This window comes from Vanessa cardui, chromosome 27 (genome assembly GCF_905220365.1).
Source record: "Vanessa cardui chromosome 27, ilVanCard2.1, whole genome shotgun sequence".
Taxonomy (NCBI): domain Eukaryota; kingdom Metazoa; phylum Arthropoda; class Insecta; order Lepidoptera; family Nymphalidae; genus Vanessa; species Vanessa cardui.
The window spans coordinates 1-66,466 of record NC_061149.1 but is presented as its reverse complement, the minus strand read 5'-3'; the positions used below and the strand labels follow the sequence as shown (position 1 = coordinate 66,466).

Here is a 66,466-nt window from a genome sequence, read left to right as displayed (position 1 = left end):
CTCGGAACACGAAGGACCTGCTACGCAGACTGAAGGGCTCTCAGAGTCGGACACTTCAGTTTGCAGCATGCAGACGGTGGAGTCGATTGAAACTCCACACATGGACGAGACAAACGTACGGCGGAAGGGTGAGAAGCGGACCCACGCTGAGGATAGCTGCTCTGGCTCCGAAAGTGACGCGAGCGTGCAGCTGAGTGAAAACTCGGACTCAGCAAGTAGGTGGCTGAAACCTGCAAATAAGAGAGGGCGAGGCCGGCCGCCCACTCACGGTAAATACGTGGGCTTGGGAAAGTCTCAAGCGGAACTCCGTGCGGCGAAAACGAAGGCCCGTGAGGACCGCTTCGAGACCGAAGACGCCCTGGCCGCTTACAGTGAAGCGGCCAAATTAAAAATAGACGAGAGAGCGGCTCGTAATCGGAGTCGTCACATGGACGCGACCAATGAGGACGCTCAGAAGACGTCCGCCGCATTAGATAATACGGTCAAAGAGGCGTTGGACGTGGTACTTCAGGTTGCCAACAAGTCGGGCAACCTGAAGGGTACCTTCGTCAGGGCCCTGAAGACTGCCGCTGACACCATCAAAGGTGCGGTGGCGGAACTTAGGGCCCTGACCATGTCGGAGGAAGTGGCCCGGCTGGAAGCTGCTAATGCTAAGCTTTCCGGCCAGTTGGCGGAACTGAGGAAAGAAGTGGCCGATATGCGCAACAGAACGAACGCGAAAGAACCGAGCGAAGGAAACATGAAGCGCATCGTCGAGGAAGCCTTGAGGTGTAGCCGGGAGCAGTTCAGCAATATGCTGAACGCCCGGATGGAGGGTATTGAGCGGCGCCTCCTTCCGGAGCCTCGGCTGCGACCTCCGCTGGCCGCTGACCGCAGAGCAAAGCAGAGTCGAGCAGCGCAGACTACTGTCCCTGCTGCGAAGCCACCTTTGGCACCACCCGTGCCGTCCGCCGCCAAGGCCGCGGATAAGGGTAACACGAAGACGGCCTCGACTTCTTCGACGAAGAAGAAGTCAAAACGCCCCAGCATGGCTGCCCAGGAGGCGGCAGCGGCTGCGGCGAAGAAGACTGCCCCCGCGCCGACTCCGAAGCCGGGCAGTTCTGCTGTGTCTTGGGCGGCTGTTGTTCGGCAGCCTGCGAGCAAGCCGCCCAAGAAGGCGACACCGGCGAAGACAGGGACGCCGAAGACCGTCCCAACGGCAAGGGACAAGAAGAAGGAGCGTAAAAGGCTTCGCTCTCCTCGCACCGCGGTGATCACGATCACCTTGAGACCCGGTGCAGAGGAGAAGGGCCTGAAGTATGAGACCGTCCTGGCTCAGGCCAAGAGCAAGATCAGGCTCAGCGAGGTTGGCCTGACGACGGTCCGCTTCAGAACGGCGGCAACGGGAGCGCGGATGCTCGAGATTCCGCCGGGCACCGCTGACGCCGAGAAGTCGGCGGATGCCCTTGCGGAAAAGCTCCGCAGCGTCCTCAACCCGGACGAGGTCCAGATCCATCGACCGACGAAATGCGTCGAGGTCAGAGTCATGGATCTGGACGACTCGGTGTCGTCGGAGGAGGTGGTGGCAGCTGTGGCCAGCGAGGGAGGATGCTCCGAAGGAGCGATCAGGCCGGGCGTGGTAGTTCGGTCTGCCAATGGCTGTAGATCGCTCTGGCTCAGCTGCCCTGTCATAGCGGCCAAGAAACTTATGGTGACCGGTCGAGTCAAGGTGGGGTGGATCTCGGCGCGAGTGCTTTTGCTCGAGCCGAGGCCACTCCGCTGCTATAAGTGTCTAGAAGGAGGCCACATGGGGGCCGTTTGTGACAGGGGTGTGGACCGCAGCCGTCTGTGCTTCCGCTGCGGTCAGCCCGACCACAAGGCCCGCGAATGCACCGCCGCTGAAGCGAACTGCATCCTGTGCTCAGCGGCCGGTAAAACTGCGACGCACGTCTTGGGCAGTAAGGCGTGCCAGGGCGGCAAAGGTCGCCCTGTTAAAAGAACGGGAGGTGCGGTGACGAAAGGGCCCGTCACCGTGTCCCAACGGATTGAGGTGCCTATGGAGACCGCACAATAATGGCCCTGCGTTGTCTCCAGGCCAATTTAAACCACTCCGCCAGAGCCCAGGACCTTCTAGTCCAGAGCATGGCGGAGTGGCAAATCGGAGTGGCAATCGTGGCGGAGCCCTACGTCGTTCATTTACGGGACGACTGGGTCTCCGACCACGAGGGAGTGATCTCCATCGTCGCTCCCGCTATTCCCGGCGCCCCTGCGATCGATAGGGTTGCCAAGGGCAGAGGGTGCGTGGCCGCCGTTGTCAACGGAACGGCGTTCGTGGCAGTCTACGCCTCTCCTAACCGGAGTCTCGCCGAATTCGAGCAACTTCTCGTTGAGGTCGGGGCTCTGGTCGGGCAGTACTCACCGAGTCCGGTGATAGTCGCGGGGGACTTCAATGCCAAATCCACGGCTTGGGGCTCCCCTGCGACCGATGCCAGAGGAGAGGTGTTAGAGGAGTGGGCCGTGTCATCGGGACTCACGGCGATCAACAGAGGATCGGAGAGCACGTGCGTGCGGCAGCAGGGCGAGTCGATCGTGGACTTAACGTTCGCGTCCATCGCCCTAGCCCGCCGTGTTCGAGATTGGAGGGTGGAGACGGGGGTGGAGACTCTATCGGATCACCGATATATCCGATTTGATGTCTCCGCGGTTCCCGTCGTCCGGCCCGCTGTTGAGCGGTCAGAAGGTCCGCGGTGGAGTCTTGGTCGTCTCGATCGCCAGTTGGCAAAAGAGGCGGCCATCGTGGAGGCCTGGTGCGCCGGTTCCGACCCGGTCGTCCAGGTCGACCGAGAGGCCGACCGACTCGGTGCCGCCCTGTTTCGCATCTGCGATGCGGCGATGCCGAGGGTGAAGCCTCAGACTCCACGTCGCCGAGTCTACTGGTGGCGCCCGGAGCTACGGACGTTGCGGAGGGCGTGTGTTGCGGCCCGCCGCCAATACGCCAGGTCCAGACGGAGGCGGATACGCGATCACGACCTGGAGGAGGCTCTTTACACCTCCTACAGGGAGGCTTGCGTGTCGCTCCGAAAGGCCATCGCGCAGGCGAAGGAAGCGGCATGGGTGGAGTGGCTGGCGTCTCTCGACGCGGACCCGTGGGGGAGACCGTACAGGGTCGTGAGGCAGAAGCTCCGACCCTGGACACCCCCGCTCACCACCACCATCCAGCCGCGGCTTCTGGGACGGATCGCGGAGGAACTATTTCCGGAGCGCGGAGCGTTCGTCCCACCGGCGATGGAGCCCGATTTCGAGAGGGAGGTGCCGGACCAGGCGTCCCCGGTTACCGAGGCGGAGTTGTGCGCGGCTGTCCTGAAGCTTCGCTCGAAGAGGACAGCCCCCGGGCCTGACGGGATACCGGGACGCGTCGTGGCGATCGCGTCGGAGGAGTTGGGCGATGGCATGTGCCAACTGTTCTCGGCCTGCCTGGCTCAGGGTAGGTTCCCGAATCGGTGGAAAACGGGTAAGCTCGTTCTCATCCGCAAGGAGGGACGAGCCCCCGATCAGCCGTCGGCCTACCGGCCCATCGTGCTGCTCGACGAAGCGGGTAAGCTCTTTGAGCGTATAATCGCAGCCCGGCTAGTCGGTAGCATGGAGCCAGGCTTGAGCGAGTGGCAGTTCGGCTTTCGCCGGGGCCGCTCGACGCTGGACGCAGTCGCCAGACTGAGGGAGGTCGCAGAGGAGGAGGTCTCTCGGGGTGGGGTGCTGTTGGCAGTGTCGTTGGATATTTCCAACGCCTTCAACACTCTGCCCTGGGAAGTGGTACTGGAAGCCCTGAGATACCACAACGTTCCGGACTATCTGCGACGAACCATCGCCGACTATTTCTCGGGTAGGGCGGTGGTGTTCCCGACGATGGAGGGAGATAGCAGGAGGGACGTGACTTGCGGTGTTCCACAGGGCTCGGTTTTGGGGCCACTACTGTGGAACATCGGCTACGATTGGGTGCTGCGCGGGGCCACGTTGCGGGGGGTCAGCGTGACCTGCTACGCTGACGACACCCTCGTGTCGGCCCGCGGCAGTACCCATCGGGAGGCGGCGTATCTTGCCACGGCGGGAGTGGCACATGCGGTCCACCGCATTCGTGCTCTGGGCCTTGAGGTGGCCTTGCACAAATCCGAGGCCCTAGTCTTTCATGGACCTCGGAACGTGCCACCTCAGGGCATGTCCATAACAGTCGGCGGAACTTCCATCACCATCGGGTCGACGATGAAGTACCTGGGACTCGTCCTCGATGGCAGGTGGAAGTTTGAGGAGCACTTCCGGCGCTTGGCCCCAAGACTGGTGGCTGCAGCCGGAGCGTTGGGGCGGATTTTGCCCAACGTCGGTGGACCGGGCGGTTCCTGCAGACGGCTGTACTCCGGCGTGGTGCGTTCGATGGCACTATACGGTGCGCCAATATGGGCGGACGCTCTGAGCAATCGCGTCAACGTCGCCTCGCTGCGACGTCCGCAGCGGGCGATGGCGCTCAGGGCGGCTCGGGCGTACCGGACGGTGTCATACACCGCGGCCGGCTTGCTGTCCGGAAGCCCGCCATGGGACCTCGAGGCCGAGATTAACTCGAGTGTCTACTGGCGGGTCAAGGCTGCAAGAGCCAGCGGGAACGGACCTCTACTGCGCGAGGTACAGCAGTGGAGGGAGGAAGCAAGGCGCCGCCTCATGGAGAAGTGGGAGGATCGGCTGCGAGTTCCGGATGCGAGTGGGGAACTCGTGGCGGCGATCCGGCCCGTGTTGAGGGAGTGGGTCGAGCGTAAGCACGGCCCACTGACGTACCACCTGACGCAGCTCATAACCGGTCACGGCTGCTTCGCCAAATACCTGTGCGAAGTGGTCGGGAGAGAGCCGTCGGTGGTATGTCATCATTGCGATGACGGAGCCGTGGACACGGCCGAACACACGCGCGCAGAGTGCCCAGCCTGGGCGGAGCCTCGCGCAGCCCTGTCCACGGTCATTGGAGTGGACCTATCGCTTCCGGCCCTAATTAGAAAGATGGTCGCGAGCGAAGAGGCATGGGCGGCATTACGGGTCTTCAGCGAAGCCGTAATGTCCGCGAAGGAGGAGGCGGAGCGACAGCGGGAGGACGATCCGAACTCCCTCCCGCTGCGCCGACGGAGACCCGGTCGGCGGCGCCGCGACCATCTTGGCCGGTTGCCTTAACCTGACTTGACGCAGCGGCGGCGGACCTTTACATCCGCCGCCGCATTACCCGGATGTGACACAGCGCTATCGGCAGCGGACCTTTACATTCGCTGCCGCATAGCCCTGACTTGATTTGACGAAGCGTGGTCGGCAGCGGACTTTTACATCCGCTGCCGCCCTGAACTGAATTGACGAAGCATAGTCGGCAGTGGACCTTTACATCCGCTGCCGCCGCCTAGCCTCCAGTGGCGGACTCGGGGGGAGTCCGTCACGGTTCAGACGGAGGCGGAGTGTCGGAAGGTGCGCCGTAACACCCTGGCGTGCCTTTCGCGAAGTGTCGCCCTCATTTGCGACAGCCGCTGGCAGGGTCGCGGTGGTGAGCCAAACGCGTTCCCGTGGCCCTGCCGCCTTGCGGAGAGGCGGAAATCCTAGGAGGTTTTAGTGGGTAGGACGGGGCCTTCTGCCCCGGGAGTCCCACATATCCGTCCCGGTCCCCCTTCGGCCGGGCGGAATGCGTAAATGCATTTCCTCCTAGTAAAACAAAAAAAAAAAAAAAAAAAAAAAAAAAAAAAAAAAAAAAAAAAAAAAAAAAAAAAAAAGGTTAGGTTAGGTTCCCGCGGGGTGCATGTCAGTCGCCTCCTCGTGGCGCACCCTGGGCAACGGGGCCGGCTTGAGCTTGCTCGCCGGCCGCGGCTAAGACTGACGCGGAGGAAGGCCGCGGGGTCGCTCCTAGTACTTCTCCGAGCGCAGCGGAGTGGACTATGTGAGCGGCCCCGCTGGCATAGCGGAGGAGTGTACTATATGTACAATATGTATTATATGTATTTATGTAAATATTGTAAATAGTTGTGTAAATGTCAATATATATATATATATATGTATATAGAACGGAGGGCTCTTTATGAGCGTCGAAGGAGGAGTGGTGGTCCACCATCTGATGCGTGGTGGTCCACCGTGTGGTGTGGAGATACACCGATGGTCGGCGGCGGAGCCTGTCATCTTATCCGCCGCCACCAGGGCGTCAGCATTGTTGGCGCCCAGCCTCCAGTGGCGGACTCGGGGGAGTCCGTCACGTTTACTGGACGGAGGCAACGGAGGAAGGCGCGCCCTTGGGCGCGCATTCAACGATTTGACCGCCTCACGGCGGTCGCCGCGGGGGGGCCGCGGAAGTATGCTCTAGCGTTCCCGTAGCCCCTCCATCACGCGGTACGGTGGAAACCCGAGGAGGTTTTAGTGGGTAGGACAGGGCCTTCTGCCCTGGCACGGGGCCCTTATGGCCCCGGTCGAGTCCCACATACCCGTCCCGGTCCCCCGGCCGGGCGGGAGGCGTAAATGCCTTTCCTCCTCGTAAAACAAAAAAAAAAAAAAAAAAAAAAAAAAAAAAAAAAAAAAAAAAAAAAAAAAGGTTAGGTTCCCGCAGACTCGCCATCTGCGTACCGACCGATCGTGTTGCTGGACGAGGTGTGTAAGATCTTCGAGCGTGTCATCGCCAGTCGCCTCGTTCAGCACATGACCAGGGTGGGGCCGGATTTGGCGGAGAACCAATTCGGCTTCCGCCAGGGGCGTTCGACGGTCGACGCGATCATGCGCGTGAAGGCCCTCGCGGAGGAGGCAGTCGCCCGGGGTGAGGTGGTCTTGGCGGTGTCGCTCGACATCGCCAACGCTTTCAACACCTTGCCCTGGAGTACCATCTGTGAAGCACTCCGATACCACGGAGTGCCGCGCTACCTCCAACGCGTGGTCGCGGCGTACCTGTCGGACCGAGCGGTCGTGTACCCGGGTCGCGAGAGGTGGGGTCGTCGGGAGACGTCGTGCGGCGTTCCACAGGGTTCCGTTTTGGGTCCACTCCTGTGGAACGTGGGGTACGACTGGGCCCTGCGCGGTGCGTTCATCCACGGCGTCGGCGTCATTTGTTACGCCGACGACACGCTGGTTACAGCACGTGGAAAGACGTACCGGCAGGCGGCCATACGCGCGACTGCTGGTGTCGCGCATGCCGTGGGAAGGATCCGGCGGCTGGGCTTGGAGGTGGCACTGCACAAGTCGGAGGCCCTGTGTTTTCACGGGCCGAGGATGAAGCCGCCTCCCGGGTCCAGCATCATGGTAGGAGGGGTGTCCATCGCTGTCGAGTCGACGATGAAATACCTAGGACTCGTCCTCGACAGTAGGTGGAACTTCGAGCCGCACTTTACACGGCTCGCCCCCCGGTTGTTGGGCGCCGCTTCAGCGCTCTCGCGCTTGCTGCCCAATCTGGGGGGACCCAACTCCTCATGCAGGAGGCTCTACATGGGGGTCGTACGGTCGATGGCGTTATACGCCGCGCCAGTGTGGGCGGATGCCCTGACGGCCCGCAACATCGCCGCGCTGAGAAGGCCGCAGCGCGCGATGGCCGTCAGGATGATAAGGGGATACCGTACGATCTCCTTCGAGGCAGCGAGCCTCCTAGCCGGATCGCCGCCCTGGGACCTCGAGGCTAAGCTCCTCGCGTCGCTCTATTGGTGGCGCGTGGAGGCGGTCGAGCGGGGTGAGCGCCTGGTGCCTCGACAGATCGAGGCACGCAGGGCAGAGCTCCGCCAGGTCTCAGTGGCGGAGTGGGAGACGCGCTTGGCGCGACCCACGGCAGGGCAAGCCGTCGCTATTGCGGCGGTGAGGCCCGTCCTGAAGGAGTGGCTCACTAGGAGCCACGGCGCCCTCAGCTTCCGGCTGACGCAGGTGCTTACTGGACACGGATGCTTCGGTAGGTACCTGTGTCGCATAGGTCGGGAGCCGACGTCCCAGTGCCACCATTGTGGCGATGGTCGCGACGATACGGCGTTGCACACGTTGGCGGAGTGCCCAGCATGGGCTGAGCAGCGCCGTGACCTCGTCGCGGCCGTCGGTGTCGCTGCGGGAAACCTCTCGCTTCCGGCCGTCGTCTCCACGATGGTACGGAGCGAGGCAGGGTGGAGCGCCGTCGCCACCTTCTGCGAGGAAGTGATGCTCGCAAAGGAGGCGGCGGAAAGGGAGAGAGAGGCTGCCTCCTCTCTCCCCTCCCGCAGCAGACGAACTGGGCGTCGCAGGGTGGTCGCCGACTTACGACCACCCTAGGGCGTGGCCTGCGGACGGCAGACTCGGGGCGTCTCGCCGTCCGACCAGCAACAGGCCTCGAGGCGGCGGCGTCGTGTTCCGCACGCGCGCCTCGTAGTGGAGTCCTGCGGCCGGGTGGACAGCCGCAGTGAGTGACGGGGCGCGCCTGACTCTTTACATCAGGCGCGCCAACGCCCGTCGGAGGGGTGCGACGAATGCTTCGGCGATACCCGCCCTTCCGACACATGGGCACTTGGAGGACACGGGTTGGGTTTTAGTCAGTAAGAGTCTGACAGTACCCTTCGCTCTTCCCCCAGAGCGGAGGGTCTCCATGATGGATTTCCCAACCATAAAAAAAAAAAAAAAAAAAAAAAAAAAGGTTAGGTTAGGTTAGGTTGGGGTGCATGTCGGGGTGCATGTCAGTCGCCTCCTCGTGGCGCACCCTGGGCAACGGGGCCGGCTTGAGCTTGCTCGCCGGCCACGGCTAAGACTGACGCGGAGGGCATGCCACGGGTCGCTCCCGGTCTTTCTCTGTTTTCAGAGTGGACCGGCGGCCCCGTGGTAACGAAGGAGTGTATATATATTTTAAGTATGTAGTAATAATAAGTTTATTTTAGGTGTATAGTCTTTTGTATAGTGTTTTCTTTTATTGTGTACCCGAATCCTAAGTGGCGACGCAGCGCGATGGGATGCATGGCCGGAGGGTATTCCGGTCATGACTGCGTCTCGCCGGCAGCCCCGGCAACTTTTTTAAAAATATGAGTGCTTCTAACAATAATAATTCTCCAGGAGGGTGTCACTCCCTCTCCGACCCGCTTCACGGGTCGGACCGTCCCGCATCGAAATCTGGAGGGGACAAAGATGCACTAGATCTTTTTCACGATGACCATTTGGCGAGCATAAAGGATATAGAGATGGAGAGTGTGGGAGTAGTTTTAGGTGTAAATAGTAGTTTAAGTTGTACAAAGGAGGTGGAAGTGCAAGCCCCAATGGCGCGCAAAATACAGACGCAGGAAACTGCACAGAAAATCCCAGTGGTGAGACTGGAACGACTCTCCGAGTCAGGCCCGTCTCCCACGCAAACCGGACGAGACACGCGAAGGAAGGGGGAGAAGCGGCCCCGCACGGCGGACAGCTTCTCGGGCTCCGAGAGCGATGCGAGCGCGCATTTTAGCGACGCAGAACTCTCGGAGTCGTCAGTGAGTAGGTGGCTGAAGCCCTCGAGTAAGAGAGGGCGTGGCAGACCGCCTACTCACGGGATGTACGTCGGGCTCGGCAAATCCCAAGATGAGCTCAGCTCCCAAAAGGAGAAAGAACGGCGGTACGAAGCGGAGGATGCGCTGGCCGCATACACTGAAGCGGCCAAGGCGGCGATTGAGGAAAGGGCGGCTCGCACGAGAAATCGCACGCCGACCATCGGTATAACCGAAAATGATATTCCGAAGACGTCAGCCGCCTTAGACGCGAAGGTCCAGGAAGCGCTTGACGTGGTGCTTCAGGTTGCCGACAAATCGGGCAACCTGAAGGGCACCTTCGTCAGGGCTCTGAAGACTGCCGCTGACACCATTAAAGGTGCAGTTGCGGATCTGAGAGCCCTGACCGTGACAGAGGAGGTGGCGCGGCTGGAGGCTGCGAACACGCAGCTCTCGGGCCAGTTGGCCGAGCTAAGAAGAGAAGTGGCCCTGATGCGCACACAGCCTGCGAGTATGGACGAGGCAACCATCCAGCGCGTAATGGAGGAGGCGCTGCGCTCCAGCCGGGAGCAGTTCGGCAACATGCTGAATGCCCGGATGGAGGGCATCGAGCGGCGCCTCCTCCCGGAGCCCCGGCTGCGACCTCCACTGGCCGCAGACCGAAAGATGACGCAGACTGCGGTTACAGCTGCACGGGGGACGACTCCAACGCAGTCGCCCGCTGCTGTGGACACGGAGAGAGTTGGACGGAGCTCTAAAACGGCTCAACCAAAAGTCACCAAAAAGAAGGGGAAAAAGAAGAGGACAAAGCCCAGTATGGCTGCTCAAGAAGCAGCAGCAGCTGCGGGTAACACAACTGTCCCTCCAGCGCCGTCGAAGCCGGTCAGTTCCGGAACGTCATGGGCGGCCGTTGTTCGCAAACAACCGAACAAGCCGCCCAAAAACCCGGCGAAAGAAACAAAGGGAAAGAAGAAAGCCCCTAGGCAAAGGAAGCTTCGCCCTCCTCGCACCGCGGTCATTACGATCTCACTGAAACCCGGTGCTGAGGAGAAAGGGGTCAGGTACGAGAGCGTTCTCGCTGAGGCCAAAAGCCGTGTCAAACTCGGCGAGGTCGGCCTCACCTCCGTGCGCTTCAGGACAACAGCCACGGGGGCGAGGATGCTCGAAGTGCCGCCGGGCACGAACGAACCGGAGAAGGCGGCGGACGCTCTAGCGGCCAAGCTCCGGGAGGTCCTCGATCAGGACGAAGTCCAGATCAATCGGCCTACCAAATGTGTCGAGATACGCGTCATGGATCTGGACGATGCGGTCTCGGCGGAGGAAGTAGTGGCGGCGGTCGCCGCAGAAGGAGGTTGCCCTGATGGAGCGATTAGGCCAGGCGTGGTCGTTCGGGGCTTCAACGGCTGCAGGTCGCTGTGGCTCAGCTGCCCAGTCGCAGCGGCCAAAAAGATATTGGCAACTGGCAGGGTTAAGGTGGGGTGGATCTCGGCGCGGGTGCTGTTGCTCGAGCCGAGGCCGCTCCGCTGCTACAAATGCCTCGAGGGAGGCCACATGGGGGCCAAGTGCGACAGGGACGTCGACCGCAGCCGTCTGTGCTTCCGCTGCGGTCGGGCTGACCACAAGGCCCGAGATTGTACAGCCACAGAAGCAAGCTGCGCCATATGCTCAGCGGCTGGCAAACCGGCGGCGCATGCCATCGGCAGCAGGGCGTGTCCTACGAACAGAACCCGCCCTGCGCGAGGTAAAGCCAGAGGAACGGTGGCGAAGAGGCCCGTCACCGCGTCCCAACGGACCGTGGAGGAGCCAATGGAGACATCGCACTAATGGCTCTGCGTTGTCTTCAGGCCAATTTAAACCACTCTGCCAGAGCTCAGGACCTCCTAGTCCAAAGCATGGCAGAGTGGCAAATCGACGTTGCGGTGGTATCGGAGCCCTACGTCGTTCATTTACGGGACGACTGGGTCTCCGACCACGAAGGAGTGGTGGCAATCGTCGCCCCTGCCGTCGCTGGTTCCCCTGCTATCGAAGGGGTAGTCAGGGGCAGAGGGTTCGTGGTCGCGGTGATCGGGAGTGTGGTGACCGTGGGCGTCTACGCCTCGCCCAATCGGAGTCTCGCGGAGTTTGAACAGCTGCTCGTCGAGGTCGGGGCTCTGATTGGGCAAGCATCGCCTAACCCGGTGCTAGTTGCGGGGGACTTCAACGCCAAATCTACGGCTTGGGGTTCCCCTGCGACAGACGCCAGAGGCGAGGCGCTGGAAGAGTGGGCGGTCTCGCTCGGTCTCGCGGTGATCAATAGTGGGTCGGAGAGCACGTGCGTGCGGCAGCAGGGCGAGTCGATCGTGGACGTTACGTTCGCGTCCATCGCCCTAGCCCGCCGTGTTCAAGAGTGGAGGGTGGAGACGGCCGTGGAGACTCTATCGGATCATCGATACATCCGATTCGATGTCTCCGCGGTTCCAGTCGTCCGGCCCGCTGTTGAGCGGACAGAAGGTCCGCGGTGGAGCCTGGGCCGCCTCGATAGCCAGTTGGCAAAAGAGGCGGCAATCGTGGAGGCCTGGTGCGCCGGCACCGAGCCGGTGGCGCAGGTCGACCGAGAGGCTGACCAACTCGGCGCAGCCCTGTTTCGCATTTGCGATGTGGCGATGCCGAGAGTCAAGCCTCAGGCTCCACGTCGCCGCGTGTATTGGTGGCGGCCGGAACTCCGCCAGCTGCGGAGAGCCTGTGTTGCGGCCCGCCGCCAGTACGCCAGGAGCAGGAGAAGACGTGTGCGTGACCGCGACCTGGAGGCGACCTTTTACACCGCCTACAGGGACGCCTGCGATCAACTCAAGAAGGCCATAGCCCAGGCGAAAGAGGATGCGTGGCGTGAATGGCTCGCGACGCTGGAGAGCGATCCATGGGGGAGACCGTACCGGGTCGTGAGACAAAAACTCCGACCCTGGACTCCCCCGCTCTCTAGCACCCTCCAGCCGCACGTTCTGGAGAGGGTATTGAGTGTGCTCTTTCCTGAGCGCGGCGAGTTCGTCCCGCCGTCGATGGCCCCACTACGGCCCAGCAGGGACGTACGAGACCTGGCACCCCCGGTTACCGAGGCGGAACTGTGCGCGGCCGTCCACAAGCTTCGCTCTAAAAGGACAGCCCCCGGGCCTGACGGGATACCGGGACGCGCCCTGTCGATCGCGTTGGATGCCCTGGGCGATAGCGTCCGCCAGCTCTTCTCCGCCTGCCTGGCTCAAGGTAGGTTTCCGCATAGGTGGAAAACGGGTAAGCTCGTACTCATCCGTAAGGAGGGACGAGCCCCCGATCAGCCGTCGGCCTACCGCCCAATCGTGCTGCTCGACGAGGTGAGCAAGCTCTTCGAGCGTGTGCTCGCCGTCCGCCTAGTCGACAGCATGGAGCCGGGCCTTAACGAGCGGCAGTATGGCTTCCGCCCCGGCCGCTCGACGCTGGACGCGATCGCTAAGGTCAGGGACCTGGCAGAGGAGGAGGTGACGCAGGGTGGAGTTTTGTTGGCTGTCTCGTTGGACATAGCCAACGCCTTCAACTCTCTGCCCTGGGAGGTCATACTGGAGGCTCTGCGCTACCACAATGTGCCGGGCTACCTCCGACGAACCATCGCCGATTACTCTTCGGGCAGGGCGGTGGTATTCCCAACGCAAGACGGTTTCGGAAGGAGGGTCATGACCTGCGGTGTTCCACAGGGCTCTGTACTGGGTCCTCTCCTGTGGAACATCGGGTATGACTGGGTGCTGCGCGGGGCCACGTTGCGGGGGGTCAGCGTCACATGTTACGCTGACGACACCCTCGTGTCGGCCCGCGGCAGTACCCACCGGGAGGCGGCTTATCTCGCCACAGCCGGCGTCGCACATGCGGTCCACCGCATCCGTGCCCTGGGCCTCGAGGTGGCCTTGCACAAGTCCGAGGCCCTTGCTTTTCATGGTCCTCGGAACGCGCCACCTCCGGGCATGGTGTTGACGGTCGGCGGAACTTCCATCCCCATCGGGTCGACGATGAAGTACTTGGGACTCGTCCTCGATGGCAGGTGGAAGTTCGAGGAGCATTTCCGGCGCTTGGCCCCGAGACTGGTGGCTGCAGCCGGAGCGCTGGGGCGGATTCTGCCCAACGTAGGTGGACCAGGGAGTTCGTGCAGGCGTCTGTACTCCGGCGTGGTGCGCTCGATGGCACTCTACGGTGCGCCAATATGGGCGGACGCTCTGAGCGCTCGCAACGTCGCCTCTCTGCGACGTCCGCAGCGGGCGATGGCGCTCAGGGCGGCTCGGGCGTACCGGACGGTGTCATACACCGCGGCCGGCTTGCTGTCCGGAAGCCCGCCATGGGACCTCGAGGCCGAGATCAACTCGAGCGTCTACTGGCGGGTCAAGGCGGCAAGGGCAGATGGCAACCCCCCCCTAGTCCAACAGTGGAGGGAGGAGGCAAGACGCCGCCTGATGGAGAGGTGGGCGGATCGGCTTCGAGTTCCGGATGCCGGCGGGGAGCTCGTGGCGGCCATCCGCCCGGTTCTGAGGGAGTGGGTCGAACGCAAGCACGGCCCACTGACGTACCACCTGACGCAGCTCATGTCCGGTCACGGCTGCTTCGCCAAGTACTTGTGCGAGGTGGTCGGGAGAGAGCCGTCAGTGGTATGTCTCCATTGCGACGACGGAGCCGTGGACACGGCCGAGCACACGCGCGCAGAGTGCCCAGCCTGGGCGGAGCCTCGCGCAGCCCTGTCCACGGCCATTGGACCAGTCATCTCGCTTCCGGCCTTAGTGCGCAAGATGGTCGCGAGTGAAGAGGCGTGGGCGGCATTACGCACCTTCAGCGAGGTCGTAATGTCCGCCAAGGAGAAGGCGGAACGACAGCGGGAGGACGACACCAACTCCCTCCCGTTGCGTCGACGGAGACCTGGTCGACGACGCCGCGACCACCTAGGCCGGTTGCCTTGACCCGATCTGACACAGCGGCAGCGGACCTTTACATCCGCCGCCGCACAACCCGGACGTGACACAGCGCTATCGGCAGCGGACTTTTACATCTGCTGCCGCATGGCCCTGTTTTAACTTGACGCAACGTAGTCGGCAGCGGAACTTTACATCCGCTGCCTTCGCCCAGCCTCCAGTGGCGGACTCGGGGGAGTCCGTCACGGTTCTGACGGAGGCGGAGACGGAAGCGTGCCGCAACATCCTGGCACGCTCTCGAGATGAGTCGCCCATCTACAGCGACGACCGCTGGCAGGGCCGCGGTGGTGAGCCACGTGCGTTCCCGTAGTCCTGCCGCCTTGCGGTGAAGGCGGAAATCCTAGGAGGTTTTAGTGGGTAGGACGGGGCCTTCTGCCCCGGGAGTCCCACATATCCGTCCCGGTCCCCCCTTTCGACCGGGCGGAATGCGTAAATGCATTTCCTCCTAGTAAAACAAAAAAAAAAAAAAAAAAAAAAAAAAAAAAAAAGGTTGGGGTGCATGTGGGGTGCATGTCAGTCGCCTCCTCGTGGCGCACCCTGGGCAACGGTGTCGGCGATCTTTTGTCGTCGGCAACGGCTAAGACTGACGGGGAGGGTATGCCACGGACCGCTCCTGGTACTTCTCTGATTAGCAGAGTGGACTGTGTGAGCGGCTTCGTGGCAAAGGGGAGTGTTTGTGACGTTTGGTGTTGTTGTTTTGTCCATCGTTGCTTGTTATATGTTGTAAATTGTTAAAATTTGTTTGTGGCGTGTAACATGTTTTGTGTTTTGTCTCCGGGGTTTATTGACCTCGGAGACCGAAGGAGGAACGCGTAATCCCGCTGGTGAGGTGTCGTGGAACACGTCTCGCGGCTTCGAGCGGGACCGCGGGTCTTGCCTTAACCGGCCGGACCGTGAGGAAGACAACCTCTATAAAAATCACCCCGAATCCCAAGTGGCGACGCGGCACGAGGGGATGCATGGCTGATGGGATGTTCAGTCGCGACCGCGATCCTCGTCAGGGCACCGGCCGACACCCTTGACGAGTTACGCGAGGCTTACCCAGGTACAGGGGGCACCACCTGGGCGGACCGTCACTTCCCCCATGCTCGTGGGATAAGTTATGGAAGTGAACAAAAATAAAAACCCTAAAAGGACTCCGAGCTCCTTAAGCTCGGAACACGACGACATGGTGGTGGAGGTGTGCGCCCCGGTGGCGTGCGCTGGAACCGGAAACCAAAACACGAAGGAGGGACCTACTGGCCGACCTGAACGACTCTCCGAGTCGGACTCGTCGGTCTGCAGTATGCGGACGGTGGAATCACTCGATTCCCCACACAAGGAAGATACAAATGCGCGGCGGAAGGGCGAAAAGCGGACACACGCTGAGGATAGCTGCTCTGGCTCCGAAAGTGACGTGAGCGTGCAGCTGAGTGAAAACTCGGACTCAGCGAGGTGGCTTAAACCCGCAAACAAGAGAGGGCGAGGCCGGCCGCCCACTCACGGTAAATACGTGGGCTTGGGCAAGTCTCAAGCGGAACTCCGTGCGGCGAAAACGAAGGCCAGAGAGGACCGCTTCGAGACCGAAGACGCCCTGGCCGCTTACACTGAAGCGGCCAAATCGACTTTAGAGGAAAGAGCGGCTCGTAATCGGAGTCGTCACACGGACGCGACCAATGAGGACGCTCAAAAGACGTCCGCCGCATTGGATCATACGGTGAAGGAGGCGTTGGACGTGGTACTTCAGGTTGCCAACAAGTCGGGCAACCTGAAGGGTACCTTCGTCAGGGCCCTGAAGACTGCCGCTGACACCATCAAAGGTGCGGTGGCGGAACTTAGAGCCCTGACCATGTCGGAGGAAGTGGCCCGGCTGGAAGCTGCCAATGCAAAGCTTTCCGGCCAATTGGCGGAGCTAAGACGGGAAGTGGCCGAAATGCGTAAGAAGCCGCCACAACCGAGCGAGGATAACTTAAAACGCATCATGGAGGAAGCGTTGAGGAGCAGCCGGGAGCAGTTCAGCAATATGCTGAACGCCCGGATGGAGGGCATTGAGCGACGCCTCCTTCCGGAGCCTCGGCTGCGACCTCCGCTGGCCGCAGACCGTAGAGCAGAGCAGAGCCAAGCAGCGCAGACTACGGTCCCTGCTGCGAAGGCACCACCCGTGCCGTCCGCCGCCAAGGCCGCGGAAAAGGGTAACGCGAAGACGGCCTCGACTTCTTCGACGAAGAAGAAGTCGAAACGCCCCAGCATGGCTGCCCAGGAGGCGGCAGCGGCTGCGGCGAAGAAGACTGCCCCCGCGCCGACTCCGAAGCCGGGCAGCTCTTCTGTGTCTTGGGCGACTGTTGTTCGGCAGCCGCCGAACCCGAAACCGCCCAAGAAGGCGACGGCTACAAAACCGGCGAAGACAGGGACGCCGAAGACCGTCCCAACGGCGAAGGATAAGAAGAGGGAACGTAAAAGGCTTCGCTCTCCTCGCACCGCGGTGATCACGATCACCTTGAGACCCGGTGCAGAGGAGAAGGGCCTGAAGTATGAGACCGTCCTGGCTCAGGCCAAGAGCAAGATCAGGCTCAGCGAGGTTGGCCTGACGACGGTCCGCTTCAGAACGGCGGCAACGGGAGCGCGGATGCTCGAGATTCCGCCGGGCACCGCTGACGCCGAGAAGTCGGCGGATGCCCTTGCGGAAAAGCTCCGCAGCGTCCTCAACCCGGACGAGGTCCAGATCCATCGACCGACGAAATGCGTCGAGGTCAGAGTCATGGATCTGGACGACTCGGTGTCGTCGGAGGAGGTGGTGGCAGCTGTGGCCAGCGAGGGAGGATGCTCCGAAGGGGCGATCAGGCCGGGCGTGGTAGTCCGGTCTGCCAATGGCTGCAGATCGCTCTGGCTCAGCTGCCCTGTCATAGCGGCCAGGAAACTGATGGCGACCGGTCGGGTCAAGGTGGGGTGGATCTCGGCGCGAGTGCTTTTGCTCGAGCCGAGGCCACTCCGCTGTTTTAAGTGCCTGGAGGAAGGCCATATGGGGGCCGTTTGTGACAGGGGTTTGGACCGCAGCCGTTTGTGCTTCCGCTGCGGCCAGCCCGACCACAAGGCCCGCGAATGCACCGCCGCTGAAGCGAACTGCATCCTGTGCTCAGCGGCCGGTAAAACTGCGACGCACGTCTTGGGCAGTAAGGCGTGCCAGGGCGGCAAAGGTCGCCCTGTGAAAAGAACGGGAGGTGCGGTGACGAAAGGGCCCGTCACCGTGTCCCAACGGATTGAGGTGCCTATGGAGACCGCACAATAATGGCCCTGCGTTGTCTCCAGGCCAATTTAAACCACTCCGCCAGAGCCCAGGACCTTCTAGTCCAGAGCATGGCGGAGTGGCAAATCGGAGTGGCAATCGTGGCGGAGCCCTACGTCGTTCATTTACGGGACGACTGGGTCTCCGACCACGAGGGAGTGATCTCCATCGTCGCTCCCGCTATTCCCGGCGCCCCTGCGATCGATAGGGTTGCCAAGGGCAGAGGGTGCGTGGCCGCCGTTGTCAACGGAACGGCGTTCGTGGCAGTCTACGCCTCTCCTAACCGGAGTCTCGCCGAATTCGAGCAACTTCTCGTTGAGGTCGGGGCTCTGGTCGGGCAGTACTCACCGAGTCCGGTGATCGTCGCGGGGGACTTCAATGCCAAATCCACGGCTTGGGGCTCCCCTGCGACCGATGCCAGAGGAGAGGTGTTAGAGGAGTGGGCCGTGTCATCGGGACTCACGGCGATCAACAGGGGATCGGAGAGCACGTGCGTGCGGCAGCAGGGCGAGTCGATCGTGGACTTAACGTTCGCGTCCATCGCCCTAGCCCGCCGTGTTCGAGATTGGAGGGTGGAGACGGGGGTGGAGACTCTATCGGATCACCGATATATCCGATTTGATGTCTCCGCGGTTCCCGTCGTCCGGCCCGCTGTTGAGCGGTCAGAAGGTCCGCGGTGGAGTCTTGGTCGTCTCGATCGCCAGTTGGCAAAAGAGGCGGCCATCGTGGAGGCCTGGTGCGCCGGTTCCGACCCGGTCGTCCAGGTCGACCGAGAGGCCGACCGACTCGGTGCCGCCCTGTTTCGCATCTGCGATGCGGCGATGCCGAGGGTGAAGCCTCAGACTCCACGTCGCCGAGTCTACTGGTGGCGCCCGGAGCTACGGACGTTGCGGAGGGCGTGTGTTGCGGCCCGCCGCCAATACGCCAGGTCCAGACGGAGGCGGATACGCGATCACGACCTGGAGGAGGCTCTTTACACCTCCTACAGGGAGGCTTGCGTGTCGCTCCGAAAGGCCATCGCGCAGGCGAAGGAAGCGGCATGGGTGGAGTGGCTGGCGTCTCTCGACGCGGATCCGTGGGGGAGACCGTACAGGGTCGTGAGGCAGAAGCTCCGACCCTGGACACCCCCGCTCACCACCACCATCCAGCCGCGGCTTCTGGGACGGATCGCGGAGGAACTATTTCCGGAGCGCGGAGCGTTCGTCCCACCGGCGATGGAGCCCGAGTTCGTTAGGGAAGTGCCGGACCAGGCGTTCCCGGTTACCGAGGCCGAGTTGTGCGCGGCTGTCTTGAAGCTTCGCTCGAAGAGGACAGCCCCCGGGCCTGACGGGATACCGGGACGCGCCTTGGCGATCGCGTCGGAGGAGTTGGGCGATGGCATGTGCCAACTGTTCTCGGCCTGCCTGGCTCAGGGTAGGTTCCCGAATAGGTGGAAAACGGGTAAGCTCGTTCTCATCCGCAAGGAGAGACGAGCCCCCGATCAGCCGTCGGCCTACCGGCCCATCGTGCTGCTCGACGAAGCGGGTAAGCTCTTTGAGCGTATAATCGCAGCCCGTCTAGTCGGTAGCATGGAGCCAGGCTTGAGCGAGTGGCAGTTCGGCTTTCGCCGGGGCCGCTCGACGCTGGACGCAGTCGCCAGACTGAGGGAGGTCGCAGAGGAGGAGGTCTCTCGGGGTGGGGTGTTGCTGGCAGTGTCGTTGGATATTTCCAACGCCTTCAACACTCTGCCCTGGGAAGTGGTACTGGAAGCTCTCAGATACCACAACGTTCCGGACTATCTGCGACGAACCATCGCCGACTACTTCTCGGGTAGGGCGGTGGTGTTCCCGACGATGGAGGGAGATAGCAGGAGGGCTATGACCTGCGGTGTTCCACAGGGCTCGGTTTTGGGGCCGCTACTGTGGAACATCGGCTACGATTGGGTGCTGCGCGGGGCCACGTTGCGGGGGGTCAGCGTGACCTGCTACGCTGACGACACCCTCGTGTCGGCCCGCGGCAGTACCCATCGGGAGGCGGCGTATCTTGCCACGGCGGGAGTGGCACATGCGGTCCACCGCATCCGTGCTCTGGGCCTTGAGGTGGCCTTGCACAAATCCGAGGCCCTAGTCTTTCATGGACCTCGGAACGTGCCACCTCAGGGCATGTCCATAACAGTCGGCGGAACTTCCATCACCATCGGGTCGACGATGAAGTACCTGGGACTCGTCCTCGATGGCAGGTGGAAGTTTGAGGAGCACTTCCGGCGCTTGGCCCCAAGACTGGTGGCTGCAGCCGGAGCGTTGGGGCGGATTTTGCCCAACGTCGGTGGACCGGGCGGTTCCTGCAGACGGCTGTACTCCGGCGTGGTGCGTTCGATGGCACTATACGGTGCGCCAATATGGGCGGACGCTCTGAGCAATCGCGTCAACGTCGCCTCGCTGCGACGTCCGCAGCGTGCGATGGCGCTCAGGGCGGCTCGGGCGTACCGGACGGTGTCATTCACCGCGGCCGGCTTGCTGTCCGGAAGCCCGCCATGGGACCTCGAGGCCGAGATCAACTCGAGTGTCTACTGGCGGGTCAAGGCGGCAAGAGCGAGCGGGAACGGACCGCTACTGCGCGAGGTACAGCAGTGGAGGGAGGAGGCAAGACGCCGCCTCATGGAGAAGTGGGAGGATCGGCTGCGAGTTCCGGATGCCAGTGGGGAACTCGTGGCGGCGATCCGGCCCGTTTTGCGAGAGTGGGTCGAGCGTAAGCACGGCCCACTGACGTACCACCTGACGCAGCTCATAACCGGTCACGGCTGCTTCGCCAAATACCTGTGCGAAGTGGTCGGGAGAGAGCCGTCGGTGGTCTGTCATCATTGTGACGACGGAGCCGTGGACACGGCCGAGCATACGCGCGCAGAGTGCCCAGCCTGGGCGGAGCCTCGCGCAGCCCTGTCCACGGTAATTGGATTGGACCTATCGCTTCCGGCCCTCATTAGAAAGATGGTCGCGAGTGAAGAGGCCTGGGCGGCATTACGGGTCTTCAGCGAAGCCGTAATGTCCGCGAAGGAGGAGGCGGAGCGACAGCGGGAGGACGATCCTAACTCCCTCCCGCTGCGCCGACGGAGACCCGGTCGGCGGCGCCGCGACCATCTTGGCCGGTTGCTGTGACCTGACTTGACGCAGCGGCGGCGGACCTTTACATCCGCCGCCGCATTACCCGGATGTGACACAGCGCTATCGGCAGCGGACTTTTACATCCGCTGTCGCATAGCCCTGAACTGAATTGACGTAGCACAGTCGGCAGCGGACCTTTACATCCGCTGCCCTCTTCAATTGAATTGACGAAGCATAGTCGGCAGCGGACCTTTACATCCGCTGCCGCCGCCCAGCCTCCAGTGGCGGACTCGGGGGGAGTCCGTCACGGTTCAGACGGAGGCGGAGTGTCGGAAGGTGCGCCGTAACACCCTGGCGTGCCTTTCGCGAAGTGTCGCCCTCATTTGCGACAGCCGCTGGCAGGGTCGCGGTGGTGAGCCAAACGCGTTCCCGTGGCCCTGCCGCCTTGCGGAGAGGCGGAAATCCTAGGAGGTTTTAGTGGGTAGGACGGGGCCTTCTGCCCCGGGAGTCCCACATATCCGTCCCGGTCCCCCTTCGGCCGGGCGGAATGCGTAAATGCATTTCCTCCTAGTAAAACAAAAAAAAAAAAAAAAAAAAAAAAAAAAAAAAAAAAAAAAAAAAAGGTTGGGGTGCATGTCAGTCGCCTCCTCGTGGCGCACCCTGGGCAACGGGGCCGGCTTGAGCTTGCTCGCCGGCCGCGGCTAAGACTGACGCGGAGGAAGGCCGCGGGGTCGCTCCTAGTACTTCTCCGATCGGTGGCGGAGTGGACTGTGTGAGCGGCCTCGCTGGCAATTAGCGGAGGAGATGTATATATGTATAATATGTATTTATGTAAATATTGTAAATAGTTGTATAAATGTGTATATATATATGTATGTATATAGCGGAGGGCTCGTTATGAGCGTTGAAGGAGGGGTGGTCCACCATTTCACACGTGGTGGACAACCGTCAGGTGTGGAGATACACCGGTGGTCGGCGGCGGAGCCTGTCATCTTATCCGCCGCCACCAGGGCGTCAGCATTGTTGGCGCCCAGCCTCCAGTGGCGGACTCGGGGGAGTCCGTCACGTTTACTGGACGGAGGCAACGGAGGAAGGCGCGCCCTAGGGCGCGCATTCAAAGATTTGACCGCCTCACGGCGGTCGCCGCGGGGGGGCCGCGGAAGTATGCTTTAGCGTTCCCGTAGCCCCTCCATCACGCGGTACGGTGGAAACCCGAGGAGGTTTTAGTGGGTAGGACAGGGCCTTCTGCCCTGGCACGGGGCCCTTATGGCCCCGGTCGAGTCCCACATACCCGTCCCGGTCCCCCGGCCGGGCGGGAGGCGTAAATGCCTTTCCTCCTCGTAAAACAAAAAAAAAAAAAAAAAAAAAAAAGGTTAGGTTAGGTTGGGGGACCCTCCATGCGCATACGTCCTCGTCGTGTCCCCTGGGCCCCGCTCTGTCCACGGTAACGCAGTGGCAGAGACGGGTGGCTAAAGTGCGCTGTCTGGTAGTATACGACTTGCCGGAGTACTATCTTTGCGGTTGCCCAGCTCTCTCCCTGGACCCCAGGTTGAGGTCGAGCGGGCACTACCCCGTCTGTCTTGTTTGTCTTGTTTGTCTGGTAGTATACGACTTGCCGGAGTACTATCTTTGCGGTTGCCCAGCTCTCTCCCTGGACCCCAGGTTGAGGTCGAGCGGGCACCACCCCGTCTGTCTTGTTTGACAATGTCTAAACCTCTGCGGGACGCCTCCGGGCGTTTCCTCCCAAAAGGCCCTTCTCAGGGCCAACCAAAAGGCCCTTCTCAGGGCCAACCCAAAGGCCCTTCTCAGGGCCAACCAAAAGGCCCTTCTCAGGGCCAACCCAAAACGGCCCTTCTCGGGGCCACCCCGGAAAACGCTTTGGCGTTGGAGGATAGCCGTCCACCATCTGCGGCGAGCCTGGTCAGCAGGGATGCGGACATGTCGGGATCCGACACTGACGCCTTTGCGGTGGAGCTGGCTGATCGACAGGCAAAAAAGCGGGCTTACTTGAGGCAGAGTTCGGCGTGTTCCTCGGATTCAGCCAAGAGTAACCCGAAAAAGAGGACCAAGGCTTTAAAGCCCTACCCTAGCATCACCCATGAGGTGGGTCTGCTGGACGCCCCAAGTTACTTAAACGGGGCGAACAGGGCACGAATCCAACAGGAGTTGGAAGAGGAGGTCGCCGCTAAGGAGGCCCAGGCACGCGTGCGCCGAGCCAAGGCGGACTATGGTTCGTCAAATGTCTCGTACACGGATCACTCCTTAGCGGAACTGGAGAAGATGGCCGAAGAGGACCAAGAGGAGATTGCCAGGGTAGCCTCAAAGTCCTCGAATCTAAAGGGGACTTTCCAAAAGGCCCTGAAATGCCGAGCTGCCAGTCTTCGTGGCATAATCGGGGAGTTGGTGCACCGCACAACGACCGATGAGGTAAGGCAGCTCCAAAAGAGGGTGGACTGCCTAACGAAGGAGGTCAGCGATCTCCACACGAAACTCGCTGAAGCTGTGGGACGGCCTGTCCAGGCCCCGCCTTCTGCAATGGCGGTAGAGCTCTCCTCCTCCAGCCTTGAGGAAACCATCCGCAGGATCATGATGGAGGAGAGGGCATTCACGCGGGCCTGCATCGCAGGTATTGAGGACAGGCTCCTGCCTGAAAAACGTGTCAGGCCGCCGCTGGCAGCGGACAGGACTGTTTCAGCCTCCGCCGCTCCCCCGGACGTGATGGCTCCTCCTCCTCCCCCGACCCCTAAACCCGCTAAAGGCAAAGGAAAGGGGAAAAAGACTGTGGGTCGACCGGCTACGACCGACGCGGCTGCACCCTCGTCCCAGACGGAAGATGCTTTCCTTCCCGCTAGCACTCCGTCCAACGAGTGGACTGAGGTGGTCAGGAGGAAGAAGAAGAAGAGAGGCGCCAAAAAGTCAGTGCTGCCCGCTGCCTCCGCCAATGTTCCTTCCGGCTCGTCTAAAGGAACGAGCAAGGGGGAGAAAACAGCCCCTAAGCCGAATAGGAGGAAACTTGTTCCCCCCAAAACCGCGGCCGTCGTAGTGACGCTCACTACGGACGCTAAGGAGAAGGGCGAAACGTATGAGTCTGTCCTGAAACGGGCTCGTACGAATGCTAACCCGGCCGCACTGGGCATTGGTTTAGTAAAGTGCCGCCGAACCCAAACTGGAGCTCGACTCTTCGAGTTTCCGGGGGCCCAGGGCGGCGCCAATGCCGACCTCTTCGCTAACAAATTGCAGGAGGTCATAGCGGACGTGGTCAAGGTTGCCAGGCCAACAAAAACTGTGACGCTGGAGTTGACCGACTTAGACGACTCGGTCACAAAAGAGGAAGTGCTGGCTGCAGTAGCTTTTGCAGGTGGCTGCGACGTTGCAGCAATACAGGGCGGAGCTATCAAGCCTGGCCGCGGTGGTCTGGGGGCTATTCGGCTGAAATGCCCGATTGTCGCAGCAAAGGCCGTACTGGCCAAGAGGCGGCTCCCGGTAGGGTTTTGTGTGGCCGTGGTCCGAGCACTTGAGGACCGACCTTTCCGTTGCTTCAGGTGCTTCGGAATCGGACACACCAGAGCTCTGTGCCCATCCCGAGTGGACAGGTCAGAGCTCTGCTGCCGCTGCGGGGAAGCGGGGCACAAGGCGTCAGAGTGCAGTGCTGCCACGCCACGCTGCGCGGTGTGCACTGCCAGTGGCCGACCAGCCGGCCACGTAATGGGGGGGAAACAATGCAATCCTCCCCCAAGGAAGGGACAAGCGCAGGTGCCAACTCGACCTGCCGCTGCCGCCGTCACTGCGACTCCAGTTACAGCGCCGGCTACCGAGGGAGAGAGTGCGATGATCACATGATGGCCAGGCTCCATCGCATTCTCCAGGCGAATACCAACCACTGCAAAGCGGCCCAGGACTTGCTGGTCCAAACCTTTGCCGAGTGGTTGGTTGACGTGGCGGTCGTCGCCGAGCCTTACTCAGTCCCACGCAACTGGCTGGGAGACGAGGACAGCTCGGTGGCGTTGGTTGCGCGGTCTTCCACAGACTCCCCTCCCATCTCGCTAATAGAGAAGGGGCCGGGATATGTGGCCGCTGCGTGGGGGGACATAGCTCTCATTGGGGTGTATTTCTCCCCCAACCGTCCCCTGGTGGACTTTGAGAGTTTTCTCTATGTCCTCGCTATGGTGGCCGGCAGAGCGGAGCAACGCCGGGTCCTGGTGGTGGGCGACCTCAACGCCAAGTCAGTGGTCTGGGGTAACCGATCCACTGACGCGAGGGGCCGCGAGGTGGAGTCGTGGTCGGTGGCGTCAGGCCTGTCCCTTCTGAATAGAGGGACAGTGCACACCTGCGTTCGGCGGGAGGGGGGCTCGATCGTGGACCTCGCCTTTGCCACTCCTTCTCTGGCGACCCATGTTGTGGACTGGCGGGTGGAGCTGGTGGAGACTCTCTCGGACCACCGATATGTGCGGTTCGACGTCTCCATCCGGGGCTCCCGTGGAGCCCGTACTGGGGGCCAATCACCTTTCCCGAGATGGGCGCTCACCCGCTTGGACCAGGAGGCCGCAGGAGAGGCGGCCTTCGTCCAGGATTGGCTCACGCCGCTCACTGTCGACATCCGTGGTGTCGATGCCGCGGCGGCCCAGCTGAGGGACTCCTTGACCGAGGTGTGCAATTCCAGCATGCCTCGGTCTCACCGCCCGCCCCCTCGACGAGCCGTGTACTGGTGGTCCGAGGAGTTGGCGACTCTCCGGGCCGCCTGCGTGGCGGCCAGGAGAAAGTACACCAGGAGCCGGCGGCGGCGCCCTCGCGATCTCGCCAATGAAGACCGCCTCTACGCATCATACGTAGAGGCGAAGTCCGTCTTTAAGGCGAAACTCGCCGCCGCCCCAGACCGCGCGAGGTCGGAGATGTTGGAGGATCTCGACAACGATCCTTTCGGGAGGCCGTACAAGGCGGCGCGGAACAAGCTGCGGCCGTATGGTCCCCCAGTTGCCGAGACTCTCGAGCCGACTCTGCTGGACGGGGTGGTACAGTCCTTGTTCCCCCCCCGGGACGGTTTCACCCCTCCGGCAATGAGCCCCCCGCGCGATACGGCTCCGACGGTGGAGGAGGTCCCCCCAGTTACGGAGGAAGAGCTGGAGGAAGCGGTCCTCTGCCTCCGCAGAAAGAAGACGGCCCCAGGACCGGACGGCGTCCCTGCAAAGGTGGTGGCCATCGCGGCCTCGCAAATGGGAGCCAGGTTCCGGGACCTTTTCGGAGCGTGTCTGGCGTCCGAGAGGTTCCCGAAACCGTGGAAGGAGGGCCAATTGTGCCTCCTACGGAAGGAAGGGCGGCCGGTGGACTCCCCCTCGGCATACCGACCCATCGTCTTGCTTGATGAGGTCGGTAAGATGTTCGAGAGGATACTCGCCGCCCGCCTCAAGAGGCATCTCCGGGGGATTGGCCCAGACCTGTCGGACGCTCAGTTCGGCTTTCGGGCTGAGCGTTCGACGGTCGACGCCCTGTCCCGTCTGAGAGGGCAGGTGAGAGAGGCGATGGAGGCGGGGGACGGGCTTTTGGCTGTGTCTTTTGACATAGCCAACGCTTTCAACTCTGTCCCCCACCCCACCATCCTGGAGGCCCTCCGTTTTCACGGAGTGCCCCCATATTTGCGGGGCCTCGTGGCCGACTACCTCAAGGACCGTTCGGTCCTCGTCGTCGACAAGACGGGCCGCCTACGGCGGTATGGCGTCGAGTCCGGTGTGCCACAGGGTTCCGTCCTAGGACCGCTCCTGTGGAACATCGGGTTCGACTGGCTCCTGAGAGGACGCCTCCCCCGAGGCACGTCGGTCATTTGCTATGCAGATGACACTCTTCTGACTGCTCGGGGGAGAAACTTCGAGGAGTCGGCCAGCCTGGCCTCGGCGGGAGGATCCTTGGTGGCGGACAGGATCTCCCGCCTAGGGTTGACGGTGGCGTTGCCCAAGACCGAGGCCGTCTTCTTTCACGGACCTCGGCAACGCCAGCCGCCGGACGCCCACATACACGTGGCGGGCGTCCCCATTGTGGTGCAGGCCCACATGAAATATCTGGGCCTGATCCTCGACAACAGGTGGCGCTTCGGTCCTCACTTCAGTGGGCTGTCGACGCGCCTGTTGCGGACCGCGGGAGCCTTCTCCTGGCTCCTCCCAAACCTCGAGGGACCCGGGGATCGATGCCGGCGACTATATGCCGGCATACTGAAGAGCATGGCCCTTTACGGAGCCCCGATATGGGCGGACGCGCTCCATAGGAGGGAGAATGCGGCAGCCCTCCGAAGGGCCCAAAGGGCCATTGCCCAGCGGGTGGCGAGAGCATACCGCACGGTAAGCTTCGCGGCGGCGTGCGCTCTGGCGGGCACTCCTCCTTGGGAGCTCGAGGCGTGGGTGCTCGCCAGAGTCTACGAGTGGACGGCGGAGCAGCGAGCGCTCGGCCGGTGCCCCGACGGGGCAAAGCGGGAGGCTGTTCGTCAGGGAGCGAGGGTCGCGGTCATCCAGCATTGGAAGGCGGACCTCGCCTCCGCCACGTTCGGCCGAAGGACCCTGGACGCGATCGGGCCCGTGCTCAGAGATTGGCTCGATCGCTCGCACGGCTCCCTCTCCTTCCGTCTGGTCCAGGTGCTGTCCGGGCACGGCTGCTTCGGGTCGTACCTGCACCGGATCGGGAGGGAGGAGACCCCGTCGTGCCATCAGTGTGGGGCCGCGGTGGACTCGGCAGAGCACACCCTGGAGGTGTGTCCATCGTGGGCCGAGCGCCGCCGTGAGCTGGTGGCTGTCAGCGGAAGCGACCTCTCGCTCCCCGGTGTGATCGTTGCCATGTTGGGGAGCGAGGAGTCGTGGGCTGCCGTCGCCTCCTTTTGTGAAGACGTAATGTCACAGAAGGAGGCGGCGGAGCGTGGGCGCGAGAACGATCCCCTCGCGTCACAGCTCCGCAGAAGGGTAAGGGGCGGAAGGCGGCGCACACGGCGTCCACCTTCGCCCGCCCCTGGGGGAGTGCGGCGGGCGGGCGGCGCGGGGTCGCCGCCGCCCGCGTCACAACGCACACCTGCCACGACTGGTGATGGTCGTGCGCTCCGGCCATCACAGTGTCCGCCCCCATTCGGGGGGGTGTGAGGGGTCTGCCATAGGGCGGGCGGTCGCCGACGGGGGGCTGGATGCAAACCGGATTCCCAGCCTCCTGTCAGTCAAGCGAAGACGGAGCGCCGGTGGGGTTTAGTGGGTAGGGGCCTTTTGCCGAGTCCCACATAACCCGCGGAGACCCCCGGACTCGCGGGTATGCGTAAATGCATTCCCCATCGGAAAAAAAAAAAAAAAAAAAAAAAAAAAAAAAAAAAAAAAAAAAAAAAAAAAAAAAAAAAAGGTTAGGTTAGGTTGGGGTGCATGTCAGTCGCCTCCTCGTGGCGCACCCTGGGCAACGGGGCCGGCTTGAGCTTGCTCGCCGGCCACGGCTAAGACTGACGCGGAGGGCATGCCACGGGTCGCTCCCGGTCTTTCTCTGTTTTCAGAGTGGACCGGCGGCCCCGTGGTAACGAAGGAGTGTATATATATTTTAAGTATGTAGTAATAATAAGTTTATTTTAGGTGTATAGTCTTTTGTATAGTGTTTTCTTTTTATTGTGTACCCGAATCCTAAGTGGCGACGCAGCGCGATGGGATGCATGGCCGGAGGGTATTCCGGTCATGACTGCGTCACGCCGGCAGCCCCGGCAACTTTTTTGAATATGAGTGCTACTAATAATATTAATTCTCCAGGAGGGTGTCACTCCCTCTCCGACCCGCTTCACGGGTCGGACAGTCCCGTATCGAAATCTGGAGGGGACAAAGTCGCACTACAGCTTTTTAACGATGACTATTTGGCGAGCATAAAGGATACAGAGATGGAGAGTGTGGGAGTAGATTTAGGTGTAAATAGTAGTTTAAGTTGTACAAAGGAGGTGGAAGTGCAAGCCCCAATGGCGCGCAAAATACAGGTGCAGGAAACTGCCCGGAAAATCCCAGTGGTGAGACTGGAACGACTCTCCGAGTCGGGCCCGTCTCCCACACAAACCGGACGAGACACTCGAAGGAAAGGGGAGAAGCGGTCCCGCACGGCGGACAGCTTCTCGGGCTCCGAGAGCGATGCGAGCGCGCATTTTAGCGACACAGAACTCTCGGAGTCGTCAGTGAGTAGGTGGTTGAAGCCCTCGAGTAAGAGAGGGCGTGGCAGACCGCCTACTCACGGGATATACGTCGGGCTCAGCAAATCACAAGCTGAGCTCAGCTCCCAAAAGGAGAAAGAACGGCGGTACGAAGCGGAGGATGCGCTGGCCGCATACACTGAAGCGGCCAAGGCGGCGATCGAGGAAAGGGCGGCTCGCTCGAGGAATCGCACGCCAACAATCGGTATAACCGAGAACGATATCCCGAAGACGTCAGCCGCCTTAGACGCGAAGGTCCAGGAAGCGCTTGACGTGGTGCTTCAGGTTGCCGACAAATCGGGCAACCTGAAGGGCACCTTCGTCAGGGCTCTGAAGACTGCCGCTGACACCATTAAAGGTGCAGTTGCGGATCTGAGAGCCCTGACCGTGACAGAAGAGGTGGCGCGGCTGGAGGCTGCGAACACGCAACTCTCGGGCCAGTTGGCCGAGCTAAGAAGAGAAGTGGCCCAGATGCGCACACAGCCTGCGAGTATGGACGAGGCAACCATCCAGCGCGTAATGGAGGAGGCGCTGCGCTCCAGCCGGGAGCAGTTCGGCAACATGCTGAATGCCCGGATGGAGGGCATCGAGCGGCGCCTCCTCCCGGAGCCCCGGCTGCGACCTCCGCTGGCCGCAGACCGAAAGACGACGCAGACTGCGGTTACAGCTGCACGGGTGACGACTCCATCGCAGTCGCCCGCCGCTGTGGACACAGAGAGAGCTGGGAGCTCTAAAACAGCTCAACCAAAAGTCACCAAAAAGAAGGGGAAAAAGAAGAGGACAAAGCCCAGTATGGCTGCTCAAGAAGCAGCAGCAGCTGCGGGTACCACAACTGTCCCTCCAGCGCCGTCGAAGCCGGTCAGTTCCGGAATGTCATGGGCGGCCGTTGTTCGCAAACAACCGAACAAGCCGCCCAAAAACCCGGCGAAAGAAACAAAGGGAAAGAAGAAAGCCCCTAGGCAAAGGAAGCTTCGCCCTCCTCGCACCGCGGTCATTACGATCACACTGAAACCCGGTGCTGAGGAGAAAGGGGTCAGGTACGAGAGCGTTCTCGCTGAGGCCAAAAGCCGTGTCAAACTCGGCGAGGTCGGCCTCACCTCCGTGCGCTTCAGGACAACAGCCACGGGGGCGAGGATGCTCGAAGTGCCGCCGGGCACGAACGAACCGGAGAAGGCGGCGGACGCTCTAGCGGCCAAGCTCCGGGAGGTCCTCGATCAGGACGAAGTCCAGATCAATCGGCCTACCAAATGTGTCGAGATACGCGTCATGGATCTGGACGATGCGGTCTCGGCGGAGGAAGTAGTGGCGGCGGTCGCCGCAGAAGGAGGTTGCCCTGATGGAGCGATTAGGCCAGGCGTGGTCGTTCGGGGCTTCAACGGCTGCAGGTCGCTGTGGCTCAGCTGCCCAGTCGCAGCGGCCAAAAAGATATTGGCAACTGGCAGGGTTAAAGTGGGGTGGATCTCGGCGCGGGTGCTGTTGCTCGAGCCGAGGCCGCTCCGCTGCTACAAATGCCTCGAGGGAGGCCACATGGGGGCCAAGTGCGACAGGGACGTCGACCGCAGCCGTCTGTGCTTCCGCTGCGGTCGGGCTGACCACAAGGCCCGAGATTGTACAGCCGCAGAAGCAAGCTGCGCCATATGCTCAGCGGCTGGCAAACCGGCGGCGCATGCCATCGGCAGCAGGGCGTGTCCTACGAACAGAACCCGCCCTGCGCGAGGTAAAGCCAGAGGAACGGTGGCGAAGAGGCCCGTCACCGCGTCCCAACGGACCGTGGAGGAGCCAATGGAGACATCGCACTAATGGCTCTGCGTTGTCTTCAGGCCAATTTAAACCACTCTGCCAGAGCTCAGGACCTCCTAGTCCAAAGCATGGCAGAGTGGCAAATCGACGTTGCGGTGGTATCGGAGCCCTACGTCGTTCATTTACGGGACGACTGGGTCTCCGACCACGAAGGAGTGGTGGCAATCGTCGCCCCTGCCGTCGCTGGTTCCCCTGCTATCGAAGGGGTAGTCAGGGGCAGAGGGTTCGTGGTCGCGGTGATCGGGAGTGTGGTGACCGTGGGCGTCTACGCCTCGCCCAATCGGAGTCTCGCGGAGTTTGAACAGCTGCTCGTCGAGGTCGGGGCTCTGATTGGGCAAGCATCGCCTAACCCGGTGCTAGTTGCGGGGGACTTCAACGCCAAATCTACGGCTTGGGGTTCCCCTGCGACAGACGCCAGAGGCGAGGCGCTGGAAGAGTGGGCGGTCTCGCTCGGTCTCGCGGTGATCAACAGTGGGTCGGAGAGCACGTGCGTGCGGCAGCAGGGCGAGTCGATCGTGGACGTTACGTTCGCGTCCATCGCCCTAGCCCGCCGTGTTCAAGAGTGGAGGGTGGAGACGGCCGTGGAGACTCTATCGGATCATCGATACATCCGATTCGATGTCTCCGCGGTTCCAGTCGTCCGGCCCGCTGTTGAGCGGACAGAAGGTCCGCGGTGGAGCCTGGGCCGCCTCGATAGCCAGTTGGCAAAAGAGGCGGCAATCGTGGAGGCCTGGTGCGCCGGCACCGAGCCGGTGGCGCAGGTCGACCGAGAGGCTGACCAACTCGGCGCAGCCCTGTTTCGCATTTGCGATGTGGCGATGCCGAGAGTCAAGCCTCAGGCTCCACGTCGCCGCGTGTATTGGTGGCGGCCGGAACTCCGCCAGCTGCGGAGAGCCTGTGTTGCGGCTCGCCGCCAGTACGCCAGGAGCAGGAGAAGGCGTGTGCGTGACCGCGACCTGGAGGCGACCTTTTACACCGCCTACAGGGACGCCTGCGATCAACTCAAGAAGGCCATAGCCCAGGCGAAAGAGGATGCGTGGCGAGAATGGCTCGCGACGCTGGAGAGCGACCCATGGGGGAGACCGTACCGGGTCGTGAGACAAAAACTCCGACCCTGGACTCCCCCGCTCTCTAGCACCCTCCACCCGCACGTTCTGGAGAGAGTATTGAGTGTGCTCTTTCCTGAGCGCGGCGAGTTCGTCCCACCGTCGATGGCCCCTCTACGGCCCAGAAGTGACGAACGAGACCTGGCACCCCCGGTTACCGAGGCGGAACTGTGCGCGGCCGTCCACAAGCTTCGCTCAAAAAGGACAGCCCCCGGGCCTGACGGGATACCGGGACGCGCCCTGTCGATCGCATTGGATGCCTTGGGTGAGAGCGTTCGCCAGCTCTTCTCCGCCTGCCTGGCTCAAGGTAGGTTTCCGCATAGGTGGAAAACGGGTAAGCTCGTACTCATCCGCAAGGAGGGACGGGCCCCCGATCAGCCGTCGGCCTACCGCCCAATCGTGCTGCTCGACGAGGTGAGCAAGCTCTTCGAGCGTGTGCTCGCCGTCCGCCTAGTCGACAGCATGGAGCCGGGCCTCAACGAGCGGCAGTATGGCTTCCGCCCCGGCCGCTCGACGCTGGACGCGATCGCCAGGGTCAGGGACATGGCAGAGGAGGAGGTGACGCAGGGTGGAGTTTTGTTGGCTGTCTCGTTGGACATAGCCAACGCCTTCAACTCTCTGCCCTGGGAGGTCATTCTGGAGGCTCTGCACTACCACAATGTGCCGGGCTACCTCCGACGAACCATCGCCGATTACTTTTCGGGCAGGGCGGTGGTATTCCCCACGCAAGACGGTTTCGGAAGGAGGGTCATGACCTGCGGTGTTCCACAGGGCTCTGTACTGGGTCCTCTCCTGTGGAACATCGGGTACGACTGGGTGCTGCGCGGGGCCACCCTGCGGGGGGTCAGCGTCACATGCTACGCTGACGACACCCTCGTGTCGGCCCGCGGCAGTACCCACCGGGAGGCAGCTTACCTCGCCACAGCTGGCGTCGCGCACGTGGTTCATCGCATCCGTGCTCTGGGCCTCGAGGTGGCCTTGCACAAGTCCGAGGCCCTTGCTTTTCATGGTCCTCGGAACGCGCCACCTCCGGACATGGTACTGACAATCGGCGGAACTTCCATCCCCATCGGGTCGACGATGAAGTACCTGGGACTCGTCCTCGATGGCAGGTGGAAGTTCGAGGAGCACTTCCGGCGCTTGGCCCCGAGACTGGTGGCTGCAGCCGGAGCGCTGGGGCGGATTCTGCCCAACGTCGGTGGCCCAGGTAGTTCGTGCAGGCGTCTGTACTCCGGCGTGGTGCGCTCGATGGCACTCTACGGTGCGCCAATATGGGCGGACGCTCTGAGCGCTCGCAACGTCGCCTCTCTGCGACGTCCGCAGCGGGCGATGGCGCTCAGGGCGGCTCGGGCGTACCGGACGGTGTCATACACCGCGGCCGGCTTGCTGTCCGGAAGCCCGCCATGGGACCTCGAGGCCGAGATCAACTCGAGCGTCTACTGGCGGGTCAAGGCGGCAAGAGCAGGCGGGAACACACCCCAAGTCCAGCGGTGGAGGGAGGAAGCCCGACATCGCCTCCTGGAGAGGTGGAGGGAACGGCTGCGAGTTCCGGATGCCGGCGGGGATCTCGTGGCGGCCATTCGGCCTGTTCTGAGAGAGTGGGTCGAGTGCAAACACGGTCCACTCTCATACCACCTGACGCAGCTCCTGACCGGCCACGGGTGTTTTGGTAAATACCTGTGTGATGTGGTCGGCAGAGAGCCTGCACCGACGTGCCACCACTGTGGCAACGAAGCCGTGGACACGGCCGAACACACGCGCGCAGTGTGCCCAGCCTGGGCGGAGCCTCGCGCAGCCTTGTCCACGGCCATCGGATTAGACCTGTCGCTTCCGGCCCTCATCAGAAAGATGGTCGCGAGTGAAGAGGCGTGGGCGGCATTACGGGTCTTCGGCGAAGCCGTAATGTCCGCGAAGGAGAAGGCGGAACGACAGCGGGAGGACGATCCCAACTCCCTCCCGCTGCGCCGACGGAAACCCGGTCGGCGGCGCCGCGACCATCTTGGCCGTATACCTTGATTTGACACAGCGGCGGCGGACATTTACATCCGCCGCCGCAAAACCCGGACGTGACACAGCGCTATCGGCAGCGGACCTTTACATCTGCTGCCGCATGGCCCTGTTTTGACTTGACGCAACGTAGTCGGCAGCGGAACTTTACATCCGCTGCCTTCGCCCAGCCTCCAGTGGCGGACTCGGGGGAGTCCGTCACGGTTCTGACGGAGGCGGAGACGGAAGCGTGCCGCAACATCCTGGCACGCTCTCGAGATGAGTCGCCCATTTACAGCGACGACCGCTGGCAGGGCCGCGGTGGTGAGCCACGTGCGTTCCCGTAGCCCTGCCGCCTTGCGGTGAAGGCGGAAATCCTAGGAGGTTTTAGTGGGTAGGACGGGGCCTCCTGCCCCGGGAGTCCCACATATCCGTCCCGGTCCCCCCTTTCGACCGGGCGGAATGCGTAAATGCATTTCCTCCTAGTAAAACAAAAAAAAAAAAAAAAAAAAGGTTAGGTTGATCGTGGGGTGGGGTGCATGTCAGTCGCCTCCTCGTGGCGCACCCTGGGCAACGGGGTCGGCTTGAGCTTGCTCGCCGGCCACGGCTAAGACTGACGCGGAGGGCATGCCACGGGTCGCTCCCGGTCTTTCTCTGTTTTCAGAGTGGACCGGCGGCCCCGTGGTAACGAAGGAGTGTATATATATTTTAAGTATGTAGTAATAATAAGTTTATTTTAGGTGTATAGTCTTTTGTATAGTGTTTTCTTTTATTGTGTACCCGAATCCTAAGTGGCGACGCAGCGCGATGGGATGCATGGCCGGAGGGTATTCCGGTCATGACTGCGTCTCGCCGGCAGCCCCGGCAACTTTTTTAAAATATGAGTGCTTCTAACAATAATAATTCTCCAGGAGGGTGTCACTCCCTCTCCGACCCGCTTCACGGGTCGGACCGTCCCGCATCGAAATCTGGAGGGGACAAAGATGCACTAGATCTTTTTCACGATGACCATTTGGCGAGCATAAAGGATATAGAGATGGAGAGTGTGGGAGTAGATTTAGGTGTAAATAGTAGTTTAAGTTGTACAAAGGAGGTGGAAGTGCAAGCCCCAATGGCGCGCAAAATACAGACGCAGGAAACTGCACAGAAAATCCCAGTGGTGAGACTGGAACGACTCTCCGAGTCAGGCCCGTCTCCCACGCAAACCGGACGAGACACGCGAAGGAAGGGGGAGAAGCGGCCCCGCACGGCGGACAGCTTCTCGGGCTCCGAGAGTGATGCGAGCGCGCATTTTAGCGACGCAGAACTCTCGGAGTCGTCAGTGAGTAGGTGGCTGAAGCCCTCGAGTAAGAGAGGGCGTGGCAGACCGCCTACTCATGGGATGTACGTCGGGCTCGGCAAATCCCAAGATGAGCTCAGCTCCCAAAAGGAGAAAGAACGGCGGTACGAAGCGGAGGATGCGCTGGCCGCATACACTGAAGCGGCCAAGGCGGCGATCGAGGAAAGGGCGGCTCGCTCGAGGAATCGCACGCCGACCATCGGTATAACCGAAAACGACATTCCGAAGACGTCAGCCGCCTTAGACGCGAAGGTCCAGGAAGCGCTTGACGTGGTGCTTCAGGTTGCCGACAAATCGGGCAACCTGAAGGGCACCTTCGTCAGGGCTCTGAAGACTGCCGCTGACACCATTAAAGGTGCAGTTGCGGATCTGAGAGCCCTGACCGTGACAGAAGAGGTGGCGCGGCTGGAGGCTGCGAACACGCAGCTCTCGGGCCAGTTGGCCGAGCTAAGAAGAGAAGTGGCCCTGATGCGCACACAGCCTGCGAGTATGGACGAGGCAACCATCCAGCGCGTAATGGAGGAGGCGCTGCGCTCCAGCCGGGAGCAGTTCGGCAACATGCTGAATGCCCGGATGGAGGGCATCGAGCGGCGCCTCCTCCCGGAGCCCCGGCTGCGACCTCCGCTGGCCGCAGACCGAAAGACGACGCAGACTGCGGTTACAGCTGCACGGGTGACGACTCCAACGCAGTCGCCCGCTGCTGTGGACACGGAGAGAGTTGGGAGCTCTAAAACGGCTCAACCAAAAGTCAACAAAAAAAAGGGGAAAAAGAAGAGGACAAAGCCCAGTATGGCTGCTCAAGAAGCAGCAGCAGCTGCGGGTAACACAACTGTCCCTCCAGCGCCGTCGAAGCCGGTCAGTTCCGGAATGTCATGGGCGGCCGTTGTTCGCAAACAACCGAACAAGCTGCCCAAAAACCCGGCGAAAGATACAAAGGGAAAGAAGAAAGCCCCTAGGCAAAGGAAGCTTCGCCCTCCTCGCACCGCGGTCATTACGATCACACTGAAACCCGGTGCTGAGGAGAAAGGGGTCAGGTACGAGAGCGTTCTCGCTGAGGCCAAAAGCCGTGTCAAACTCGGCGAGGTCGGCCTCACCTCCGTGCGCTTCAGGACAACAGCCACGGGGGCGAGGATGCTCGAAGTGCCGCCGGGCACGAACGAACCGGAGAAGGCGGCGGACGCTCTAGCGGCCAAGCTCCGGGAGGTCCTCGATAAGGACGAAGTCCAGATCCATCGGCCTACCAAATGTGTCGAGATACGCGTCATGGATCTGGACGATGCGGTCTCGGCGGAGGAAGTAGTGGCGGCGGTCGCCGCAGAAGGAGGTTGCCCTGATGGAGCGATTAGGCCAGGCGTGGTCGTTCGGGGCTTCAACGGCTGCAGGTCGCTGTGGCTCAGCTGCCCAGTCGCAGCGGCCAAAAAGATATTGGCAACTGGCAGGGTTAAGGTGGGGTGGATCTCGGCGCGGGTGCTGTTGCTCGAGCCGAGGCCGCTCCGCTGCTACAAATGCCTCGAGGGAGGCCACATGGGGGCCAAGTGCGACAGGGACGTCGACCGCAGCCGTCTGTGCTTCCGCTGCGGTCGGGCTGACCACAAGGCCCGAGATTGTACAGCCGCAGAAGCAAGCTGCGCCATATGCTCAGCGGCTGGCAAACCGGCGGCGCATGCCATCGGCAGCAGGGCGTGTCCTACGAACAGAACCCGCCCTACGCGAGGTAAAGCCAGAGGAACGGTGGCGAAGAGGCCCGTCACCGCGTCCCAACGGACCGTGGAGGAGCCAATGGAGACATCGCACTAATGGCTCTGCGTTGTCTTCAGGCCAATTTAAACCACTCTGCCAGAGCTCAGGACCTCCTAGTCCAAAGCATGGCAGAGTGGCAAATCGACATTGCGGTGGTATCGGAGCCCTACGTCGTTCATTTACGGGACGACTGGGTCTCCGACCACGAAGGAGTGGTGGCAATCGTCGCCCCTGCCGTCGCTGGTTCCCCTGCTATCGAAGGGGTAGTCAGGGGCAGAGGGTTCGTGGTCGCGGTGATCGGGAGTGTGATGACCGTGGGCGTCTACGCCTCGCCCAATCGGAGTCTCGCGGAGTTTGAACAGCTGCTCGTCGAGGTCGGGGCTCTGATCGGGCAAGCATCGCCTAACCCGGTGCTAGTTGCGGGGGACTTCAACGCCAAATCTACGGCTTGGGGTTCCCCTGCGACAGACGCCAGAGGCGAGGCGCTGGAAGAGTGGGCGGTCTCGCTCGGTCTCGCGGTGATCAACAGTGGGTCGGAGAGCACGTGCGTGCGGCAGCAGGGCGAGTCGATCGTGGACGTTACGTTCGCGTCCATCGCCCTAGCCCGCCGTGTTCAAGAGTGGAGGGTGGAGACGGCCGTGGAGACTCTATCGGATCATCGATACATCCGATTCGATGTCTCCGCGGTTCCAGTCGTCCGGCCCGCTGTTGAGCGGACAGAAGGTCCGCGGTGGAGCCTGGGCCGCCTCGATAGCCAGTTGGCAAAAGAGGCGGCAATCGTGGAGGCCTGGTGCGCCGGCACCGAGCCGGTGGCGCAGGTCGACCGAGAGGCTGACCAACTCGGCGCAGCCCTGTTTCGCATTTGCGATGTGGCGATGCCGAGAGTCAAGCCTCAGGCTCCACGTCGCCGCGTGTATTGGTGGCGGCCGGAACTCCGCCAGCTGCGGAGAGCCTGTGTTGCGGCCCGCCGCCAGTACGCCAGGAGCAGGAGAAGACGTGTGCGTGACCGCGACCTGGAGGCGACCTTTTACACCGCCTACAGGGACGCCTGCGATCAACTCAAGAAGGCCATAGCCCAGGCGAAAGAGGATGCGTGGCGAGAATGGCTCGCGACGCTGGAGAGCGACCCATGGGGGAGACCGTACCGGGTCGTGAGACAAAAACTCCGACCCTGGACTCCCCCGCTCTCTAGCACCCTCCAGCCGCACGTTCTGGAGAGAGTATTGAGTGTGCTCTTTCCTGAGCGCGGCGAGTTTGTCCCGCCGTCGATGGCCCCTCTACGGCCCAGCAGTGAAGTACGAGACCTGGCACCCCCGGTTACCGAGGCGGAACTGTGCGCGGCCGTCCACAAGCTTCGCTCTAAAAGGACAGCCCCCGGGCCTGACGGGATACCGGGACGCGCCCTGTCGATCGCGTTGGATGCCCTGGGCGATAGCGTCCGCCAGCTCTTCTCCGCCTGCCTGGCTCAAGGTAGGTTTCCGCATAGGTGGAAAACGGGTAAGCTCGTACTCATCCGTAAGGAGGGACGAGCCCCCGATCAGCCGTCGGCCTACCGCCCAATCGTGCTGCTCGACGAGGTGAGCAAGCTCTTCGAGCGTGTGCTCGCCGTCCGCCTAGTCGACAGCATGGAGCCGGGCCTCAACGAGCGGCAGTATGGCTTCCGCCCCGGCCGCTCGACGCTGGACGCGATCGCCAAGGTCAGGGACCTGGCAGAGGAGGAGGTGACGCAGGGTGGAGTTTTGTTGGCTGTCTCGTTGGACATAGCCAACGCCTTCAACTCTCTGCCCTGGGAGGTCATACTGGAGGCTCTGCACTACCACAATGTGCCGGGCTACCTCCGACGAACCATCGCCGATTACTTTTCGGGCAGGGCGGTGGTATTCCCCACGCAAGACGGTTTCGGAAGGAGGGTCATGACCTGCGGTGTTCCACAGGGCTCTGTACTGGGTCCTCTCCTGTGGAACATCGGGTATGACTGGGTGCTGCGCGGGGCCACGTTGCGGGGGGTCAGCGTCACATGTTACGCTGACGACACCCTCGTGTCGGCCCGCGGCAGTACCCACCGGGAGGCGGCTTATCTCGCCACAGCCGGCGTCGCACATGCGGTCCACCGCATCCGTGCCCTGGGCCTCGAGGTGGCCTTGCACAAGTCCGAGGCCCTTGCTTTTCATGGTCCTCGGAACGCGCCACCTCCGGGCATGGTGTTGACGGTCGGCGGAACTTCCATCCCCATCGGGTCGACGATGAAGTACTTGGGACTCGTCCTCGATGGCAGGTGGAAGTTCGAGGAGCATTTCCGGCGCTTGGCCCCGAGACTGGTGGCTGCAGCCGGAGCGCTGGGGCGGATTCTGCCCAACGTAGGTGGACCAGGGAGTTCGTGCAGGCGTCTGTACTCCGGCGTGGTGCGCTCGATGGCACTCTACGGTGCGCCAATATGGGCGGACGCTCTGAGCGCTCGCAACGTCGCCTCTCTGCGACGTCCGCAGCGGGCGATGGCGCTCAGGGCGGCTCGGGCGTACCGGACGGTGTCATACACCGCGGCCGGCTTGCTGTCCGGAAGCCCGCCATGGGACCTCGAGGCCGAGATCAACTCGAGCGTCTACTGGCGGGTCAAGGCGGCAAGGGCAGATGGCAACCCCCCCCTAGTCCAACAGTGGAGGGAGGAGGCAAGACGCCGCCTGATGGAGAGGTGGGCGGATCGGCTTCGAGTTCCGGATGCCGGCGGGGAGCTCGTGGCGGCCATCCGCCCGGTTCTGAGAGAGTGGGTCGAACGCAAGCACGGCCCACTGACGTACCACCTGACGCAGCTCATGTCCGGTCACGGCTGCTTCGCCAAGTACTTGTGCGAGGTGGTCGGGAGAGAGCCGTCAGTGGTATGTCTCCATTGCGACGACGGAGCCGTGGACACGGCCGAGCACACGCGCGCAGAGTGCCCAGCCTGGGCGGAGCCTCGCGCAGCCCTGTCCACGGCCATTGGACCAGACATCTCGCTTCCGGCCTTAGTGCGCAAGATGGTCGCGAGTGAAGAGGCGTGGGCGGCATTACGCACCTTCAGCGAGGTCGTAATGTCCGCCAAGGAGAAGGCGGAACGACAGCGGGAGGACGACACCAACTCCCTCCCGTTGCGTCGACGGAGACCTGGTCGACGACGCCGCGACCACCTAGGCCGGTTGCCTTGACCCGATCTGACACAGCGGCGGCGGACCTTTACATCCGCCGCCGCACAACCCGGACGTGACACAGCGCTATCGGCAGCGGACTTTTACATCTGCTGCCGCATGGCCCTGTTTTGACTTGACGCAACGTAGTCGGCAGCGGACCTTTACACCCGCTGCCGCCTAGCCTCCAGTGGCGGACTCGGGGGAGTCCGTCACGGTTCTGACGGAGGCGGAGACGGAAGCGTGCCGCAACATCCTGGCACGCTCTTGAGATGAGTCGCCCATTTACAGCGACGACCGCTGGCAGGGCCGCGGTGGTGAGCCACGTGCGTTCCCGTAGCCCTGCCGCCTTGCGGTGAAGGCGGAAATCCTAGGAGGTTTTAGTGGGTAGGACGGGGCCTTCTGCCCCGGGAGTCCCACATATCCGTCCCGGTCCCCCCTTTCGACCGGGCGGAATGCGTAAATGCATTTCCTCCTAGTAAAACAAAAAAAAAAAAAAAAAAAAAAAAAAAAAAAAAAAAAAAAAAAAAAAAAAAAAAAAAAAAAAAAAAAAAAAAAGGTTGATCGTGGGGTGCATGTCAGTCGCCTCCTCGTGGCGCACCCTGGGCAACGGGGCCGGCTTGAGCTTGCTCGCCGGCCGCGGCTAAGACTGACGCGGAGGAAGGCCGCGGGGTCGCTCCTAGTACTTCTCCGAGGACAGCGGAGTGGACTATGTGAGCGGCCTCGCTGGCAATTAGCGGAGGAGTATATATATGTAATATATGTATACATGTAAATATTGTATTATTTGTAAATATTGTATTATTTGTAAGTATTGTAAATATTTATATATAGAGCGGAGGGCTCGTTACGAGCACTGAAGGAGGAGTGGTGGTCCACCATCTGATGCGTGGTGGTCCACCGTGTGGTGTGGAGATACACCGATGGTCGGCGGCGGAGCCTGTCATCTTATCCGCCGCCACCAGGGCGTCAGCATTGTTGGCGCCCAGCCTCCAGTGGCGGACTCGGGGGAGTCCGTCACGTTTACTGGACGGAGGCAACGGAGGAAGGCGCGCCCTTGGGCGCGCATTCAACGATTTGACCGCCTCACGGCGGTCGCCGCGGGGGGGCCGCGGAAGTATGCTCTAGCGTTCCCGTAGCCCCTCCATCACGCGGTACGGTGGAAACCCGAGGAGGTTTTAGTGGGTAGGACAGGGCCTTCTGCCCTGGCACGGGGCCCTTATGGCCCCGGTCGAGTCCCACATACCCGTCCCGGTCCCCCGGCCGGGCGGGAGGCGTAAATGCCTTTCCTCCTCGTAAAACAAAAAAAAAAAAAAAAAAAAAAAAAAAAAAAAAGGTTAGGTTGATCGTGAGGGAGGTGCCGGACCAGGCGTCCCCGGTTACCGAGGCGGAGTTGTGCGCGGCTGTCCTGAAGCTTCGCTCGAAGAGGACAGCCCCCGGGCCTGACGGGATACCGGGGCGCGCCCTGGCGATCGCGTCGGAGGAGTTGGGCGATGGCATGTGCCAACTGTTCTCGGCCTGTCTGGCTCAGGGTAGGTTCCCGAATCGGTGGAAAACGGGTAAGCTCGTTCTCATCCGCAAGGAGGGACGAGACCCCGATCAGCCGTCGGCCTACCGGCCCATCGTGCTGCTCGACGAAGCGGGTAAGCTCTTTGAGCGTATAATCGCAGCCCGTCTAGTCGGTAGCATGGAGCCAGGCTTGAGCGAGTGGCAGTTCGGCTTTCGCCGGGGCCGCTCGACGCTGGACGCAGTCGCCAGACTGAGGGAGGTCGCAGAGGAGGAGGTCTCTCGGGGTGGGGTGTTGCTGGCAGTGTCGTTGGATATTTCCAACGCCTTCAACACTCTGCCCTGGGAAGTGGTACTGGAAGCTCTCAGATACCACAACGTTCCGGACTATCTGCGACGAACCATCGCCGACTACTTCTCGGGTAGGGCGGTGGTGTTCCCGACGATGGAGGGAGATAGCAGGAGGGCTATGACCTGCGGTGTTCCACAGGGCTCGGTTTTGGGGCCACTACTGTGGAACATCGGCTACGATTGGGTGCTGCGCGGGGCCACGTTGCGGGGGGTCAGCGTGACCTGCTACGCTGACGACACCCTCGTGTCGGCCCGCGGCAGTACCCATCGGGAGGCGGCGTATCTTGCCACGGCGGGAGTGGCACATGCGGTCCACCGCATCCGTGCTCTGGGCCTTGAGGTGGCCTTGCACAAATCCGAGGCCCTAGTCTTTCATGGACCTCGGAACGTGCCACCTCAGGGCATGTCCATAACAGTCGGCGGAACTTCCATCACCATCGGGTCGACGATGAAGTACCTGGGACTCGTCCTCGATGGCAGGTGGAAGTTTGAGGAGCACTTCCGGCGCTTGGCCCCAAGACTGGTGGCTGCAGCCGGAGCGTTGGGGCGGATTTTGCCCAACGTCGGTGGACCGGGCGGTTCCTGCAGACGGCTGTACTCCGGCGTGGTGCGTTCGATGGCACTATACGGTGCGCCAATATGGGCGGACGCTCTGAGCAATCGCGTCAACGTCGCCTCGCTGCGACGTCCGCAGCGGGCGATGGCGCTCAGGGCGGCTCGGGCGTACCGGACGGTGTCATTCACCGCGGCCGGCTTGCTGTCCGGAAGCCCGCCATGGGACCTCGAGGCCGAGATCAACTCGAGTGTCTACTGGCGGGTCAAGGCGGCAAGAGCGAGCGGGAACGGACCGCTACTGCGTGAGGTACAGCAGTGGAGGGAGGAGGCAAGACGCCGCCTCATGGAGAAGTGGGAGGATCGGCTGCGAGTTCCGGATGCCAGTGGGGAACTCGTAGCGGCGATCCGGCCCGTGTTGAGAGAGTGGGTCGAGCGCAAGCACGGCCCACTGACGTACCACCTGACGCAGCTCATAACCGGTCACGGCTGCTTCGCCAAATACCTGTGCGAAGTGGTCGGGAGAGAGCCGTCGGTGGTGTGTCTTCATTGCGACGACGGAGCCGTGGACACGGCCGAGCACACGCGCGCAGAGTGCCCAGCCTGGGCGGAGCCTCGCGCAGTCCTGTCCACGGCCATTGGAGCGGACCTATCGCTTCCGGCCCTAATTAGAAAGATGGTCGCGAGTGAAGAGGCCTGGGCGGCGTTACGGGTCTTCAGCGAAGCCGTAATGTCCGCGAAGGAGGAGGCGGAGCGACAGCGGGAGGACGATCCTAACTCCCTCCCGCTGCGCCGACGGAGACCCGGTCGGCGGCGCCGCGACCATCTTGGCCGGTTGCTATGACCTGACTTGACGCAGCGGCGGCGGACCTTTACATCCGCCGCCGCATTACCCGGATGTGACACAGCGCTATCGGCAGCGGACTTTTACATCCGCTGTCGCATAGCCCTGACTTGATTTGACGAAGCGTAGTCGGCAGTGGACCTTTACATCCGCTGCCGCCCTGAATTGATTAGACGAAGCTTAGTCGGCAGCGGACCTTTACATCCGCTGCCGCCGCCTAGCCTCCAGTGGCGGACTCGGGGGGAGTCCGTCACGGTTCAGACGGAGGCGGAGTGTCGGAAGGTGCGCCGTAACACCCTGGCGTGCCTTTCGCGAAGTGTCGCCCTCATTTGCGACAGCCGCTGGCAGGGTCGCGGTGGTGAGCCAAACGCGTTCCCGTGGCCCTGCCGCCATGCGGAGAGGCGGAAATCCTAGGAGGTTTTAGTGGGTAGGACGGGGCCTTCTGCCCCGGGAGTCCCACATATCCGTCCCGGTCCCCCTTCGGCCGGGCGGAATGCGTAAATGCATTTCCTCCTAGTAAAACAAAAAAAAAAAAAAAAAAAAAAAGGTTAGGTTAGGTTAGGTTAGGTTGGGGGGGGGTGCATGTCAGTCGCCTCCTCGTGGCGCACCCTGGGCAACGGGGCCGGCTTGAGCTTGCTCGTCGGCCGCGGCTAAGACTGACGCGGAGGAAGGCCGCGAGGTCGCTCCTAGTACTTCTCCGATTGGTGGCGGAGTGGACTGTGTGAGCGGCCTCGCTGGCATAGCGGAGGAGTGTACAATATGTACAATATGTATTATATGTATTTATGTAAATATTGTAAATAGTTGTGTAAATGTGAATATAGCGGAGGGCTCGTTATGAGCGTTGAAGGAGGGGTGGTCCACCATAGGCACGTGGTGGACCGCCGTCTTAGGTGTGGAGATACACCGATGGTCGGCGGCGGAGCCTGTCATCTTATCCGCCGCCACCAGGGCGTCAGCGTTGTTGGCGCCCAGCCTCCAGTGGCGGACTCGGGGGAGTCCGTCACGTTTACGGGACGGAGGCAACGGAGGAAGGCGCGCCCTTAGGCGTGCGTTCAATGATTTGACCGCCCTACGGCGGTCGCCGCGGGGGGGCCGCGGAAGTATGCTTTAGCGTTCCCGTAGCCCCTCCATCACGCGGTACGGTGGAAACCCGAGGAGGTTTTTAGTGGGTAGGACAGGGCCTTCTGCCCTGGCACGGGGCCCTTATGGCCCCGGTCGAGTCCCACATACCCGTCCCGGTCCCCCGGCCGGGCGGGAGGCGTAAATGCCTTTCCTCCTCGCAAAACAAAAAAAAAAAAAAAAAAAAAAAAAAAAAAAAAAAAAAAAAAGGTTAGGTTGGGGTGCATATCAGTCGCCTCCTCGTGGCGCACCCTGGGCAACGGGGCCGGCTTGAGCTTGCTCGCCGGCCACGGCTAAGACTGACGCGGAGGGCATGCCACGGGTCGCTCCCGGTCTTTCTCTGTTTTCAGAGTGGACCGGCGGCCCCGTGGTAACGAAGGAGTGTAAATATATTCTGTAAATATATATATATTAATTAGTTTTATTAGGTAGGCTATAAATATTTTATTTTATTTTATTTTAATGTAGGTTATGTAAATTTTTTGTAAATTTTGCTTTTGTTTGAGGAAGACAACCTCGATAAAAAATAACCCCAAATCCCAAGTGGCTACGCAGCGCGATGGGATGCATGGCCGGAGGGTAGTTCGGTCCCGACTGCATTTCTTTTTCCTTCTTCCTTTGTTCTTTCTTCTTTTACTCTTTTATACTTCTTCGCCGGCAGCCCCGGCAAAAAACCTAAACATGAGTGCATCCGAAAAAAATATATCTCCAGGGGGGTTTCAGTCCCTCTCCGATCCGCCTCACGGATCGGACCGTCCCATCGAATCTGGAGGGGACAAAGATGCCAGATGGATTCCTTCGAACGACCTTACCGCGACCACAACTGACTATGATTTGCAAACGATGAGGGTACCTGTGGTTAGATTGGAGCGACTGGGTGAGCTGTCGGACGCCGACAGCGCATCCAGTCGGATGAGTATGGCGAGCGCGGTGTCGAAGCGTTCACGGAAACGCGCGAGAGAGGTCCCGGATTCTGGGTCGGACTCTGCTCGCAGCGACACACCGACAAGAAAAGGTAGACCGACTACTACCGGCAAATATGCCGGTATCGGTCTATCAAGACGCGAGGCCGCGGCTGCGACGAAGGCTGCAGCAGCTGCCGAAAAACTGGAGGAGGACGAGCGGCAGATCGCGGCTCTGACCAAGAGGGTGGTGGAAGGGAGAGCCACTCCTCGGTCGGAGTCGTCAGACTCTGCTGCCTTAGAGGTCGAGGCAGAGGAGCTACCTGCCTCCGACCTCAACCGGAGGATGACGGACGCGGTTGCGGCGATTAAAAGGGTGGGCAAGGTCTCCAAGGGCCTTAGCGGCTGCAGCCAGAAGGCACTGAAAGAGGCTACGGCCTCGATACTGGAGTGCGCCCAGGTGCTGCTCACCCGCACCGATACCGAGGAGACGGCGCTGCTGCGGGCCCAGAACACCAGGCTCGCAGCACAGGTCGAGGCGCTCAGGAAAGAGCACCTAGAGCTCAAGGCCGAGATGGCCAACTTCCGCCGCGAACACCTCAGGCGGGAGGTGGGCCTTCTGAGCGCCACGCCTGACGCCACGCCGCAACCGCAGCAGACACAACAGCAGCAGTCGTCGCAGGAGACGGAGTTGGCTCGCCTGATCCGTAAGGAGATGGCGAGTTTCAACGCCCGCTTCTCGGTGCTCGAGGGGAGGATTTTACGTCCCCCCCTAGCTGCAGACCAGCGCAGCGCACCGGCGCCGACATATGCGGCCAAAGCCGCAGCGCCCCGTGCCACCCAACCGGCACAAGCGACTGCTGCTGCTAAGAAAGGAAAAGGGAAAGTGGCCAAAAAGGCGAGTGCGGCTCAACCCGTGGCACCCCAAGCCACAAGAAGCCACACGAAACAAGGAGACAGACCGGCGTCGCGCAACCCTCCTTCAACACCCGAGGCGGAGTGGAAGGTTGCGGGCGACGCCAAGAAACAGAAGAAGGCGCGCCAGCGGGCCAATAAAGAGGCCCAGAAGAAGAAGGAGGAGAGAGTCGCGGCGGCCAAGCGCCGGCCTGCAAGGCTCAGGACTCCCCGCTCGACTGCAGTGGCTCTCACCCTGCAGCCAGGGGCGGAGGAGCGGGGCCTCTCTTATGCCGACATCTTGGCGAAGGCAAAAGCCGAGATCTCGCTGAGCGATCTCGGCATAACGGGCCTCCGGTGCAAAACGACTGCCACCGGAGGCCGACTCCTGGAGGTCTCGGGGGCCACGAGTGGTCCCAAAGCTGACGCCCTAGCGGAAAAGCTCAGGGCGTCACTGGGGTCGGACGACGTCCGAGTGTCCAGGCCCACCAAATGTGCGGTTTTGCGTATTTCGGGCCTGGATGACTCTGCGACGATAGAGGAGGTCGTCGCCGCCGTCTCCAAGACCGGAGGATGCCCGCCTGATCAGGTAAAGGCGGGCACGATACGTCGGGGGGTCTCTGGTCTAGGGACCACCCATGTGAGCTGTCCCTTAGCGGCGGCCAAGAAGCTAAGGGACAGCAGACTCCTAGTGGGGTGGGTTTCGGCGCAGGTCACGCTATTACCACCGAGGCCTTTCCGGTGCTACCGGTGTCTGGAGGGTGGACACGCGGGGGCACGGTGCACCGCTGAGGTTGATCGCAGCCAGTTATGCTACCGCTGCGGTCAGCCCGGTCACAAGGCTGGCACCTGCTCAGCCAAGACGCCGCACTGCGTTACATGTGCGGCGTCTGGAAAGCCAGCCGACCACAAGATCGGGTCAAAGGCCTGCACGAGACCCACCGCCACAACCACGGCGAGGACACAGCCGGCTCATCCGCCGAAGAACATCAAAAAGAAGAAGGCAACCAGCTCCTCGCAGCCGGTTCGACCACCGGCTGCGGCACAAGAACAGCCGAGGACTGGGGAGGAGGCGACGGCCATGGACACGCAGTAATGGCTCTACGTCGTCTCCTCCAAGCCAATATCAACCACTGCGCCAGGGCTCAGGATCTCTTGCTCCAGAGCATGGCGCAGTGGTCGATCGATTTGACCGCCGTCGCCGAGCCGTACTTCGTGCCGCCCAGGGATGACTGGGTGTGCGACGATAACCGCTCGGTGGCGTTGATCCGGAGGTCCGCCGCCGACACGCTTCCCTTCGAGACTGTTACTCGAGGGCGGGGCTATGTCGCGGCAGTCTGGGGTGACATCACGGTCGTGGGGGTATATTTCGCCCCCAGCCTTTCTCTCGCCGATCTGGAGAGTGTCACCCTGGAGTTGGCCACGGTTGTCCGTCGTGGCTGTCCTCGCCCCGTGATCGTCCTGGGGGACTTCAACGCCAAGTCTACGGCTTGGGGTTCCCCGTCTACGGACGCGCGGGGTGAGCTAGTGGAGGAGTGGGCGGTCGAGCTGGGCCTGCTTCTCCTGAATCGGGGTTCGGTGCAGACGTGCGTGCGGCAGCGGGGTGGGTCTATAGTGGACCTCACGTTCGCTAGCCCCGCTCTCGCGCGCAATGTCCTCGACTGGCACGTCGTCGAGGACGTCGAGACGCTATCCGACCATAGGTACATTCGGTTTAGCGTCTCTGCCCGAACTTCGATTCGGCCGATCCAAGCGGCAGGTCGGCACGGAGACAGTCCGCGATGGGCGCTGAAGCGGCTGGACAGGGAGGCTCTCCTGGAGGCCTCGATCGTCAAGGCCTGGCTGGATTCTCCGGACAGGCCTGCCGACATCGACGACGAGGCGGAGTGGTTCCGGGAGAGCATGTCGCACATCTGCGACGCTGGCATGCCCCGAGTCCGGCCGTTGTCAGCTAGGCGCCAAGTGTACTGGTGGGCGCAGTCGATTGCGCAGTTGCGCATCGCATGTACACAGATGCGACGCCAGTACGCGAGGTGCCGACGACGGAGGAGAGGCCGCCGCCCCTTTACAGCGGCGGCCGAAGAAGCGCAGGAGAGTGAAGAGGCGGAACTGTACGCTAGCTACAGAGAGGCGAAGAGCGCACTCCAGTTGGCCATCGTACGAGCCAAGGCCCAAGCGAACGACGAGCTGGTGGAGACTCTGGACCTAGATCCGTGGGGACGCCCTTACCTGATGGTGAGGGGCAAGTTGCGCCAGTCGGCTCCCCCACTGTCCCGGAGTCTCCAGCCGCAGCTGCTGGAGGAGGTGGTGGGTGCTCTGTTTCCATCTAGACCGGAGCACACACCACCGGCTATGGTTCCGCCTCACAGTGACGCGGAAGAGGGTGAAGACGACGTGCCCGCCGTCACCCGGGAAGAGCTCAGAGGGGCGGTGGCTCGTATCAGGAACACCGCCCCTGGACCCGACGGCATTCCAGGCCGTGCGTGGGTCCTCGCCCTGAGAGAACTAGGGCCACGACTCTCAGGGCTCCTGAGCGCATGCCTGGAGCGAGGCCAGTTTCCAAGCCGGTGGAAGACTGGAAAGCTGGTCTTGCTCAAGAAGGAGGGACGACCCGCAGACTCGCCATCTGCGTACCGACCGATAGTGTTGCTGGACGAGGTGTGTAAGATCTTCGAGCGTGTCATCGCCAGTCGCCTCGTTCAGCACATGACCAGGGTGGGGCCGGATTTGGCGGAGAACCAATTCGGCTTCCGCCAGGGGCGTTCGACGGTCGACGCGATCATGCGCGTGAAGGCCCTCGCGGAGGAGGCAGTCGCCCGGGGTGAGGTGGTCTTGGCGGTGTCGCTCGACATCGCCAACGCTTTCAACACCTTGCCCTGGAGTACCATCCGTGAAGCACTCCGTTATCACGGAGTGCCGCGCTACCTCCAACGCGTGGTCGCGGCGTACCTGTCGGACCGAGCGGTCGTGTACCCGGGTCGCGAGAGGTGGGGTCGTCGAGAGACGTCGTGCGGCGTTCCACAGGGTTCCGTCTTGGGTCCACTCCTGTGGAACGTGGGGTACGACTGGGCCCTGCGCGGTGCGTTCATCCACGGCGTCGGCGTCATTTGTTACGCCGACGACACGCTGGTTACAGCGCGTGGTAAGACGTACCGGCAGGCGGCCATACGCGCGACGGCTGGTGTCGCGCATGCCGTGGGAAGGATCCGGCGGCTGGGCTTGGAGGTGGCATTGCACAAGTCGGAAGCCCTGTGTTTTCACGGGCCGAGGACGAAGCCGCCTCCCGGGTCCAGCATCATGGTAGGAGGGGTGTCCATCGCTGTCGAGTCGACGATGAAGTACCTAGGACTCGTCCTCGACAGTAGGTGGAACTTCGAGCCGCACTTTACACGGCTCGCCCCCCGGTTGTTGGGCGCCGCTTCAGCGCTCTCGCGCTTGCTGCCCAATCTGGGGGGACCCAATTCCTCATGCAGGAGGCTCTACATGGGGGTCGTACGGTCGATGGCGTTATACGCCGCGCCAGTGTGGGCGGATGCCCTGACGGCCCGCAACGTCGCCGCGCTGAGAAGGCCACAGCGCGCGATGGCCGTCAGGATGATAAGGGGATACCGTACGATCTCCTTCAAGGCAGCGAGCCTCCTAGCCGGATCGCCGCCCTGGGACCTCGAGGCTAAGCTCCTCGCGTCGCTCTATTGGTGGCGCGCGGAGGCGGTCGAGCGGGGTGAGCGCCTGGTGCCTCGACAGATCGAGGCACGCAGGGCAGAGCTCCGCCAGGTCTCAGTGGCGGAGTGGGAGACGCGCTTGGCGCGACCCACGGCAGGGCAAGCCGTCGCTATTGCGGCGGTGAGGCCCGTTTTGAAGGAGTGGCTCACTAGGAGCCACGGCGCCCTCAGCTTCCGGCTGACGCAGGTGCTTACTGGACACGGGTGCTTCGGTAGGTACCTGTGTCGCATAGGTCGGGAGCCGACGTCCCAGTGCCACCATTGTGGCGATGGTCGCGACGATACGGCGTTGCACACGTTGGCGGAGTGCCCAGCATGGGCTGAGCAGCGCCGTGACCTCGTCGCGGCCGTAGGTGTCGCTGCGGGAAACCTCTCGCTTCCGGCCGTCGTCTCCGCGATGGTACGGAGCGAGGCAGGGTGGAGCGCCGTCGCCACCTTCTGCGAGGAAGTGATGCTCGCGAAGGAGGCGGCGGAAAGGGAGAGAGAGGCTGCCTCCTCTCTCCCCTCCCGCAGCAGACGAACTGGGCGTCGCAGGGTGGTCGCCGACTTACGACCACCCTAGGGCGTGGCCTGCGGACGGCAGACTCGGGGCGTCTCGCCGTCCGACCAGCAACAGGCCTCGAGGCGGCGGCGTCGTGTTCCGCACGCGCGCCTCGTAGTGGAGTCCTGCGGCCGGGTGGACAGCCACAGTGATTGACGGGGCGCGCCTGACTCTTTACATCAGGCGCGCCAACGCCCGTCGGAGGGGTGCGACGAATGCTTCGGCGATACCCGCCCTTCCGACACATGGGCAATTGGAGGACACGGGTTGGGTTTTAGTCAGTAGGAGTCTGACAGTACCCTTCGCTCTTCCCCCTGAGCGGAGGGTCTCCATGATGGATTTCCCAACCATAAAAAAAAAAAAAAAAAAAAAAAAAGGTTAGGTTAGGTTGGGGTGCATGTCAGTCGCCTCCTCGTGGCGCACCCTGGGCAACGGGGCCGGCTTGTGTGCTCGCCGGCCGCGGCTAAGACTGACGCGGAGGAAGGCCGCGAGGTCGCTCCTAGTACTTCTCCGAGCGCAGCGGAGTGGACTATGTGAGCGGCCCCGCTGGCATAGCGGAGGTGTGTACTATATGTACAATATGTATTATATGTATTTATGTAAATATTGTAAATAGTTGTGTAAATGTCAATATATATATATGTATATAGAACGGAGGGCTCTTTATGAGCGTCGAAGGAGGAGTGGTGGTCCACCATCTGATGCGTGGTGGTCCACCGTGTGGTGTGGAGATACACCGATGGTCGGCGGCGGAGCCTGTCATCTTATCCGCCGCCACCAGGGCGTCAGCATTGTTGGCGCCCAGCCTCCAGTGGCGGACTCGGGGGAGTCCGTCACGTTTACTGGACGGAGGCAACGGAGGAAGGCGCGCCCTTGGGCGCGCATTCAACGATTTGACCGCCTCACGGCGGTCGCCGCGGGGGGGCCGCGGAAGTATGCTCTAGCGTTCCCGTAGCCCCTCCATCACGCGGTACGGTGGAAACCCGAGGAGGTTTTAGTGGGTAGGACAGGGCCTTCTGCCCTGGCACGGGGCCCTTATGGCCCCGGTCGAGTCCCACATACCCGTCCCGGTCCCCCGGCCGGGCGGGAGGCGTAAATGCCTTTCCTCCTCGTAAAACAAAAAAAAAAAAAAAAAAAAGGGTAGGTTAGGTTAGGTTAGGTTAGGTTAGGTTAGGTTAGGTTAGGTTAGGTTGGGGTGCATGTCAGTCGCCTCCTCGTGGCGCACCCTGGGCAACGGGGCCGGCTTGAGCTTGCTCGCCGGCCGCGGCTAAGACTGACGCGGAGGAAGGCCGCGGGGTCGCTCCTAGTACTTCTCCGAGGACAGCGGAGTGGACTATGTGAGCGGCCTCGCTGGCAATTAGCGGAGGAGTATATATATGTAATATATGTATACATGTAAATATTGTATTATTTGTAAATATTGTATTATTTGTAAGTATTGTAAATATTTATATATAGAGCGGAGGGCTCGTTACGAGCACTGAAGGAGGAGTGGTGGTCCACCATCTGATGCGTGGTGGTCCACCGTTTTTAGGTGTGGAGATACACCGGTGGTCGGCGGCGGAGCCTTTCATCTTATCCGCCGCCACCAGGGCGTCAGCATTGTTGGCGCCCAGCCTCCAGTGGCGGACTCGGGGGAGTCCGTCACGTTTACTGGACGGAGGCAACGGAGGAAGGCGCGCCCTTGGGCGCGCATTCAAAGATTTGACCGCCTCACGGCGGTCGCCGCGGGGGGGCCGCGGAAGTATGCTTTAGCGTTCCCGTAGCCCCTCCATCACGCGGTACGGTGGAAACCCGAGGAGGTTTTAGTGGGTAGGACAGGGCCTTCTGCCCTGGCACGGGGCCCTTATGGCCCCGGTCGAGTCCCACATACCCGTCCCGGTCCCCCGGCCGGGCGGGAGGCGTAAATGCCTTTCCTCCTCGTAAAACAAAAAAAAAAAAAAAAAGGTTAGGTTAGGTTAGGTTAGGTTAGGTTAGGTTAGGTTAGGTTAGGTTGGGGTGCATGTCAGTCGCCTCCTCGTGGCGCACCCTGGGCAACGGGGCCGGCTTGAGCTTGCTCGCCGGCCGCGGCTAAGACTGACGCGGAGGAAGGCCGCGGGGTCGCTCCTAGTACTTCTCCGATCGGTGGCGGAGTGGACTGTGTGAGCGGCCTCGCTGGCAATTAGCGGAGGAGTATATATATGTAATATATGTACACATGTAAATATTGTATTATTTGTAAATATTGTATTATTTGTAAGTATTGTAAATATTTATATATAGAGCGGAGGGCTCGTTACGAGCGTCGAAGGAGGAGTGGTGGTCCACCATCTGATGCGTGGTGGTCCACCGTGTGGTGTGGAGATACACCGATGGTCGGCGGCGGAGCCTGTCATCTTATCCGCCGCCACCAGGGCGTCAGCATTGTTGGCGCCCAGCCTCCAGTGGCGGACTCGGGGGAGTCCGTCACGTTTACTGGACGGAGGCAACGGAGGAAGGCGCGCCCTTGGGCGCGCATTCAACGATTTGACCGCCTCACGGCGGTCGCCGCGGGGGGGCCGCGGAAGTATGCTCTAGCGTTCCCGTAGCCCCTCCATCACGCGGTACGGTGGAAACCCGAGGAGGTTTTAGTGGGTAGGACAGGGCCTTCTGCCCTGGCACGGGGCCCTTATGGCCCCGGTCGAGTCCCACATACCCGTCCCGGTCCCCCGGCCGGGCGGGAGGCGTAAATGCCTTTCCTCCTCGTAAAACAAAAAAAAAAAAAAAAAAAAAAGGTTGGGGTGCATGTCAGTCGCCTCCTCGTGGCGCACCCTGGGCAACGGGGCCGGCTTGAGCTTGCTCGCCGGCCACGGCTAAGACTGACGCGGAGGGCATGCCACGGGTCGCTCCCGGTCTTTCTCTGTTTTCAGAGTGGACTGTGTGCGCGGCCCCGTGGCAGAGAAGGAGTGTAAATATTTCTGTAAATATATATTAATTAGTTTTATTAGGTAGGCTATAAATATTTTGTTTTATTTTATTTTAATGTAGGTTATGTAAATTTTTTGTAAATTTTGCTTTTGTTTGAGGAAGACAACCTCGATAAAAAATAACCCCAAATCCCAAGTGGCTACGCAGCGCGATGGGATGCATGGCCGGAGGGTAGTTCGGTCCCGACTGCATTTCTTTTTCCTTCTTCGTTTATTCTTTCTTCTTTTATTCTTCTTCGCCGGCAGCCCCGGCAAACAACCCAAAATGAGTGCATCCGACAAAAATATATCTCCAGGGGGGTTTCAGTCCCTCTCCGATCCGCCTCACGGATCGGACCGTCCCATCGAATCTGGAGGGGACAAAGATGCCAGATGGATTCCTTCAAACGACCTTACCGCGACCACAACTGACTATGATTTGCAAACGACGAGGGTACCTGTGGTTAGATTGGAGCGACTGGGTGAGCTGTCGGACGCCGACAGCGCATCCAGTCGGATGAGTATGGCGAGCGCGGTGTCGAAGCGCTCACGGAAACGCGCGAGAGAGGTCCCGGATTCTGGGTCGGACTCTGCTCGCAGCGACACACCGACTAGGAAAGGTAGACCGACTACTACCGGCAAATATGCCGGTATCGGTCTATCAAGACGCGAGGCCGCGGCTGCGACGAAGGCTGCAGCAGCCGCCGTAAAACAAATGGAAGACGAGCGGCAGATCGCGGCTCTGACCAAGAGGGTGGTGGAAGGGAGAGCCACTCCTCGGTCGGAGTCGTCAGACTCTGCTGCCTTAGAGGTCGAGGCAGAGGAGCTACCTGCCTCCGACCTCAACCGGAGGATGACGGACGCGGTTGCGGCGATTAAAAGGGTGGGCAAGGTCTCCAAGGGCCTTAGCGGCTGTAGCCAGAAGGCACTGAAAGAGGCTACGGCCTCGATACTGGAGTGCGCCCAGGTGCTGCTCACCCGCACCGATACTGAAGAGACGGCGCTGCTGCGGGCCCAGAACACCAGGCTCGCAGCACAGGTCGAGGCGCTCAGGAAAGAGCACCTCGAGCTCAAGGCCGAGATGGCCAACTTCCGCCGGGAACACCTCAGGCGGGAGGTGGGCCTTCTGAGCGCCACACCTGACGCCACGCCGCAACCGCAGCAACAGCAGCAGTCGCCGCAAGAGACGGAGCTGGTTCGCCTGATCCGTCAGGAGATGGCGAGCTTTAACGCTCGTTTCTCGGTGCTCGAGGGGAGGATTTTACGTCCCCCCCTAGCTGCAGACCAGCGCAGCGCACCGGCGCCGACATATGCGGCCAAAGCCGCAGCGCCCCGTGCCACCCAACCGGCACAAGCGGCTGCTGCCAAAAAAGGGAAGTCGAAGGCGGCCAAAAAGGCAAGTGCGGCCCACGCCGCAGCGCCCCAAGCCGCAGCGCCCCGTGTCACCCAACCCGATGGACGAGACAGACCGGCGTCGCGCAACCCCCCGTCAACACCCGACGCGGAGTGGAAGGTTGCGGGCGACGCCAAGAAGAAGAAGAAGGAGGCGCGCCAGCGGGCCAAAAAGGAGGCCCACAAGAAGAAGGAGGAGGGAGTCGCGGCGGCCACGCGACGGCCTGCGAGGCTCAGGACTCCCCGCTCGACTGCAGTGGCTCTCACCCTGCAGCCAGGGGCGGAGGAGCGGGGCCTCTCTTATGCCGACATCTTGGCGAAGGCAAAAGCCGAGATCTCGCTGAGCGATCTCGGCATAACGGGTCTCCGGTGCAAAACGACTGCCACCGGAGGCCGACTCCTGGAGGTCTCGGGGGCCACGAGTGGTCCCAAAGCTGACGCCCTAGCGGAAAAGCTCAGGGCGTCACTGGGGTCGGACGACGTCCGAGTGTCCAGGCCCACCAAATGCGCGGTTTTGCGCATTTCGGGCCTGGATGACTCTGCGACGATAGAGGAGGTCGTCGCCGCCGTCTCCAAGACCGGAGGATGCCCGCCTGATCAGGTCAAGGCGGGCACGATACGTCGGGGGGTCTCTGGTCTAGGGACCACCCATGTGAGCTGTCCCTTAGCGGCGGCCAAGAAGCTAAGGGACAGCAGACTCCTAGTGGGGTGGGTTTCGGCGCAGGTCACGCTATTACCACCGAGGCCTTTCCGGTGCTACCGGTGTCTGGAGGGTGGACACGCGGGGGCACGGTGCACCGCTGAGGTAGACCGCAGCCAACTCTGCTACCGCTGCGGTCAGCCCGGTCACACGGCTGGCACCTGCTCAGCCAAGACGCCGCACTGCGTTATATGTGCGGCGTCTGGAAAGCCAGCCGACCACAAGATCGGGTCGAAGGCCTGCACGAGACCCACCGCCACAACCACGGCGAGGACACAGCCGGCTCATCCGCCGAAGAACACCAAAAAGAAGAAGGCAACCAGCTCCTCGCAGCCGGTTCGACCACCGGCTGCGGCACAAGAACAGCCGAGGACTGGGGAGGAGGCGACGGCCATGGACACGCAGTAATGGCTCTACGTCGTCTCCTCCAAGCCAATATCAACCACTGCGCCAGGGCTCAGGATCTCTTGCTCCAGAGCATGGCGCAGTGGTCGATCGATTTGACCGCCGTCGCCGAGCCGTACTTCGTGCCGCCCAGGGATGACTGGGTGTGCGACGATAACCGCTCGGTGGCGTTGATCAGGAGGTCCGCCGCTGACACGCTTCCCTTCGAGGCCATAACTCGAGGGCGGGGCTATGTCGCGGCAGTCTGGGGTGACATCATGGTCGTGGGGGTATATTTCGCCCCCAGCCTTTCTCTCGCCGATCTGGAGAGTGTCACCCTGGAGTTGGCCACGGTTGTCCGTCGTGGCTGTCCTCGCCCCGTGATCGTCCTGGGGGACTTCAACGCCAAGTCTACGGCTTGGGGTTCCCCGTCTACGGACGCGCGGGGTGAGCTAGTGGAGGAGTGGGCGGTCGAGCTGGGCCTGCTTCTCCTGAGTCGGGGTTCGGTGCAGACGTGCGTGCGGCAGCGGGGTGGGTCTATAGTGGACCTCACGTTCGCTAGCCCCGCTCTCGCGCGCAACGTCCTCGACTGGCACGTAGTCGAGGACGTCGAGACGCTATCCGACCATCGGTACATTCGGTTTAGCGTCTCTGCCCGAACTTCGATTCGGCCGATCCAAGCGGCAGATCGGCACGGAGACGGTCCACGATGGGCGCTGAAGCGGCTGGACAGGGAGGCTCTCCTGGAGGCCTCGATCGTCAAGGCCTGGCTGGATTCGCCAGACAGGCCTGCCGACATCGACGACGAGGCGGAGTGGTTCCGGGAGAGCATGTCGGACATATGCGACGCTGGCATGCCCCGAGTCCGGCCGTTGCCAGCCAGGCGCCAAGTGTACTGGTGGGCGCAGTCGATTGCGCAGTTGCGCAACGCATGTACGCAGGTGCGACGCCAGTACGCGAGGTGCCGACGACGGAGGAGAGGCCGCCGCCCCTTTACAGCGGCGGCCGAAGAAGCCCAGGATGAGGAAGAGGCGGAACTGTACGCTCGCTACAGGGAGGCGAAGAGCGCACTCCAGTTGGCCATCGTACGAGCCAAGGCCCAAGCGAACGACGAGCTGGTGGAGACTCTGGACCTAGATCCGTGGGGACGCCCTTACCTGATGGTGAGGGGCAAGTTGCGCCAGTCGGCTCCCCCGCTGTCCCGGAGTCTCCAGCCGCAGCTGCTGGAGGAGGTGGTGGGTGCTCTGTTTCCATCTAGACCGGAGCACACACCACCGGCTATGGTTCCGCCTCACAGTGACGCGGAAGAGGGTGAAGACGACGTGCCCGTAGTCACCCGGGAAGAGCTCAGAGGGGCGGTGGCTCGCATCAGGAACACCGCCCCTGGACCCGACGGCATTCCAGGCCGTGCGTGGGTCCTCGCCCTGAGAGAACTCGGGCCACGTCTCTCAGGGCTGCTGAGCGCATGCTTGGAGCGAGGCCAGTTTCCAAGCCGGTGGAAGACCGGGAAGCTGGTCTTGCTCAAGAAGGAGGGACGACCCGCAGACTCGCCATCTGCGTACCGACCGATCGTGTTGCTGGACGAGGTGTGTAAGATCTTCGAGCGTGTCATCGCCAGTCGCCTCGTTCAGCACATGATCAGGGTGGGGCCGGATTTGGCGGAGAACCAATTCGGCTTCCGCCAGGGACGTTCGACGGTCGACGCGATCATGCGCGTGAAGGCCCTCGCGGAGGAGGCAGTCGCCCGGGGTGAGGTGGTCTTGGCGGTGTCGCTCGACATCGCCAACGCTTTCAACACCTTGCCCTGGAGTACCATCCGTGAAGCACTCCGATACCACGGAGTGCCGCGCTACCTCCAACGCGTGGTCGCGGCGTACCTGTCGGACCGAGCGGTCGTGTACCCGGGTCGCGAGAGGTGGGGTCGTCGAGAGACGTCGTGCGGCGTTCCACAGGGTTCCGTTTTGGGTCCACTCCTGTGGAACGTGGGGTACGACTGGGCCCTGCGCGGTGCGTTCATCCACGGCGTCGGCGTCATTTGTTACGCCGACGACACGCTGGTTACAGCACGTGGAAAGACGTACCGGCAGGCGGCCATACGCGCGACGGCTGGTGTCGCGCATGCCGTGGGAAGGATCCGGCGGCTGGGCTTGGAGGTGGCATTGCACAAGTCGGAGGCCTTGTGTTTTCGCGGGCCGAGGATGAAGCCGCCTCCCGGGTCCAGCATCATCGTAGGAGGGGTATCCATCGCTGTCGAGTCGACGATGAAATACCTAGGACTCGTCCTCGACAGTAGGTGGAACTTCGAGCCGCACTTTACACGGCTCGCCCCCCGGTTGTTGGGCGCCGCTTCAGCGCTCTCGCGCTTGCTGCCCAATCTGGGGGGACCCAACTCCTCATGCAGGAGGCTCTACATGGGGGTCGTACGGTCGATGGCGTTATACGCCGCGCCAGTGTGGGCGGATGCCCTGACGGCCCGCAACGTCGCCGCGCTGAGAAGGCCACAGCGCGCGATGGCCGTCAGGATGATAAGGGGATACCGTACGATCTCCTTCGAGGCAGCGAGCCTCCTAGCCGGATCGCCGCCCTGGGACCTCGAGGCTAAGCTCCTCGCGTCGCTCTATTGGTGGCGTGCGGAGGCGGTCGAGCGGGGTGAGCACCTGGTGCCTCGACAGATCGAGGCACGCAGGGCAGAGCTCCGCCAGGTCTCAGTGGCGGAGTGGGAGACGCGCTTGGCGCGACCCACGGCAGGGCAAGCCGTCGCTATTGCGGCGGTGAGGCCCGTTTTGAAGGAGTGGCTCACCAGGAGCCACGGCGCCCTCAGCTTCCGGCTGACGCAGGTGCTTACTGGACACGGGTGCTTCGGTAGGCACCTGTGTCGCATAGGTCGGGAGCCGACGTCCCAGTGCCACCATTGTGGCGATGGTCGCGACGATACGGCGTTGCACACGTTGGCGGAGTGCCCAGCATGGGCTGAGCAGCGCCGTGACCTCGTCGCGGCCGTCGGGTGTCGCTGCGGGGAACCTCTCGCTTCCGGCCGTCGTCTCTGCGATGGTGCGGAGCGAGGCAGGGTGGAGCGCCGTCGCCACCTTCTGCGAGGAAGTCATGCTCGCGAAGGAGGCGGCGGAAAGGGAGAGAGAGGCTGCCTCCTCTCTCCCCTCCCGCAGCAGACGAACTGGGCGTCGCAGGGTGGTCGCCGACTTACGACCACCCTAGGGCGTGGCCTGCGGACGGCAGACTCGGGGCGTCTCGCCGTCCGACCAGCAACAGGCCTCGAGGCGGCGGCGTCGTGTTCCGCACGCGCGCCTCGTAGTGGAGTCCTGCGGCCGGGTGGACAGCCGCAGTGACTGACGGGGCGCGCCTGACTCTTTACATCAGGCGCGCCAACGCCCGTCGGAGGGGTGCGACGAATGCTTCGGCGATACCCGCCCCTCCGACTCATGGGCACGTGGAGGACACGGGTTGGGTTTTAGTCAGTAGGAGTCTGACAGTACCCTTCGCTCTTCCCCCAGAGCGGAGGGTCTCCATGATGGATTTCCCAACCATAAAAAAAAAAAAAAAAAAAAAAAAAAAGGTTAGGTTAGGTTAGGTTAGGTTAGGTTAGGTTAGGTTAGGTTAGGTTGGGTTGGGTTGGGTTGGGTTGGGTTGGGTTGGGTTGGGGTGGGGTGCATGTCAGTCGCCTCCTCGTGGCGCACCCTGGGCAACGGGGCCGGCTTGAGCTTGCTCGCCGGCCGCGGCTAAGACTGACGCGGAGGAAGGCCGCGGGGTCGCTCCTAGTTCTTCTCCGATTGGTGGCGGAGTGGACTATGTGAGCGGCCTCGCTGGCAATTAGCGGAGGAGTATATATATGTAATATATGTATACATGTAAATATTGTATTATTTGTAAATATTGTATTATTTGTAAGTATTGTAAATATTTATATATAGAGCGGAGGGCTCGTTACGAGCACTGAAGGAGGAGTGGTGGTCCACCATCTGATGCGTGGTGGTCCACCGTTTATAGGTGTGGAGATACACCGGTGGTCGGCGGCGGAGCCTGTCATCTTATCCGCCGCCACCAGGGCGTTAGCATTGTTGGCGCTCAGCCTCCAGTGGCGGACTCGGGGGAGTCCGTCACGTTTACTGGACGGAGGCAACGGAGGAAGGCGCGCCCTTGGGCGCGCATTCAAAGATTTGACCGCCTCACGGCGGTCGCCGCGGGGGGGCCGCGGAAGTATGCTTTAGCGTTCCCGTAGCCCCTCCATCACGCGGTACGGTGGAAACCCGAGGAGGTTTTAGTGGGTAGGACAGGGCCTTCTGCCCTGGCACGGGGCCCTTATGGCCCCGGTCGAGTCCCACATACCCGTCCCGGTCCCCCGGCCGGGCGGGAGGCGTAAATGCCTTTCCTCCTCGTAAAACAAAAAAAAAAAAAAGGGTTGGGTTGGGGTGCATGTCAGTCGCCTCCTCGTGGCGCACCCTGGGCAACGGGGCCGGCTTGTGTGCTCGCCGGCCGCGGCTAAGACTGACGCGGAGGAAGGCCGCGAGGTCGCTCCTAGTACTTCTCCGAGCGCAGCGGAGTGGACTATGTGAGCGGCCCCGCTGGCATAGCGGAGGAGTGTACTATATGTACAATATGTATTATATGTATTTATGTAAATATTGTAAATAGTTGTGTAAATGTCAATATATATATATGTATATAGAACGGAGGGCTCTTTATGAGCGTCGAAGGAGGAGTGGTGGTCCACCATCTGATGCGTGGTGGTTCCACCGTGTGGTGTGGAGATACACCGATGGTCGGCGGCGGAGCCTGTCATCTTATCCGCCGCCACCAGGGCGTCAGCATTGTTGGCGCCCAGCCTCCAGTGGCGGACTCGGGGGAGTCCGTCACGTTTACTGGACGGAGGCAACGGAGGAAGGCGCGCCCTTGGGCGCGCATTCAACGATTTGACCGCCTCACGGCGGTCGCCGCGGGGGGGGGCCGCGGAAGTATGCTCTAGCGTTCCCGTAGCCCCTCCATCACGCGGTACGGTGGAAACCCGAGGAGGTTTTAGTGGGTAGGACAGGCCTTCTGCCCTGGCACGGGGCCCTTATGGCCCGGTCGAGTCCCACATACCCGTCCCGGTCCCCCGGCCGGGCGGGAGGCGTAAATGCCTTTCCTCCTCGTAAAACAAAAAAAAAAAAAAAAAAAAAAAAAAAAAAAAAAAGGGTTGGGTTGGGGTTGGGGTGCATGTCAGTCGCCTCCTCGTGGGCGCACCCTGGGGCAACGGGGCCGGCTTGAGCTTGCTCGCCGGCCACGGCTAAGACTGACGCGGAGGGCATACCACGGGTCGCTCCCGGTCTTTCTCTGTTTTCAGAGTGGACTGTGTGCGCGGCCCCGTGGTAACGAAGGAGTGTATATATATTTTAAGTATGTAGTAATAATAAGTTTATTTTAGGTGTATAGTCTTTTGTATAGTGTTTTCTTTTATTGTGTACCCGAATCCTAAGTGGCGACGCAGCGCGATGGGATGCATGGCCGGAGGGTATTCCGGTCATGACTGCGTCTCGCCGGCAGCCCCGGCAACATTTTTTAAAATATGAGTGCTTCTAACAATAATAATTCTCCAGGAGGGTGTCACTCCCTCTCCGACCCGCTTCACGGGTCGGACCGTCCCGCATCGAAATCTGGAGGGGACAAAGATGCACTAGATCTTTTTCACGATGACCATTTGGCGAGCATAAAGGATATAGAGATGGAGAGTGTGGGAGTAGATTTAGGTGTAAATAGTAGTTTAAGTTGTACAAAGGAGGTGGAAGTGCAAGCCCCGATGGCGCGCAAAATACAGACGCAGGGAAACTGCACAGAAAATCCCAGTGGTGAGACTGGAACGACTCTCCGAGTCAGGCCCGTCTCCCACGCAAACCGGACGAGACACGCGAAGGAAGGGGGAGAAGCGGCCCCGCACGGCGGACAGCTTCTCGGGCTCCGAGAGCGATGCGAGCGCGCATTTTAGCGACGCAGAACTCTCGGAGTCGTCAGTGAGTAGGTGGCTGAAGCCCCTCGAGTAAGAGAGGGCGTGGCAGACCGCCTACTCACGGGATGTACGTCGGGCTCGGCAAATCCCAAGATGAGCTCAGCTCCCAAAAGGAGAAAGAACGGCGGTACGAAGCGGAGGATGCGCTGGCCGCATACACTGAAGCGGCCAAGGCGGCGATCGAGGAAAGGGCGGCTCGCTCGAGGAATCGCACGCCGACCATCGGTATAACCGAAAACGACATTCCGAAGACGTCAGCCGCCTTAGACGCGAAGGTCCAGGAAGCGCTTGACGTGGTGCTTCAGGTTGCCGACAAATCGGGCAACCTGAAGGGCACCTTCGTCAGGGCTCTGAAGACTGCCGCTGACACCATTAAAGGTGCAGTTGCGGATCTGAGAGCCCTGACCGTGACAGAAGAGGTGGCGCGGCTGGAGGCTGCGAACACGCAGCTCTCGGGCCAGTTGGCCGAGCTAAGAAGAGAAGTGGCCCTGATGCGCACACAGCCTGCGAGTATGGACGAGGCAACCAATCCAGCGCGTAATGGAGGAGGCGCTGCGCTCCAGCCGGGAGCAGTTCGGCAACATGCTGAATGCCCGGATGGAGGGCATCGAGCGGCGCCTCCTCCCGGAGCCCCGGCTGCGACCTCCGCTGGCCGCAGACCGAAAGACGACGCAGACTGCGGTTACAGCATGCACGGGTGACGACCTCCAACGGCAGTCGCCCGCTGCTGTGGACACGGAGGAGAGTTGGGAGCTCTAAAACGGCTCAACCAAAAGTCCAACAAAAAAGAAGGGGAAAAAGAAGAGGACAAAGCCCAGTATGGCTGCTCAAGAAGCAGCAGCAGCTGCGGGTAACACAACTGTCCCTCCAGCGCCGTCGAAGCCGGTCAGTTCCGGAATGTCATGGGCGGCCGTTGTTCGCAAACAACCGAACAAGCCGCCCAAAAACCCGGCGAAAGATACAAAGGGAAAGAAGAAAGCCCCCTAGGCAAAGGAAGCTTCGCCCTCCTCGCACCGCGGTCATTACGATCACACTGAAACCCGGTGCTGAGGAGAAAGGGGTCAGGTACGAGAGCGTTCTCGCTGAGGCCAAAAGCCGTGTCAAACTCGGCGAGGTCGGCCTCACCTCCGTGCGCTTCAGGACAACAGCCACGGGGGCGAGGATGCTCGAAGTGCCGCCGGGCACGAACGAACCGGAGAAGGCGGCGGACGCTCTAGCGGCCAAGCTCCGGGAGGTCCTCGATCAGAACGAAGTCCAGATCAATCGGCCTACCAAATGTGTCGAGATACGCGTCATGGATCTGGACGATGCGGTCTCGGCGGAGGAAGTAGTGGCGGCGGTCGCCGCAGAAGGAGGTTGCCCTGATGGAGCGATTAGGCCAGGCGTGGTCGTTCGGGGCTTCAACGGCTGCAGGTCGCTGTGGCTCAGCTGCCCAGTCGCAGCGGCCAAAAAGATATTGGCATCTGGCAGGGTTAAAGTGGGGTGGATCTCGGCGCGGGTACTGTTTGCTCGAGCCGAGGCCGCTCCGCTGCTACAAATGCCTCGAGGGAGGGCCACATGGGGGCCAAGTGCGACAGGGACGTCGACCGCAGCCGTCTGTGCTTCCGCTGCGGTCGGGCTGACCACAAGGCCCGAGATTGTACAGCCGCAGAAGCAAGCTGCGCCATATGCTCAGCGGCTGGCAAACCGGCGGCGCATGCCATCGGCAGCAGGGCGTGTCCTACGAACAGAACCCGCCCTGCGCGAGGTAAAGCCAGAGGAACGGTGGCGAAGAGGCCCGTCACCGCGTCCCAACGGACCGTGGAGGAGCCAATGGAGACATCGCACTAATGGCTCTGCGTTGTCTTCAGGCCAATTTAAACCACTCTGCCAGAGCTCAGGACCTCCTAGTCCAAAGCATGGCAGAGTGGCAAATCGACGTTGCTCGGTGGTATCGGAGCCCTACGTCGTTCATCTACGGGACGACTGGGTCTCCGACCCACGAAGGAGTTGGTGGCTAATCGTCGCCCCTGCCGTCGCTGGTTCCCCTGCTATCGAAGGGGTAGCCAGGGGCAGAGGGTTCGTGGTCGCGGGTGATCGGGGAGTGTGGTGACCGTGGGCGTCTACGCCTCGCCCAATCGGAGGTCTCGCAGAGTTTGAACAGCTGCTCGTCGAGGTCGGGGCTCTGATTGGGCAAGCATCGCCTAACTCGGTGCTAGTTGCGGGGGACTTCAACGCCAAATCTACGGCTTGGGGTTCCCCTGCGACAGACGCCAGAGGCGAGGCGCTGGGAAGATTGGGCGGTCTCGCGGTCGGGTCTCGCGGTGATCAACAGTGGGTCGGAGAGCACGTGCGTGCGGCAGCAGGGCGAGTCGATCGTGGACGTTACGTTCGCGTCCATCGCCCTAGCCCGCCGTGTTCAAGAGTGGAGGGTGTGGAGACGGCCGTGGAGACTCTATCGGGATCATCGATACATCCGATTCGATGTCTCCGCGGTTCCAGTCGTCCGGCCCGCTGTTGAGCGGACAGAAGGTCCCGCGGTGGAGCCTGGGCCGCCTCGATAGCCAGTTGGCAAAAGAGGCGGCAATCGTGGAGGCCTGGTGCGCCCGGCACCGAGCCGGTGGCGCAGGTCGACCGAGAGGCTGACCAACTCGGCGCAGCCCTGTTTCGCATTTGCGATGTGGCGATGCCGAGAGTCCAAGCCTCAGGCTCCACGTCGCCGCGTGTATTGGTGGCGGCCGGAACTCCGCCAGCTGCGGAGAGCCTGTGTTGCGGCTCGCCGCCAGTACGCCAGGAGCAGGAGAAGACGTGTGCGTGACCGCGACCTGGAGGCGACCCTTTTACACCGCCTACAGGGACGCTTGCGATCAACTCAAGAAGGCCATAGCCCAGGCGGAAAGAGGATGCGTGGCTAGAATGGCTCGCGACGCTGGAGAGCGACCCATGGGGGAGACCGTACCGGGTCGTGAGACAAAAACTCCGACCCTGGACCCCCCCCACTCACCAGCACTCTCCAGCCACATTTACTGGAGAGAGTTGTGGGCGCGCTCTTCCCGGAACGCGGGGATTTTGTCCCACCACCGATGGCACCCGGAAGCCGTGACAACATCGGCGCCCGACCACCTGGCGCCTCCAGTCACCGAGTCGGAATTAGTCCTCGGCAGTGCTCAAGCTCCCGCTCGAAGAAGACAGCCCCAGGGGCCCGATGGGATACCGGGACGCGCACTGGCGATCGCACTGGGCGAAATGGGTGACAGCGTCCGGCGGTTTATTCACCGCGTGCCTGGCTCAAGGCAGGTTCCCCGATCGGTGGAAAACGGGAAAGCTCGTACTCATTCGTAAGGAGGGTTCGAGCGCCCGATCAGCCGTCGGCCTACCGCCCAATCGTGCTGCTCGACGAGGTGAGCAAGCTCTTCGAGCGTGTGCTCGGCCGTCCGCCTAGTCGACAGCATGGAGCCGGGCCTTAGCGAGCGGCAGTATGGCTTCCGCCCTGGCCGCTCGACGCTGGACGCGATCGCCAAGGTGAGGGACCTCGCAGAGGAGGAGGCGAGCCGGGGGTGGGGTTTTGTTGGCTGTCTCGTTGGACATATCCAACGCCTTCAACTCCCTGCCCTGGGAAGTCCGTACCGTGGTACCTGCGGCGTCTAATTGGCGATTACCTCACAGGACGTGCCGTGGTATACCCGACTGGAGACGGTATCAAGAGGAGACAGATGTCGTGCGGTGTTCCACAGGGCTCTGTACTGGGTCCTCTCCTGTGGAACATCGGGTACGACTGGGTGCTGCGCGGGGCCACCCTGCGGGGGGTCAGCGTCACATGCTACGCTGACGACACCCTCGTGTCGGCCCGCGGCAGTACCCACCGGGAGGCAGCTTATCTCGCCACAGCTGGCGTCCGCGCACGTGGTTTCATCGCATCCGTGCTCTGGGCCTCGAGGTGGCCTTGCACAAGTCCGAGGCCCTTGCTTTTCATGGTCCTCGGAACGCGCCACCTCCGGGCATGGTGTTGACAGTCGGCGGAACTTCCATCCCCATCGGGTCGACGATGAAGTACTTGGGACTCGTCCTCGATGGCAGGTGGAAGTTCGAAGAGCATTTCCGGCGCTTGGCCCCGAGACTGGTGGCTGCAGCCGGAGCGCTGGGGCGGATTCTGCCCAACGTAGGTGGACCAGGGAGTTCGTGCAGGCGTCTGTACTCCGGCGTGGTGCGCTCGATGGCACTCTACGGTGCGCCAATATGGGCGGACGCTCTGAGCGCTCGCAACGTCGCCTCTCTGCGACGTCCGCAGCGGGCGATGGCGCTCAGGGCGGCTCGGGCGTACCGGACGGTGTCATACACCGCGGCCGGCTTGCTGTCCGGAAGCCCGCCATGGGACCTCGAGGCCGAGTTCAACTCGAGCGTCTACTGGCGGGTCAAGGCGGCAAGGGCAGATGGCAACCCCCCCCCTAGTCCAACAGTGGAGGGAGGAGGCAAGACGCCGCCTGATGGAGAGGTGGGGCGGATCGGCTTAGAGTTCCGGATGCCGGCGGGGGAGCTCGTGGCGGCCATCCGCCCGGTTCTGAGAGAGTGGGTCGAACGCAAGCACGGCCCACTGACGTACCACCTGACGCAGCTCATGTCCGGTCACG

At 61.8% G+C, this 66,466-nt stretch overlaps 7 protein-coding genes across 7 annotated transcripts; all 7 read left to right on the top strand.

Annotated features, from left to right (window-relative positions):
- Positions 1–2,052: 2,052 nt before the first annotated feature.
- On the top strand, positions 2,053–5,184 carry LOC124540915. Its single transcript, XM_047118691.1, has 7 exons — positions 2,053–2,132; positions 2,259–2,544; positions 2,755–3,463; positions 3,602–3,989; positions 4,050–4,203; positions 4,612–4,777; positions 4,964–5,184. The coding sequence occupies exons 1-7, from the start codon at positions 2,053–2,055 to the stop codon at positions 5,182–5,184; spliced, it is 2,004 nt and encodes a 667-aa protein (XP_046974647.1).
- A 3,806-nt stretch (positions 5,185–8,990) lies between these two features.
- Positions 8,991–11,249, top strand: LOC124540914 (PHD finger protein rhinoceros-like). Its single transcript, XM_047118690.1, has one exon. The coding sequence runs from the start codon at positions 8,991–8,993 to the stop codon at positions 11,247–11,249; it is 2,259 nt and encodes a 752-aa protein (XP_046974646.1).
- Positions 11,250–30,700: 19,451 nt separating this feature from the next.
- On the top strand, positions 30,701–33,823 carry LOC124540913. Its single transcript, XM_047118688.1, has 6 exons — positions 30,701–30,767; positions 30,855–31,172; positions 31,368–32,114; positions 32,262–32,613; positions 32,701–32,845; positions 33,260–33,823. Exons 1-6 carry the CDS (start codon positions 30,701–30,703, stop codon positions 33,821–33,823), a joined length of 2,193 nt encoding a protein of 730 aa, XP_046974644.1.
- Positions 33,824–34,673: 850 nt separating this feature from the next.
- LOC124540912 lies at positions 34,674–36,929 on the top strand. The gene has a single exon (XM_047118687.1). It carries the CDS (start codon positions 34,674–34,676, stop codon positions 36,927–36,929), a length of 2,256 nt encoding a protein of 751 aa, XP_046974643.1.
- Positions 36,930–37,180: 251 nt separating this feature from the next.
- Positions 37,181–43,283, top strand: LOC124540911. Its single transcript, XM_047118686.1, has 8 exons — positions 37,181–37,400; positions 37,596–38,841; positions 38,929–39,082; positions 41,400–41,562; positions 41,701–42,088; positions 42,149–42,302; positions 42,711–42,865; positions 43,112–43,283. Exons 1-8 carry the CDS (start codon positions 37,181–37,183, stop codon positions 43,281–43,283), a joined length of 2,652 nt encoding a protein of 883 aa, XP_046974642.1.
- A 10,628-nt stretch (positions 43,284–53,911) lies between these two features.
- LOC124540909 (translation initiation factor IF-2-like) lies at positions 53,912–55,584 on the top strand. The gene is made up of 2 exons (XM_047118685.1): positions 53,912–55,400; positions 55,505–55,584. The coding sequence occupies exons 1-2, from the start codon at positions 53,912–53,914 to the stop codon at positions 55,582–55,584; spliced, it is 1,569 nt and encodes a 522-aa protein (XP_046974641.1).
- A 7,094-nt stretch (positions 55,585–62,678) lies between these two features.
- LOC124540908 lies at positions 62,679–65,180 on the top strand. Its single transcript, XM_047118684.1, has 5 exons — positions 62,679–62,744; positions 62,818–63,931; positions 63,983–64,188; positions 64,248–64,438; positions 64,547–65,180. Exons 1-5 carry the CDS (start codon positions 62,679–62,681, stop codon positions 65,178–65,180), a joined length of 2,211 nt encoding a protein of 736 aa, XP_046974640.1.
- The last annotated feature ends 1,286 nt before the right edge of the window (positions 65,181–66,466 follow it).

Bases quoted from the DNA above. Each gene is read 5' to 3' on its own strand.
- LOC124540914 (XM_047118690.1), top strand. From the start codon at position 8,991: ATGAGTGCTTCTAACAATAATAATTCTCCAGGAGGGTGTCACTCCCTC.
- LOC124540913 (XM_047118688.1), top strand. From the start codon at position 30,701: ATGGCTCTGCGTTGTCTTCAGGCCAATTTAAACCACTCTGCCAGAGCT. The intron at 32,115-32,261 runs GTAGGTTTCCGC...CCGTCCGCCTAG, and splicing joins CTCCGCCTGCCTGGCTCAAG to TCGACAGCATGGAGCCGGGC. The intron at 32,846-33,259 runs GTACTGACAATC...TGGCGGGTCAAG, and splicing joins ACGCGCCACCTCCGGACATG to GCGGCAAGAGCAGGCGGGAA.
- LOC124540912 (XM_047118687.1), top strand. From the start codon at position 34,674: ATGAGTGCTTCTAACAATAATAATTCTCCAGGAGGGTGTCACTCCCTC.
- LOC124540908 (XM_047118684.1), top strand. From the start codon at position 62,679: ATGGCTGCTCAAGAAGCAGCAGCAGCTGCGGGTAACACAACTGTCCCT. The intron at 63,932-63,982 runs GTGATCGGGGAG...GCCCAATCGGAG, and splicing joins CAGAGGGTTCGTGGTCGCGG to GTCTCGCAGAGTTTGAACAG. The intron at 64,189-64,247 runs GTGCGTGCGGCA...CCATCGCCCTAG, and splicing joins AACAGTGGGTCGGAGAGCAC to CCCGCCGTGTTCAAGAGTGG.
- LOC124540909 (XM_047118685.1), top strand. From the start codon at position 53,912: ATGGCGAGCGCGGTGTCGAAGCGCTCACGGAAACGCGCGAGAGAGGTC. The intron at 55,401-55,504 runs GTCGGGGGGTCT...GTTTCGGCGCAG, and splicing joins GGTCAAGGCGGGCACGATAC to GTCACGCTATTACCACCGAG.
- LOC124540911 (XM_047118686.1), top strand. From the start codon at position 37,181: ATGACCGTGGGCGTCTACGCCTCGCCCAATCGGAGTCTCGCGGAGTTT. The intron at 37,401-37,595 runs GTGGGTCGGAGA...AGCGGACAGAAG, and splicing joins CGGTCTCGCGGTGATCAACA to GTCCGCGGTGGAGCCTGGGC. The intron at 42,303-42,710 runs GTCGGCGGAACT...TGGCGGGTCAAG, and splicing joins CTCAGGGCATGTCCATAACA to GCGGCAAGAGCGAGCGGGAA.
- LOC124540915 (XM_047118691.1), top strand. From the start codon at position 2,053: ATGGCCCTGCGTTGTCTCCAGGCCAATTTAAACCACTCCGCCAGAGCC. The intron at 3,464-3,601 runs GTAGGTTCCCGA...GTATAATCGCAG, and splicing joins CTCGGCCTGCCTGGCTCAGG to CCCGGCTAGTCGGTAGCATG. The intron at 4,204-4,611 runs GTCGGCGGAACT...TGGCGGGTCAAG, and splicing joins CTCAGGGCATGTCCATAACA to GCTGCAAGAGCCAGCGGGAA.